The sequence below is a fragment of the Vipera berus genome, assembly GCF_964194415.1.
Source record: "Vipera berus genome assembly, chromosome: 1".
Classification (NCBI taxonomy): domain Eukaryota; kingdom Metazoa; phylum Chordata; class Lepidosauria; order Squamata; family Viperidae; genus Vipera; species Vipera berus.
In genome coordinates this window covers 279212417-279273364 of record NC_138202.1, presented here as the reverse complement: position 1 = coordinate 279273364, position 60948 = coordinate 279212417, and the positions used below count along the sequence as shown (strand labels likewise).

General features: G+C 38.6%; 2 protein-coding genes across 2 annotated transcripts; one reads left to right on the top strand and one right to left on the bottom strand.

The window, feature by feature from the left end:
* Window positions 1-5432: 5432 nt before the first annotated feature.
* Window positions 5433-18519, top strand: LOC308659134 (solute carrier family 22 member 2-like; the record flags this gene model as incomplete). Its single annotated transcript, XM_081312552.1, has 11 exons — window positions 5433-5849; window positions 6784-6887; window positions 8104-8258; window positions 9279-9447; window positions 11617-11731; window positions 12541-12647; window positions 13426-13640; window positions 15659-15767; window positions 16286-16398; window positions 17379-17478; window positions 18453-18519. The coding sequence occupies 11 exons, from the start codon at window positions 5433-5435 to the stop codon at window positions 18517-18519; spliced, it is 1671 nt and encodes a 556-aa protein (XP_081168678.1).
* Window positions 18520-23175: 4656 nt separating this feature from the next.
* On the bottom strand, window positions 23176-53868 carry LOC308659612 (solute carrier family 22 member 2-like; the record flags this gene model as incomplete). Its single annotated transcript, XM_081313394.1, has 10 exons — window positions 23176-23370; window positions 25373-25485; window positions 30514-30622; window positions 32223-32437; window positions 34589-34701; window positions 39137-39251; window positions 42022-42190; window positions 46771-46925; window positions 50567-50670; window positions 53455-53868. 10 exons carry the CDS (start codon window positions 53866-53868, stop codon window positions 23246-23248), a joined length of 1632 nt encoding a protein of 543 aa, XP_081169520.1. The 3' UTR covers window positions 23176-23245.
* Window positions 53869-60948: the final 7080 nt, after the last annotated feature.

Sequence of the window (60948 nt, the reverse complement as noted above, 5' to 3'; positions counted from 1 at the left end):
AGAGTTGTGCTCATTAAGAAAGTGAAGGAAAGAAATATAAGGCTCCAAGGCTGGTAGAATGTGGTCATGTTCAGGTATAGCGAAATCAGAACTGGATGTAAGTCACTTGTGTCTGTAAGAAATGAGACATGAGCAGGATCTGGGGCACCAGTGGTTGTTGTCTATGATGTAGTAGCTTTTTCAGGAGGCCAAACTAAATCAAGCATCACAATATCTATTGTATACAGCAGGGGTCTTCAAACTTGGCCCTTTTATGACTTGTGGACTTGTGACTGGCTGAGGAATTCTGGGAGTTTCAACTCCCAGGATTCCTCAGCCAGCCACAAGTCCACAAGTCATAAAAAGGGCAAGTTTGAAGACCTCTGGTATACAGCATGTGATTATTATTTGTCCATGTAACTAAAGAGAAATAGGAAACTTAGGAAAACTATGGCAGCTGATGGAAAAATCAATGGAGCACTGAATAAAAGGCCTACAATATGTAGTAGTACACAGTGCTTTTTTTGTAAAAGAAAAAGGTGCCGGAACTCATACATGTCATACAACCCGCCTTGCCTACCCCACGAGGTTCAATCCAAAAAAAGGTGCCGGAACTCCGTTCTGAGCGTTCTATGAGGAAAAAAGCCCTGGTAGTACATAATATCCTGCAACCTGTCAACACCTGTCAGTAGTACCTCCCACTTGTAATCCCAGCAACTAATACAAAAGATAAATAATCATAATGACAGACAGCCCCTGACAGCCTTCCTTATTCGTGTTAACAAATCTTCTTTGTTCTGGCTGAAAAGCATCTTTACATCATGACATTACTTTGGACTAAAGGAATACTTCCTTTTATTAAGCCAGAATATCTCTATTCATCTTATTGGATGACTCTGGGAATTAATATTTTTAGTGTAATACTTTAAACCCTCTGCCACTTTTTTCATACCCTGCAATATTTTATCAGTCATCAGATCCTCCCTATTCAGTGTTTTTCTAAGGGAAAAAGTCCATTTACTGTAAGTATTCATCACAGACCTCTATTGACACCTGTGATTATTTTGATTTGTCAAATTTTGTATCTTTTCCAGTTTGGGTTAGAAGTGAAGCCCCAAAGGTGCTTTTCAAAAGGCAACTGGATTTTCTTGATAGGTCCAGGACCTGGATGATTGAGAATCTCCATAGCCATTTACAAGTGAAGCCACCATAAAGTTTGGCCATGCAAAACTCACCAGCTGCTAATGCCCCCTTATTCTATTCCAGTCCTTCTTGTCCTTCACCTCCTTTTGCAACAGTTACAAATCCAGCAATTCTTATCCTCAGAAATGGAGCAACAACTGCTTGTCCTTTTCAGTGCTAACATTACAGAGTACAAGAGTACTTTTGTGCTCTTCAGGCATGTAACACATCCTGCCAAAACCGTGAGGTTGTGTTCTTTTATAGACTGATGGGCTACTAATTATAAAAGTAGAACAGCTCCCAAGAAACCAGATTTAATGGAAAGCAATTGGAGAGCAATGGTGCTCCTTTGATTCAGAGACTGACATATTTTTTAAAAGGAAGTGAAGCGATATATAAATTATTCAACATCTAAAATCAGATGCACAGGTATACTATAGGTGGTACCTTGCTCGATAGTAGTAACCGTGAGAGAGATCTCGGAGTCCTAGTGGACAATCACTTAAATATGAGCCAGCAGTGTGCTGCAGCTGCCAAAAAAGCCAACACAGTGCTAGCCTGCATTAACAGAGGGATAGAATCAAGATCACATGAAGTATTAATACCACTTTACAATGCTTTGGTAAGGCCACACTTGGAATATTGCATCCAGTTTTGGTCATCACAAAGTAAAAAAGATGTTGAGACTCTAGAAAGAGTACAGAGAAGAGCAACAAAGATGATTGGGGGACTGGAGGCTAAAACATATAGGAAACGGTTGCTGGAATTGGGTATGTGTAGTTTAATGAAGAGAAGGGTGAGGGGTGGCATGATAGCAGTGTTCCAATATCTCAGGGGCTGCCACAAAGAGGAGGGAGCCAAGCTATTCTCCAAAGCACCTGAAAGCAGGACAAGAAGCAATGGATGGAAACTAGTCAAGGAGAGAAGCAACCTAGAACTAAGGAGAAACTTCCTGACAGTTAGAACAACTAACCAGTGGAACAACCTACCTCCAGAAGCTGTGAATGCTCCAACACTGGAAGTTTTTAAGAAGAGACTGGACAGCCATTTGTCTGAAATGGTATAGGGTTTCCTGCCTTAGCAGGGGGTTGGACTAGATGACCTCCAAGGTCCCTTCCAACTTCTTCTTCTTCTTCTTCTTCTTCTTCTTCTTCTTCTTCTTCTTCTTCTTCTTCTTCTTATTATTATTATTATTATTATTATTATTATTATTATTATTATTATTATTATTATTATTATTATTATTATTATTATTATTATTGTTATTCTTATTATTGTTATTATTCTTATTATTATTATTATTATTATTATTATTATTATTATTATTATTATTATTATTATTATTATTATTATTATTATTATTATTATTATTCCTCTCTGGGGGTTTTTCTACTTGCTTGTAGCTTTTGTTGCTGCATTTTTATTAAAATTACAAGAGGAAATGTCCTCATAATATTTTGTGGGATGACATCCCTACAGAATAGAACAACAAATAACAGAAGGACAAACTTTATATGATCAGTCCACATACTTTCCATTTGCTAGGCATTCTTTTCTCACCAAGAAAAAAAACTCCTAAGGTCATCATAGTTCTTTCTCTTAAAGGGACAGAAATAGATACGCCCGAACAGAATGTTGTTTAAACTTTGTTTTTAACATAAAAGATTCCAAAAGCAATTTGATGGTTTAAAGACAAGAAAAAACAAATAGCAGCAAAAATAATATTGTACTAAGAAGAGAAAAATGTGATAGATGTGATCACAGTTACAAAATTCATAAGGGACTTTCAGTGTGAGATCTTCAACAAATTTGAGAGCGCACTTATTTTTCATGTTATTCTCTTTCTTGGTCTTTGGTCTCATTGATCTCATTCTGTCACAATTTCATGGAATCATACATGAACCAAACCTTCATGTACACTATAAGGTAGAGTAAGTAAGACTTCATAGCATAGTAAGTAAGACTTTATAGCATAGATGCCATCTATGACATTAAACAGAGATGATCCATAAGACTGTTCCCATGTCTAAAAGTTCTAGCCGTAGGAAGTTGTTATAGAAGAGGGAGAAGTCTTGCAAGGTCAGAAGCATTTTTTTCCCCAATCATGGTTGCAGTTCACAGAGAGATTTCCAGATAAAATGTTTCTGTTGCTATCATCATATTTAGCCACTGTTTTTTATAGCGGTCAGATGTCATCTTCTATCTGGAACTTTCTTGTTTCTTATCAGAGAAAAGGAGAATCTAAATGTAAAAACTGATCTCTGTGTCGGTTTTGTGTATGCCTCGATGTTGAGGCTATTGTCTTCCTTAATGTGTACTGCACAGTCCAGGAAAGCTAGACGATTCTCCTTGACATCTTCCCATGTGAATTTAATGTACCTGTCCCACAGTATTGATGTGCTTGGTGAAGGCTACTACTCCTCCCTTAGAGAAAGTTGCCTCTTCAGAAGCAATGCCCTATTTCTAACTACGTACATTTTCATTCCCTAGATGATAACCTGGCATTCCTGGCAACCTGGTATTCATCCTTTTTTCAATTCCCTTTGAGTAGAGATGCTTTTGCTGTTTCTGTCAGGGTCCATGGATAGAGGCTTGGGGGCTATGGGGCTTGGTTCTGTTTTATGACCCATACAGTCCCCTGTTCTTTCATCCTCTTTCTCCGCTAAAGATCAGGATGCCTTCTTTGTGAAATGGGTTGACCTTGCGCATTGCCTGCTTGTCAGCACAGAAGGCGATTATCATCAGAATAATGGCTAGTCTCATTCTATTATTTGGTTCACATTTCCTGCTAAACCACAATGGGGGTTTATTTATTGCTTCTTGGCATGTTATTTTTATTCGAGAAATGGTATGCACCATTCTTTAGCCTCATGTGTGAAGTCAGTCTGTATTGCTTACATGGTCTGCAGAAGCTTTTCAATGTTTCAGCGAAATGTTTTTCTTAGCAGTGGTATCCACATCTATAGAAGTGGGAGAACTGGCATTGCATTGATGTGATTCAGGTAGACCTTGTTTAGCAACTGCCTCACATAGTGATCATTTGCATTTATGACAGTGGTGAAAAAGTAACTTTGCAACCGGTTCCTCACATATATGGATGTTACAGGTCTATAAAGCAAAGAAGAGCTGAAGTAAGGTCATAAGGACAGCTGTGGTGTAACTTAATGACCAGTTTGCTTAACAGCTGAATTGCTGGTTCCAGTTATGGTCGCTAAACAAAAACTACCTGTGCTACTTTCTCCTTTTGCACTTCCACCCACCTTTCTGGATGACTCTATTTCTTAGTCAGTCAAGACAGAGATAGTTTTTTCGAACTTGGGGGCATTCTTCATCTGAGCTATAGTCCTTGAATGGCCGCACATTCTGATTAAAAATGTGACTTCCACCCACAGAATAGGAAATGTTAGCTATATTAAAAAAGTAGTACATTATGGAATTATAGTTTAAGCTGTATCACAGGATATAGAATTTGACTCACACTAAAAGTGCACTGATGACGTTACCTTATTTGGCTAATGAAACATCTGCAAGAAAACAACCAAGCTCAGGGGGCACCAAAACCCCCTTACAACAGGGGTGTCAAACTGCTGGCCCGTGGGCCAGGTGCATCATAGCCAGCAAAGGAAAAAAAAGTCATGATACGTCACGACACGTCATGTGACATTGGGAGTTTGACACCCCTGCCTTACAACATCTGGCTTAGTCAAATTTTGGTCTGCCATGGTGCTCCAGGCAGGGTTGTCCACTATGATACATGGAATTGGGGCAAAGCAATGTAGCATCATTGTAGATCCTATTACCGTAATCCTGGATGGGCTGGGACCATAAGCAGACACAATGGAAGAATCAAGGTCCATTTAAGCAAACCAAAATTAAAAAAAAATGTTTGGACTTGGGTTGTGAAGATTCACAAAATCTTGTACATCTTAAATGACTCCTCCCAGAGGTGTATATTTCATTCCTGCAGATCTTTGTATTATATATGTTGCTGGTTGAAGGGAAGACTATATCAGACAGTTAATACTGGAATGGTAATTTTAACAATAAAAAATCACCCAACGTGTAGAACGTGAGCCTGCAAGTGTAATGTGAATTAGCAGATTAAAAATGAAGTTTGCATGCATGGTTTGTCAATTTACAAAGTAAATTAATGGTTTCCCTGTGACTTTTGGTCTGATCCACCTTGTTAATTTAAGCAATTTTGCCGCCAACAAAATGTTGAGAGATGCTTGTGAGGCTGTCACTTTTGGTGACCTGTTCCTGATGCAAGAATGCCAACCTTAGATGATATTCTAGAGCACATTGGAGAGTTTGACTTGTACCAGAAAAGAGCATTTTTTGTTCTGTGTTTGCTCTCTGCTGCCTTCACACCCATCTATGTTGGTATCGTTTTCTTAGGTTTTACTCCTGAGCATCATTGCCGGACTGCTGGGCTTCCTGAATTAACAGCCAGATGTGGCTGGAGCCTTGAAGAGAAGCTGAATCATACTCTTCCAAAGGGAGAAACCCATGGGGATGTTTTCATTAGTCAGTGCCAGAGATACAATGTGGATTGGAATGTATCTGGGCTCAACTGTACAAATCCAATTAATTTTTTCACTGCTGACAGCAATATCAGCCACATTCCTGCTGTGGCATGCCAAGACGGTTGGATTTATGATTTCCATGGATCATCCATTGTGACTGAGGTAAGATCCCTTCAATAATCACAAATTACTTGCTAGGTGATAAAGCTACTGTAAAGAGCTAAACCTTCTACTAAGCCATTTTGGCCAGCTGAGATGGACACCAAAGGCTCTTCTCTTCTCCAGATGTTGTTGCCTCTTGAAGTTTAGACAGATGGCTTCTGGAATAAAAGAGCTGATAAGCTCTATCCCAAGGTAGATCTACTGATTATTTCCACATTATCTTTTAGACATCAAGCAAAACATGCACTAGTCATCTGAGTTTGATGCTAACAGTCACCTCAGAAAAGGTGGTAAAATCAGGCACATTATGACCCCCTTAACTTACAACCATAAATTCAGGATCAATTACAGTCATAAATCAAAGACTACCTGTAATTAATAAAACATATTGTGATTGACCTAAAGAGTTGACTTTTGGTGTATCCTGTATAAATGTTTTAAAGAGATATTTTTTAAAAGCCCTCAGATGTTAAATGGGAAATAGAGGTGATATTATTTAAATGTATTCAGAGAGGACAAATATTAATGAAGGAGGCATGAGACAATAATAATTGCCTTGAAAGAATTTGGAATTACATGACGAAGATTCAACCCTTGTCATGTTTAAAGGAGGCTCATTGATCATAACAGAACAACTTAAATATGCTGATGTAGTTTTAAACTATAAGATTTAATGTCTTAATTTTAATGTCTGTATGTTATTGTTAAATGCTCTGAACATTATATACAGCAAAAAATGGTGGGGCAGATTTTTAATTGAATCATGAATGAACACAATATCCTAGCCTTTTTCCGAACCCAACAAGAAAAAAGGAAAGGTGTTTTTGCTATTCTGTCTTAAATTTAAAAAGAAAGTTACTTTTGTGTAAAATATTTGAAACAATGGCATACATTTTGATGCACTTTCTCTAACCAGCACCCTTTATCTTTTCAGTTTAACCTGGTGTGTAAAGATGCCTGGAAACTGGATCTATTTCAGTCATGCGTGAATGTGGGCTTTTTTCTTGGTTGCGTAAGCATTGGCTACCTGGCAGACAAGTAAGTAAGATTTTCCATGTTGAATTGTAGTGTTTACTGTTTCTCTATTTCGAAGAAAAGGGGAAGCTGCAGAGACATTCTTTAGAACAAAGTTGCCTTTTGTTGGAAAACTAACCCTTGGAACAGAATGTTGTATTATGTATTCAGCAAGTGAGAATATTTGCTCTCGCAGTTGGCCCTTATCTGCCCTTTCATTAGATCCAAAGAGATTCTATGCAATCGAAATATTACTTTGTTCAGAGAAAATCCATTCAGCCAACAGGATATAAAGTGGTCTGACCTATTGTTTCCTGTGGCATCCTTCCCTGATTTATGACCAATTAGACTTTATTAGCTAGTTTGGCTAATAAATTTTACTTAGCCAGTTTGGCGTAGTAGATAAGGCATCAAGCTAGAAACTGGGAGAGTGTTTGTTCTCATCCCTAGGCCCAAAGCCAGCCCTCTTTTTCAGCTCTAGGAAAAAAGCAATGGCTAATCGCTTCTGAAAATCTTGCCAAGAAAACTGCAGAGACTAACTTGTTCAGAGTCAACACTGACTTTGAAGGCAAAAGAAAAGAAAATATTATTTGCATGCTGTCATAATCTCCAAGGACAGCTGCAGATTAGCAACAACACCATAACAATCATATAGTAATAAATGTAAATGTTCATGGTAAACAATAAAAATATTAAATTACAGTAAATGAAGTAATCCAATTCAATCCAATCCTTTGAATTAAGCAACTTTTTAAAGATTTTGGAGCTGGATAGCTTGTGTGGGGTTTTGCAAGATCTATGAACAGACGTTTTAAGAAGACGTGAAGAAGAGGCATGGGACTGCCACCAGCAATAACATGCTGCATCACATTGCCTCCAGTCTGAACATAGATGGCCTTTGCTCTCACAATCTTTTCAACATGGTTCCACATGACAGCACTCTCGAACAAGAGGGCTATTCTAAATTAATGTGTTTTTAAAAATTATATAGAGTTAAATTGGAAAATAATTCTGTGTCTTCCATAACATTAATACTGTTCATCTCCCTTCCACTTTTCAAGTACATAATAACAGTGCTTTTTTTGTAAAAGAAAAAGGTGCCGGAACTCACACGTGTCATACAACCCACCTTGCCTACCCTACAAGGTTCCATCCAAAAAAGGTGCCGGAACTCCGTTATGAGCGTTCTATGACAAAAAAAGCCCTGCATAATAATGACTGCAATGTCTTTTCTCTCTAGGTTTGGCCGAAAACGGTGCTTATTAATTACCATCCTAATAAATTCTATCTCCGGTGTTCTTGTGGCTGTTGTCCCTAGTTACACATGGGTAGTGGTTTTTCGCTTGATACAAGGATTGGTCAGCAAAGGAGGCTGGTTAACAGGATATATCTTGAGTAAGAGTGTTAAATATTCAGTTAATACTGCATAATATTCTATTGTACATTAAGCATGCTTCTCACCCTACCCTTATACGTTAATTTTAATTAATTAACGTATAAGGGTAAGGTGAGAAGCATGCTTAATGTAATTACTATTTCCATCTAACCACATGGGGTACACCTTTCATTTATTGAATTAAAAGTTGCCATATAGGTTTTTTTCATTATTTCATAATGTACCAGTAGTAGCTTTTGCTAATATGGAAAGCTGCTTATTTCCTGTTCATAGAAGATGCTTTGTACAATTAATAAAGTATTAATACATAATAAATAATAAAGTGAGATGTAGGAATATTTGCGGGGAGAAGTCAAAACACTCAAGGTGTTGGCCACAACCATGAGATCTGAGCCCTACCCTTCCATAAAGTATGTCATGACATACCTTAAAAGGGGGTGGTGCTCAGGTCCCACAATTGTGAAAGTTTCGATTCTCTTGTGGACAGCTTTGGTGGGATAGTGTGCATATTTTCATCTTGGGAAAGTTCATAAGATTCCAGGAATATTTTTGATGATGTCATAGAAAAATGTGATTTCCCCGTTTTGTAGAAGTTGAATTCTGAATGATGAATAGTAACTCGTACGTTAAAAAAAAATAGAAACCTTCCTAATTGAGTACTGCATGTAGAAGACTAAAATTGAGCTCCCTTCTGATTTATTTTTTATTTTAATCCCATTTATATCCTGCCCTTCTCCGAAGACTCAGGGCAGCTTACAATCTAAAGCACAATGTGCTTAGCAATAGCCTTCATTCTATTACAAAGTCAGCTTAATTGCCCCCAACAATCTGGGTCCTCATTTTACCTACCTCGGAAGGATGGAAGGCTGAGTCAACCTTGAGCCTGGTGGGACTCGAACCTGCACTAATTGCAGGCAGCTGGTGTTACTTAAGGAGGCATTAGCCCACTGCTCCACCAAGGCATGACGATGATGACGATGATGATACAATGCTGTTTAATTTCCTCTGCCCTTTCAAAGTTGCAGAGTTTGTTGGTCTGAAGTATAGAAGAACAGTTGGCATTGTTTATCAAGTGGCCTTCAGTGTTGGACTCCTCATACTTGCTGCTGTTGCTTATGGAATTCCTCACTGGAGATGGCTTCAGCTTGCTGTCACATTGCCAAATTTCTTCTTTTTGCTCTATTATTGGTAAGTAAGGCTGCCCTTCTAATTGAAACAGAAGAAAAACAAGAATGCACATAAAATATTGTTACCAAGAAGAACCTTTGGGGGGTTCTTAAATTGGGGCCTAACTAAAGACTTTATTTTTTCAGGAAAAAAATGCACTTGTTGCCAGTTTTGCTTTGACTGTATCACTCAAATTTAACATTCCAAGATGTTAATTTAGGGGTGTGTATAATACTTTGGATTCAGAACTTGAAGGGTAACGAACGTAGCAATTATCTTTAAAACAGCTGTGGTTTCCTTTGCAGTCATTTGATAGCTACAGAGGGCAGCTGCGTGACACTGTGAAATGCCCTGGTGCTTTAGAGCGGCAGATAGGTGCTGTGTTCACGGTTCTGTGCACTCCAAAATATATTTGGTCAATTATTTCCAAGTTAGTATACTTTAATTATGAAAGGTCATTGAAGACTGGCAATATTAATCCATGCGAAGATCTTAGAAAAGAACTGTTGTGTTGTAAGAGTTGAGTTTAAGCTGGCTTTTCATTTGTGGAAGTTTCATGTCCTACCTAGGTAACATCTTCAGTGCTATGATCTTGGAGAAGTGAGGTTTGCTGCCTATTGTGGAAACTGCTTATATGGGAGTGGGTAGTCTATGCTGCTGCATTTTATTGTGTTCTATCGGGCTATTTTTGTTATACTAATGTGGTGCCACCTATTATAGTGTCTTCTGATGCAACTTTAAACAACACCCAGATGAGCAGCAGATGATTCTGCGTCAACATTACAAGAACTAAATATTTATATATATATTTATATTTATTAAATTTTTATACCGCCCTTCTCCCGAAGGACTCAGGGTGGTGTATAGGGCAATAAATATCAAAATATACATACAAAAGTTAAAAAAGATTAAATAATTATGCCCAATATAATACAATAATTAAAACAATGTTAAAACCAAATCCGAACCCCAAACCCATCAGACCAGGCCAGATTGTTCAAATAGATAGGTTTTTAAATCGCGCCAGAAGGAGCGAAGGTCGGGGGCCGTCCGGAGCTCAACCGGCAAGCGGTTCCATAGGTCTGGCACGCCCACAGAGAACGCCCTCCCCCTGGGGGCCACCAATCGACATTCTCTGATTGGAGGCACCCTGAGGAGGCCCACTCTGTGGGAGCGCACTGGACGGAGGGAGGTTGACGCCGGCAATCACATGGAAAACAGCAACGCTCAACTGCATAGCTCACCCAATCACAGACAATCCTGATAGGGCAGATCACTATACATTCCCCAGCTAACCAACAAGCCTCATTTCTCCAAAATCATAGCACTGAGAAACGTTAGTCTCCAAGAACCAAGGAAGACATGTAGTGATTCTTCTAAGCAGATATCTATATTGTTCCACACCCATAGACAGAATCTTACCGAACTAAAGCAAACTGCTCTCTATATGAAGCATCTACTTTGGGAACTATTAGGGAGGGGCAGTCTTTCTCTCACAGAAATTAATTGAGCTGAGTTGTTGCTTAGTCCTCTGAAATGCACTTCCTCCGTCTATCTATGACCGATATGACCTTGGTGGGTCAAACCCAGACAACTCCTGACACTCCAACCCTGAATAACGTACAGATAGTCCTTGACCTGTGACCATAATTGGGCCCAGAACTTCCATTGATAAGTGAGATGATTGTTGCATGAGTTGTGGCCAAATTTTACCATCATCTTTTGTTAGGGTTTGTAAGCAAATCACCCTGGCTGTTAAGTGATGCACCTGGTTGATAAATGAATCCAACTTCCTCTATTGACTTTGGCTGTTGGAAGCCAGCTGGGAAGGACACAAATGGTGATCGTGTGATCTCAGGACCCTGCAACCATTGTAAATGCGTGTTGGTTGCCAAGGGCTCATATTCTGATCACATGACCATGGGTACTCTCTGATAGTTGTAAGTCACTTTTTTCATCACTTTGAACAGAGATGAAACAGATGGTTATAAGTCAAGGACTACCTGTGTACTCTCTATCATCACAAGTTTCATCATGTTGCAGAAAGGGAACTTGTGCAAAACGGAACTTGGGCAGATACTACATACTTACACAAGGAAGCTGAATCTTGTTTCATCCAATTCAAGACAAGTCCTATGTCATCCTGGTTTTGTGTTACCATCAGTGTTACACAGATACACTGTTTTACAGGTGTCTTCCAGAATCCCCAAGGTGGTTGATATCCCAGCAGGAAAATGACAAAGCCCTGAAAATTATTAAACGTATTGCTAAGGGGAACCAGAAGAAGCTGCCACCTTCCATGGAGGTAATCAGACCTATCTCCTTGCAAAGCTATCCCAGGAGTGGTATGCTGTGCAGATAACATTCTGAAATATGGATTTAGCATCCCACTTGGTAAGCCAGGATTCTGGACAGAATTTGTAATTTGTAAGTATTCTTTGCAGATATATTGCCTCAGTTCACCCTACTGTGGCCTGTAAGTAGATATTGCTGTATATTATTTAGAGTTTCTTGAATGGAGAATGCAGTATAAATATAATAGCAAATAAATAAGATCAACATATTAGTACCTCCAAAGCAAAAGTTATTCCAACAGAACTGCTTCCATGTGGACATCATTATGAACAGCATGGAAAAAGCAAAAAAAACAAACCCCAACCCTGGTTAGGTAAGACTTTTGCACAAGGAAGTGTAGAAAGAGGCTGGTGGAAAATTATTTTCCACCTTAGGTGTATAAGAAGTCTGATTTCCAGAGATTCCACTCCAACTCAGATCAGTACAAATCCATTCATGAGGGTCCGACAGCTTTTGGGAAATGCTTTGTGGACAGATTAAGCTGTTGTGGTGAGGAGAGGATGAGAAAATCATCTCATTTATTGGCACTTTGATTTTACTCCAATTGCTGTCAGTCAGGAAATGAACATGGAGAACAGAAAAACATTTGAGTTACAAAATAGGACACCTTCCCTTTTTTTATAGCTAACTGCTGTGTTCTCTATGTATTTTTTACTTTAAAAAAATTGAAAAGCTAAGTCCTCTCATCAGAATCTCTGATACCATGATTTCAACTACCTCCAACAGTGAAAAATGTTTTGGTTTTTTTTTTTGTCCTAGAAACTTCGGCCTGAGGAAGAAATAAATGATAAGCCTAGCCCTTCCTTTATAGACCTGGTGAGAACACCACAGATAAGGAAACATACATTAATCTTAATGTACACTTGGTAAGAAAAGTTCATTTTTTAAAAAAGGTCCAAAGACATCTCCATGTAGCTGACCAGCTGAGGGGGAGGCTGCAGAAATAGTAAGAATGGCAATAGGAGACTGGAAGAGAGAGCACTGAAATCAAACATAGAATCAATCAGCAATGTCAGTGGTTTTCTTTTTTAATTAAACTTTTATTTAATTAAACAACTTATTTAATTTAATTAACTGCTACTTGTTTAGCTTTTGACTGTGGAATGGAAAAGGCTAACCTTTATTACTTGAGCAGAATGTCTTGGCTCAGTTTTTCTTCATGAAAACAATCCATTTTCTCTCACATCCACAATTTTTGAGAGGAATAGCTACACTTAGCAGAGCTCTTTAGTTAATTGACTGGATTTACACATTGTGGTAAGCCATTGTTTGGTTAGCTACAGTTCAGTGATTCATCTCAGTTAGCAAATTTTACATTCTAGGCCAGGGATATCCAACCTTGGCAACTTTAAGACTTGTGAACTTCAACTCCCAGAATGCCGCAGCCAGTCAACCAGCCACTGTCAATTCTGGGAGTTGAAGTCCAAAGGTCTTAAAGTTGCCCAGGTTGGATACCCCTGTTTTAGGCCACATAATGTGCTTTACAAATCACAGTACTTAGGTTCACCCAATAATATGCTAAGCCGAAATGAAACAAACCACATTATGGCTAAAGAGGTGTGAAGCAAACCTGTGTCCAGGCATTAATGTTGCTAATGTTTTGCAAAAAAACCCCCAAAGCCTGGCTTCATCTTCTTTGCCTAGGTTTACCAGCGCTGTAGTGTATCAGGGCCTCATCATGCATATGGGAATTGGCGGAGGCAACATTTACCTGGACTTTTTCTATTCTGCTCTTGTGGAATTCCCTGCTGCCATCATACTCATAGTCACAGTTGACCGTATAGGCCGTCGTTTTCCCTGGGCTGTGGCAAATTTTATGACAGGAATTGCCTGTCTCATTACTGCCTTAGTTCCTGAAGGTGAGTCTTGTAGTGATATATTGGGTATGCCCCCTTTTCTCTCTAATCCAGGGTTCAGCAACAGTGGCCTTCCAGTTGGTTTGAGTTCTGACAGCCATGAGCCCAAAGACAGCTGGATGTGCTCAAATTGTCTACTGCTAACTGAAATGTGTTGAAGAAGTTCAGAATGTCAGTTTTCTCTCCTAATCCAATGCTATTCTTTGCTACTTTTTACTACTAAAATATAATGTATAGAGCTTGTACCATTCCCCTCCCTCTCATGGGCAAGGGGAAATAGAATTTGGAGACAAGTCTGCAAATGAAGTGGTCCAATAGGAAAGAATCAGGCAGATATTTCTTTGTTCACCCTTCCTTCATCCCAATTGCTTTATAAGTATAATCCATCCTTTTGTGACATACACATGCAAAATTGTTGCCCCCCCCCACCAGTCCCTGCATGTGCTTTGCACAATGTCTATTGGGTAAACCTGACTCTTGAAGCCTGGACCTATGTATAAACGCCGTGCATGCTTTGGATTCTTTAATTTATTTAGTAATTTTATAGGTTGCCACATTTCATATACATGACTTTGGGTAGCTCACAGTTAAAACCGAATAAAACAGTGAGAAAAAACCAACCAGAGTTTAAAAAAAGCATGAAAAAGGGCATAAAAATAGGAGCTGAGAAGAGTCACAAACACTAAGTTTACCCACTAAGCTTACCCATGCTGTCAGACCCACCCCCCCACCCCCCAGGCTTGAAGATAGAAGCCAGGTTTTTAGTACTCTGTGAAAGACTAACCTAATTTCAGCATGGGTCTTGGTATCTAGAAGTCAGGCATTAAGGCAGAAAAAACCGTCTTCCTGGGTCCTGAGAGGCAGCAGCCTTCTCTCTCACAGACAGAGAGATCTGGTCTCCTGCCAGATCTCAGAGACAAGTAGACACCACTGAGTACACAAAGTACTACATGCTTTTATTATCTAATATATAAATATCCATTGTATAAGCATGTATTTAGAGAAATACAAAGAAAACAGCAGCTGCTTGGGTCATTCTAGAACACACCAAATCCAGAATAATAATAATAATAATAATAATAATAATAATAATAATAATAATAATAATAATAATAATAATAATAATAATAATTATTATTATTATTATTATTATTATTATTATTATTATTATTATTATTATTATTATTATTATTATTATTATTATTATTATTATTTTAATCCCATTTATATCCCGCCCTTCTCCGAAGACTCAGGGCGGCTTACAATCTAAGCACAAATCAAATGTACTTAGCAATAGCCTTCATTCTATGTATATGTCTGCTTATTAGGGCTTTCGCCCCCCCCCCAATCGGCATTATTACAAAGTTAGCTTATTGCCCCCAACAATCTGGGTCCTCATTTTACCTACCTTGGAAGGATGGAAGGCTGAGTCAACCTTGAGCCTGGTGGGATGCGAACCAGCAATAATTGCAGGCAGCTGGTGTTACTTAAGGAGGCATTAGCCCACTGCTCCACCAAGGCAGTAATAATAGTAGTAGTAGTAGTAGTAGTAGTAATAAGTTGGAAGGGACCTTGGAGGTCATCTAGTCCAACCCCCTGCTCAAACAGGAAACCCTATACCATTGCAGGCAAATGGCTGTCCAGTCTCTTCTTAAAAACTTCCAGTGTTGGAGCATTCACAGCTTCTGGAGGCAGGTTGTTCCACTGGCTAATTGTTCTAACTGTCAGGAAGTTTCTCCTTAGTTCTAGGTTGCTTCTCTCCTTGACTAGTTTCAATAAATACAAGGCATTTATTTATTTCTATGCAATTTGGAGGGTTTATGCCTATGTATTATCCCTTAATCCCTTATTCCCTGATCAAATCACGCTATTTGAGTTGTTACCACTTATCAAATAAAGTAAAATTCCTACCTCTACCACTTTTGCATCCCCCACTCATAAAAAAAAAGTACAAAACCAACCCCCTCCCAAGTAGTTAAAGGACAAGATGAAGCTGAGGATATCATTTAATATCTTTTCAGATCTCTATTGGCTAAAACTGACTGCAGCTTGCTTTGGCAGGCTGGGTATTACAATGTGCTATGAAATGGTTTGCTTGGTCAATGCAGAACTCTATCCAACCTTCCTCAGGTGAGTGAATCCTCTTCCGTTATCCTGGGTTGGTTTGGGATGAACCTTGTTGGACCTTTTGGGGGTTTGGTTGGGCTGAACTAAGGAGGGATTTCCTGACAAAACAATTAATCAGTGGAATGACTTGCCTCTGCTCCATCATCAGAGGTTTTCAAGAAGAGACTGAACAAGCCGTTTGTCTGGAATGGTATAGGATTTCCTGCTTGAGCAGAGGGTTGGACTAGAAGATCTCCAAGGTCCCTTCCAACTCTGCTATTCTGTTATTGTTGCTCAGGTGGCTTTTGATATTCAAAGCCAACTTCTGATGCATACCAAGCTTTAGTTTCAAAAGCTAAGAGGAATTGTGCTACCGCCCCACCACCAAAAAAAAAAAAAGCTTGATAGATTTTCCAAGCATAATGAAAGAACTGGCCTGAGAAATATGGCTGATTTAAAAAAAAATATCCGTATTGTTTTGGAATTCTTTGAACACACTATTGATAAAGGTTTTTCCCTGTGTTTTTTTTTCTTTTTTAAAGGAACCTGGGGGTTCTTGTCTGCTCTTCCATGAGTGATATTGGGGGCATCATAACTCCGTTCATTGTCTATAGGCTGGCAAACATTTGGCACGAACTTCCGCTTATTGTCTTTGGTAAGAATGACCTTTTTTTCTTTTGAGTGATTGAGAATAACGGCACCATTTGTGCTTCTGTGATAGCAAGTCTTGGATTTCTTCCTGTGTCTCAGAAGTATCCTGGCAGAACAGTGCAGCCTTGGGGGATTTCTGGTCAAGCTCTTTAAAAAAAACACAAAAAAACCCTCTAAATCTCAGGGTCAAGGCAATGGAATTTGTATCTTGTTCTATTAAGCAATTCAGCTTAATCAATGATTTACATAATGTGACTCTTGGCTGCAAACAGGACGTTTTTCCTGTTCATCTGCAAAAAGATAAACATTGCCGAGCAGAGGAAAGACACTGCATATCATTAAAGGTATCTAGGGAGGAAGAATTGCCTGGACAAGAATTATGAGAAAAGGCAAGGAGTTAGATCAGAATGACGTATCATCTCACAGCCCTGAATTTTGGCATAATAACAAGCCACGCCAGTGAAAAGACCAATTTTAAAACCAATTTCTCCCTTGCCCTTATGTGAGCCTTTGTGAGTCAGCCAATCTGGCAAATGAGCAGGGCAGCCCTTGGATAATCTTAAAAAAAACCAAACCCTTGATACCATTGTATCAAGAGACCCTATCAGAGGCCAAACTAAGCATTCCCTATGGGTTTATTTTAAAAAGAAGGCTGCCTAAGATTTTTCATTGCAAAAAAAAAAGCCTGGATTATGAATACCTGCCCTATCCGTGCTTTTGCTTTTTTTATTCCTTTCTTTTCCACTTGTCTGGAAATTCTTTCCTTCCTATAATTTTGTGTTGATATTTAAAGAATACGTTTGGTCTGAATTCTGATTGTTATTTTAGTATATCTAAAGTCTCGGTGGGGAAAAAAAACCCCAATGCATGTCAGGAATGCATTTTTACTTAATTCACAACTAAATGACTGAAAAGGGACGGTCAGTATTCCACCTCCATGACAGGAGTCACATTGTTCCTTTTGTTTTTTTTCTCTGCCTAAAGCTGTCGTTGGCCTTGTGGATGGTGGTCTGGTTTTGCTCTTACCTGAAACCAAAGGGAAAACGTTACCGGAGACTATTCATGATGCTGAAAATCTGCACAGGTATGGGCATGCGTTGTGACATTTCTTAAAGAGGAATATTTTCTGTTCAGAATTAGGAAACAAGGTTGCATGGTGATGCAGGCTGAATGTTTCTCTGACCCAGCTTCCCTAACCTCCTGAAAAACAGTGTCTCGGGAGCCCAACTTTATGAAGACTCAACCATTGGTTTGGCCATTGTGATAAAACTGGCCAGCTTCCTAGGATAAAATATTCTAGCAATTTTAAACCATTTCCTGGATCATTCTCTCCCTAAAGTGGGCCAAAATGCAAAGAGCTTCAATTAATCAGGGAAATCTGCCAACCATTTTCCAAAATATCTGTGAACAGCACAGCTCTCCTCAAAGCTTAAAAAATAACTTTCCAAGAGCTTCGTGCTTCAAAGGTCTTTTCCCACCTCTGAAAAACTTTCAGGCTTACATAGGAAAAAAATGCACTTTTGGGCTCTCATCCAGGTCCTTGAAGTAGCCTAAAGCCTCATGCCGCCTGACTGGCCTAGCAGATAATATTGGCTGTTCACAACATTATTTTCTTTAGCATCCTAAGACACCCACACCGATCTGAAGGAGCACAGGAAACTCTCAGGAAGTTTTCTTGGGGTAGATGTCCTACTGGGGTCCCCGTCTGAGGCCCATGTCTGCCCGCTTTGACAGTTTACTGCAGCAAATTCACATTTTCCCTAGGGTTCTATGATATGGTTGACATTGGGACAGCTTGATAAATTTAAAATAGTCCTTCTTTTCCAGTCATTAGTGTGAAAGCCTGAAAAAAGTTGGGGTCATGCAAATCATAAAGGATCTAAAGGACTTCTTTCAAAACATTTTCAGCTAACGCAGAGCCACAATTCTTTTTTTTCCCAAGAATAAATTACCCAATGAGCTCATGATAATATACTTAAGAATTTGGATGAAATGGCTGTGGTTATCAGTTTGATTTATTTTGTGTGTTCTCATTCATCTCTTGGTTCATTTCCATAGACCAGGGAGGCCCAAAGAAAAAATGATTTATCTTCATGTGCAGAACTCAGATGTGTCAACTTACTGAAGAACAACTGTGTTCCCCACAAGTTTCCATGGATGCGTAAGGAGAGAAAAGCAAAAGAGTGGATACAAGCACAACTCTTCAATTATCTCAGAATAAACATTCAATATCTTCTGCTTTCTGTCTCCACTTATGACTGTCATACATTCCAGGGAATTCTGTGGTCCTGGTATAACATTTTAAGGCCTTCCTCAGTGTGGCCCCTTCCAGTTATGTAATCTGGCTTGAATTTCTCAGATTGGAGAAACTGGGCTAGGGACGGTGCCCATTAATAGCCCAAAATTCAACATGCAAATTATGTCTTTATATATAAGCCCCATTGAGTCTAATAAGCCATATGACTCTGTTGATAAAACTGCAGACTTAAGGAACCATACGTGGAAGGAGTCATTCAAATGGAAATACTTCTGAGTAATATAACCTAAAATACGATAGAGAAATTGACATTGTTTGAAAGCTTGATTACAATCTGCTCCTATTTTTTTTCCTTAAGTCTTCTTGTGTTTCATTTATCAGCTGATGTTTTCTGTTTCCCACACACAAATGTATATGCGTTTTCATGAACATTTCTTTCAAATACACAATACTGTTAGCTGGGTTCCTAATATACAGATCTCTGTTAGAACTTTTGAGAAAGAACCAGCATTGTGGGCCAAGGATCTCTCTTGGCTTAGGGGAGATAAATCAGAGGACACTAACCAAATAGTAATGCATAGTCCCAAAACATCCACCAGAGTTTCATTTTATTCTGCTTATAGGTAGTCTTCATTTAGCAACCAAAATTGGGACTGGTGACTCACTCGTTCAGCAAAATAAGCACTAAGTAAAACTGCAACTGTGCTTATGATCTTACTTCAAATTTCCTTTGGTTTACAAGGTCATAAATACAAGGACCAACCATAAAGTTACTTTTTCGTCACCATCATAACTGCAAACTGTTGTTCAACAAGGCAGTTGCTAAACAAGGAGTGCTTGTAGTTAATCAGGTGATCCTCTGTCCCATTAAACATTATCCTTTGATAACAGCTTTTGGAAGCCTCCAGAGAAGCAAGAAGATTTCAGGAGCAATCTGGGGCTCAGGATCCTTAACCTAAGTGCATCTTGTGAGTGGACGGCCAGTTTCGCAACCCGGAGACCTTTCTGTCAATGACTGGCAAAACCAACTCTTTACAACCAATTCTGAGGGAGAGGTGACAATTCAGTATACGTTTGAAAATATGCTTAACCATTGTTTCAAAAAGGCAAGGAAAAAAATGATACTCTAGAAAAGGTGTGGAGAAGAGCAACAAAGATGATCAGGGGACTGGAGGCTAAAACATATTAGAAAACAGTTGCTGGAATTGGGTATGTCTAGTTTAATGAAGAGAAGGACGAAGGGTGACATGATAGCAGTGTTCCAATATCTCAGGGGCTGCCACAAAGAAGAGGGAGTCAAGCTATTCTCCAAAGCATCCAAAGTCAGGATAAGAAGCAACGGATGGAAACTAGTCAAGGAGAGAAGCAACCTAGAACTAAGGAGAAACTTCCTGACAGTTAGAACAACTAACCAGTGGAACAACCTGCCTCCAGAAGCTGTGAATGCTCCAACACTGGAAGTTTTTAAGAAGAGACTGGACAGCCATTTGACTGAAATGGTATAGGGTTACCTGCCTGAGGAGGGGGTTGGACTAGATGACCTCCAAGGTCCCTTCCAACTTTCTTATTCTGTTAAATTAGAGAAATAGCAGAAGACCTATTCCCCCTCATGTAAATAAGGCAGCTTTGACCAATTTGCCTCACTCCCCAATCTACTCTGGTTCTTAATTTCTCTTCCCCAAGTGTTAAGTGCAAGTTTCAAATACCTGTGCTTTAGAAAATGTATTGATTCACTCTTTTCTTCCTAATTTTGACTGCAACCTGACAGAATTGAGAATCTTGAAGATTATGCAAAAACCACACACAAAACATATCTTTGTAGAGCCCAATTTCGTATCCACAAGCGCACACACACACGTATACACACACACACACACACACACACACACACACACACACACACACACCCCACTGCCTACCTGGACTTGTATGTGCAGTCTTCCAATCTTTTCACCTCCCACTTTTGGAGATGATTTTTGGTGGGGTTTTTTATCTCAGTAAAATTGGACACTAGGATAGAAATGTTAGCATAAATGATGTGCTGGGGGAGATGCGCTGAGAGGAATCCAATTGCTTTCTCCTACTGGGAAGATCCATAAACATAATCATGCTTATGTTGTGCAGAGAGCAGTTGATGGTGAATGGGGATGCTTTCCCCCTTTCCCAAATACCCCTGAGACTAGCATCTTGCTCAGGGGCTACCAGTCTAAGCTTGGAAATAGCAGCTGTAGGGTGTGCAAAAGCAGGTGTGCGCCTTTTCTTTTAAAAAGGCAGAAGTCTCTTGGTTATCTCATATTAAAACCAAAGACCATCATCTGAAATCCAGAAAATTGGCTGGATCACCAGAAAGGAGATGAATGATTCTGCGAAAAGGGGATGGGGGAGTGAATATGCAGTCCAGAACTTAAATGTATTGAGGGGGGGAAAATAAAAGATTATTAAAACCTTGAGCTTATGAGGTAGAACTAGTTCCTGTTTTAACATAATTGTGGATCTCGAATCCAAGGAGTTGATTCCCCAACCTCACTGCAGAGATCCTACTAACTCTAATCAAACCTACTGCTGATTTTTCTGTCAGTAAGGAGAATCTAAGAGGAGATTTCCCACCTTCCCCTTGAGCTATCGAGTAAGAAAGAAAGAAAATCCAACTTCTTGAATAGACAAGAACAACTTTACTATTGGCAATAGGAAAGCAATAAGCATACAGACAGTATCAAACAGGCCACAGGACTAATTTTAAGCAGAAGGTTGGACTAGATGACCTCCAAGGTCCCGCCCAACTTTATTATTATTATTATTAATAACAACAACAATAATAAAAAATAACGTACTGAGTTCAATGGGGTGATTTTCCATATGTCCCACAGAGGAGCTTGTTCAGAGCCAGCAGTTCCTACATCCATACAGTACATCAGGATGTGTCCACGGGCAAGATGTGTCATGCTGAAACTGCGCCCACCCCAACTCCATCAATGGGGAAAAAGTTGTGATACATCACATGACGTGGCGAGTTTGAAACCCCTGCACATATATACTGAGCAGTTGCCTTTAGCATGCAGCTCATCCAAGGCATACTGCATATTTAAACAATCTAATTCTCTCACCTATCTCGTAAAATGCCCAAAGTGTTATCTCTGCAAAAATCTCACGGAGCAGTTCTCCCCTTCTCTTCTGGGCTGCTTAATCTCCCCAATTAATCAGTGAAACAGCTCGCCTTCAAAAGATGTGAGCGCTCCATCACTGGGAGTTTTTAAGAAGAGATTGGACAACCATTTGTCCGAAATGTTATAGGATCTTCTGCTTGAATGGTGGGGGGGGGGGGAGGAGAGGGGGTTGGACAAGAAGACCTCCAAGGTCCCTTCCAACTCTCTTATTCTATAAATTCTGTAAATTTCTTCCTGCCTGGCCCATCTGAATCCTATCTGCTTTTTCCTCTTGGTCCTCCAAGCTATTATCCTCCCACAGCTGATTGATCTGCTGTGCAGGTTGCCCAACAGTGAAATGGTCAGATGCCTCTGTCCATCTGCACTGGCCAAGCTGATACTATATTTGTGAATCTTTGCACCCCCAGCACCACCCTACCCTTGTTGGTTGCATGAGTGGAACCCTGCTAGTCAAAACCCTCCTTTAACTCTTATCTGATCATGGATGGTCTCTTTTTCTCCCCTACCTTAAGACTTTGCTCATATTCCTTTTAGCTGTTTATGTTACCTTTTCTCCTTTTTCCTTAACCAACATTCTATTTCTTTCTTTTTCCATCCTTGATTCACCCAGTTTTGAGAATCTACGTTGTTTGTGCATCTACAGTCTTTGTTTTTTCCTAGCTCTTCTGGATTGTGTTTCTTTTTCTCCATTCTTTGGGATAAAGTTTATCCGGTAAACCTTCATTTCTTTCTAGACATCTCCATTATTGACTTCTTGATTCAAAGCTGTCCAGTGAGAAGCCTTTTACTGCTTCTCTTAATCTCTGTTTATCTTAGTATCTCCAAGGGTGGATCATTCTTCTACATTTGACTCCTTCCACAACCAAAGCACCCATATTAATTTCCTTACTTGTCCTGGCAAACTCTTGCCACTTTGCACCAATTTAAAACCCTTTGGCTATTTTTCAACTCTGCTGTAACCAACAGGAAAAATATAGACATTTCCATTTATTTATGTATTGATCTCTTGTCCTTGCCAAAGGATGTTTATCTTGTTTCTGGGCACTACAAAGAACCTCCCAAAGATTTACAGTATATGCATATACATGAAAAACTAAATGAAGTCACAAAAGTTAAAATAAAAAGTGTTTTTAACATATCTAGAACCTCCAGTCATAAATACAGTGTTTAAATATCAGGTAAAAAGTATTATTTTCACTGCCCTCTTATTTTTATTGTTTACATGCTGCATATATTATATTGACCATGTTCATCAGTTTAACACAGTTTAACTCATGAAAGAAACGAGTGTGGCATGTGTGTATAAAATACCTGTCCAAATGAAAGACTGTATAATGTAAAAAAATTTATTAGTTAGTGATTGGATATGGACTTTTTATGGACAATAGCTTAGGACACACATTTCAAAAAGAATTAAACTTGAATTTGCTTCAAGATTGATTGTTTAATGCAGATTTGTGGAAGTTTTCTATGTCATCAATGGTCTCCGGCAAGGTACTTCCTTTGGTCTCAGGCAAAAGCAGTACTGATCCAGCAGCTATTAACCCTATGACAGCTACGAATAAAACATAACAAAAAACATCAGAAACCAAGTTATGACATATTGTCAAGATGGACCACAATCATTTTATTTTCGATGTTTTACTTTTGCTGCATCAATATTATCTGTATTAAAAATTGGGATTCCCAACCTTGTTGTTCCATGGGTCCCTTTGAAGGTCTGGTGACCTAGCCTGAACATCTAGCATTCCTTTTTTCATGTACAGCTCTAATTTGTGTTGAATGATCCTAATCAATATTTTTCTAGCATGTGAAATTAAGGATATTCTATGATTGTTTGCACACTCTTATTAAGTCTTCTTTTGGGTATTGGAATGTGGATTGACCTCTTCCAGTCTGTTGGCTACTGTGTTGTTTTCAAGATTTGCTGGCATAGATTGGTTAGAACTTTTACAGATTCTTCTTCTGCTGTTTGCTATATTTCAGCGTGTATTCCGTCACTTCCTATAGCTTTCCAAATTGGTAATGACCAGAATGCTAATCTCTAAATTCACCTTCTAGGACTAGAGATTCTTGTAAATAGGGTCTAGCTTTTAGGATATCTTGAATATTGATATCTATACTGTACGGTGCTTCAGTAAACTCCTTCCATCTTTGATGTTCTTTAAATTGCTTGCAACAATGGTTCTCAACTTTTTCATCACCATGCATCCCCTTTAAATACCTCTTGGGCCAGACCATGGCCATGGACCCCCAAGACCTAACTCAAAATTTAAATCATAACATTTCTTCAAGCCTTTGCGGGCCCCTTGTGAGAACATCATGGCCCTTCGGTGGTCCATGGACCACAGGTTGAGAACCACTGGCCTACAATATATCCATTGGAGTCAATTCATTCAATATAAGGTTGGAACTAGTTCAGTTATCTTTTTTTCCCCATGTCTGTTTCCATCCTCCTTCTATTCCATCCCAAATGACTGGAGTGCTGATCTAATGTCACATTCTGGTACTTGAGGTTCTTATAAGTAGGTAATATCTTGGCATCTGTACCTGGGATGTTAAGTAACAGCTTTCTGATATACTTTATTAAGTTCTTTTCTGAGATTTTTCTCTTATTTGGTTTTGGTTTCTCTTCTCTTCTTGGCAATTTCCATGCCTTTTTCTATTCAGTTTTCTTTCTTCTCTTCACTTTTGGCAATCTGTCAATGACTTCTTTAAGTTCATTCCACAGTTCTTTTGGTTCTCTATCAATGAGTTCAGGACTTCAAAATGACTCCTGATGTTCTCCTTGAAAATAGTTGGTATATGTTCAGGATCATATCATGGAAACTGACTGGCTTTCTTCTTCTTTGCACAGGAGCAGTTTGTGATCTGTTCCACAGTAAGCACCTGGCGAAGTCTTGATGCCATAAATGAACTTCTCCATTTCCTTTTAGTTAATTTCATTTCTACTGTATATACTCCATCTGGTAGTGTCCATGCATGAAGATATTCTGATTATTTGAAGACTGTGTTAGCTATGTCTTTGGAGTGACAGAAATTGATAAAATGGTCTTCTGCTTTATTTTGGTTTCCTAAACTATATAATCCAACTATATTTTCCTCTTGAACCATGGTGGTGCGGCAGTTAGAGCGCAGTACTGCAGGTTACTTCTGCTGACTACCAGCTGCCTGCACTTTTGCAGTTTGGATCTCACCGGCTCAAGGTTGACTCAGCCTTCCATCCTTCCAAGGTTGGTAAACTGAGGACCCAGATTGTTGGGGGCAATAGGCTGACTCTGCAAACTGCTTAGAAAGGGCTGTAAAGCACCTTTATATTAGTATATATGTCTAAGTGCTATTGCTATTTTGTGTTTCCAACTTTGGAAACTTTGGCATTCCAGTCTTAATCACAAGCAGCATATCTTGCCTGCATATTCTGCCAATGTATTGTATGATACAGATCTACACAGACCTAAGTCCAGTTAGGTTCAATGGGACTGAATCCCTGGGTGAGTACAAAAGTGCATGATTGAGTATTGATGAGCTGCAGCTGCCACCGATAGAATATTACTTACTGAAGACTACAAGAGGTAGCTCATGCCAGATCTCTGACAATCTGTAGACTATAAATGGGGATATGATTCCACCAAAATCGCACAAGGAAGAACATACCATCAAGCCAAGGTTTCTGAAAGATAAACAGACAGAAAGATCAGATCGAAACACTTCAACGCTATACATACAAACATACTAAGAAAAGAAATGAATACATGATAAATTGTCTTATTAAAAAGCCAAGAGCCAAACCTTAATATTGTTTTTATTCCCTGGAATACCTCTGAGCTCCAGATAAGCCAATGAGTTTGGTGGGTGATTGCAACCCAGTCAGTTGTCTGAAAAGACACTTACTAAGCCCCTCAGATTCCTCTATAATATGCAACCTTCATAAAGGGGTCAGAGGAGGGCACAGAGGGATTAAAGAAAAACAATTACAAGCTGAACAGATGCAAACTCTTCCCTACTGAATTCATATATCCTGCAAAAGCCACGGTGGGATTCAAATATGTGAACAATCGGTTCTCTGTGTGGGTGCCACTTCCGGAAGTCCATTCTGAACCTGGGGAACAAAAAATTAGCTACCAGTTCTACCGAACTGGTGCAAACTTTGATTTGCCATGCTAATTCCATTTATTTTGTTAATTCTGAGGGATAGCACCTCAAAACTGGTGATAATTACTGTGAAGCAAGCGCGTGATTTCTACAATAACGTCTTAAAAGCAACCCCATCAACACTTCTGGAAGCTGGAAAGGGATCGGGAGAAGGAGAACATCAAGAGGATGAAACAGAGGAAAGTGGCCCTGGAGCAGATCAAGATACAACTTCTTTGGATGATCCTAGAGAGCAAAGAGTAACGCGTGCTGCTTTAAAACGAGCAAAGAAAATAAAAGAACAAGATCAGCAAAAGTCTTCAGATTCTTCACAACGTACGCAAGCTGTGGGAGGAGCACGGCCTAAAGAAATTAGCCCTATCAAAGCTGTGCTCCAAGAGCTTTGGGAGGATATGCATGGCAACTAAATTTCTAACCTGGAATGTTAATGGACTAAATTCACCGCAGAAGAGGAAGAAAGTTTTTCAATATTTAAAACAATTTAAGATAGATGTTATATGTTTGCAAGAAACGCATATTAGAGTTTTGGATCAAAAGCATTTATTGAACTCGAGACTGGGTACGCAATTTGTTGCCTCTGCAGAGAATAAGAAAAATGGAGTGGTTGTTTATGTTAAAAGTGCCTTAACAGCAGACTTAATTGAAGCAGATAAGCATGGAAGATATGTTATGATTGAGCTGTTGTTAGAAGGCAAAAAGACGCTTCTAGTTGGATTATATGCACCTAACCAACAACAAGCTGATTTTTTTAGCTTACTCCACACAAAGCTTACCCAGTTGGATTATAAATCTTTTATTCTTATGGGAGACTGGAATGGTGTTTTGGATGTACAGTTGGACAAGGCTGGAGCTTTTAAGCGCATTCCAAGTCATGCTAGATTGCCTAAATCTTTTTTTGAAATGAAGGATGACCTGGAATTGAGAGATATTTGGCGTGAGAGGCATTTGCAGGAGAAGGATTATACTTTTTATTCTGACAGACACCAATCTTTTTCGAGGATTGATTTTATTTTGTTGACTAATGATTTTTTTTTGAGAACTAAAAAGGTGAAGATTTGTGCAAGAACTATTTCTGACCACAGTCCAGTTTGGTTGGAGATTGATAAGGAGAAAAGAGACAGGCGCTCATGGCGTGTAAATGAGAATTTGTTTAGAAATCAGAGAAATGTGGAAGAATGCAAACAGCGGATGAAGGATTTTTTTGAGATTAATATGAATAAGGGTACCTCTATGGATATGGTTTGGGATGCTAGCAAGGCCTATATGAGAGGGGTGTTGATATATATGAATAATAGACATAGACGTGCAGTGGAAACTAGAAGGAAAGAACTGGAGAATGAAATAAAGGAAAAAGAAAAGGCTTTGATTCTGAATCCAGAGGATGTGAAGGTCAAGGAGGCTATTAGACTGCTAAGAGGACAATTTGATAAATTAATGGCAGATCAAGTGGCAACCAATCTGCGGTTTGCTAAGCACAATACTTTTTGCAACGCTAATAAGCCAGGCAGATGGCTAGCTTATAGACTGAGGAAAAAACAAAGGGCCTCTAATATAGATAAGATCGAGTATAAAGGAAGGGTTGTGTTTCAACAGAATCTTATTAAGGATGCTTTTGTGGATTTTTATTCGAAATTATATACTAAAGAGGAAATTAATGTAAAAGATATTGACATATATTTGGAGAATGCTAGCATCCCAGTTCTTACGCAAGTACAAAAAGAGGGGATTAATCAACTGATTACAGAAGAAGAAATTCTTACAGCAATTAAGGAATTGAAGTTGGATAAAGCGCCAGGTACGGATGGCTTGACTGCGGCCTATTATAAAAATTTACAATTTGAGATGATAAAGCCGTTAAAGGAACTGTTTCAGACAATTCAGAGGGGGGGAAAGGTGCCACCGTCTTGGAGAACAGCTTTTATCTCTTTGATTCCGAAGGAAGACCAGGATGCTACTCAAGTTAAAAATTACAGACCGATATCGCTTTTGAACACAGATTATAAGATATTTGCTAAGGTTTTGGCTAATAGACTGATGAGGGTTCTGCAACAGGTGATTCATGGGGATCAAACGGGGTTTATTAGTGGTAGACAAATGAAAAATAATGTGAGACATATAGTTGATGTTTTAGAGTTTTTGGAAAGGCACAACCAGATCTCTGCAGCGCTATTTTTTTTAGATGCTGAAAAGGCCTTTGATCAATTGAATTGGCAATTTTTGTTGAAAGTTTTAGATAAAATGGATTTTGGGGAAAAATTTTTACAGCCGATTAGGGCATTATATCAAAAACAAACTGCCCGAATCATAGTTAACAATAGCTTGACAGCAGCATGTAACATTGAGAAGGGCACAAGGCAGGGGTGTCCGTTATCGCCCTTGTTATTCGTGTTAAAATTAGAGATATTATTGGTTAAGATTCGGAGTTCGGAAAAAATTAAGGGGATACAAGTTGGAGATCAGGACTATAGATTGAGAGCATTTGCAGATGATCTGGTTGTTACAGTGACCCAGCCAGAGAATTCTGTTGTGGACCTGATGGAGATAATAACACAATATGGGAAGGTTTCTGGATTTAAGGTAAATATACAGAAAACTAAAATTTTGGCTAGAAATATGACAGTTTCACAGAAGGCTCTCTTAGAAGGATTAACTGGATTTGAGATTGTTAAGAGGGTTAAATATTTGGGGGTGATTTTGTCGCCCTCTAATACAAAGCTATATAAAAATAATTATGAAAAACTATGGGGGAAAATTCAAAAAGAATTGGAGAGTTGGCAAAAATTGCAATTGTCTTTGTTGGGACGGATTGCAGCAGTGAAAATGAATGTCCTGCCCAAATTTTTATTTTTGTTTCAAATGATACCGATCCTTAAGAAAGATTCTAATTTGGAGGAATGGCAGCGTGGTATCAATAAATTTGTGTGGGCAGGGAAAAAACCACGAGTTAAACTTAAGATTATGCAGGATACTCGTGAGAGAGGTGGTCTTAAATTGCCTAATTTTAAATTATATTATGAAGCTGCTGCATTAGCAGGAATAAGTGATTGGATTAATTTGACGCAAGGGAGGTTATTAAATCTTGAGGGCCATGATTTGTGGTTTGGCTGGCATGCATATTTGTTGTATGATAAGAAGGTAGACAATGTGTTTAGGGTGCATATTTTAAGACAGGCATTGCTGAGAGTTTGGAAGAAGTATAGACATAAGTTGAGTTGCAAGATACCATTGTGGGCAATTCCAAAACACGCAATAGAAAATATACATGCTGGCTTCAAACATGATGTGACTACGTACAAGGAGATTCTAACTTTGGAAAGAAATGTCTGGTGTTTGAAGTCATATAGCCTCTTGCGAGAAGAGAAGGTTGTTCAAAACTGGTTTCAATATATTCAGCTACGGGCCAGGTGGAAAGAAGACCAGAAAAATGGTTTTACAATGACTGATGAAAATTTGATAAAGCAAGTTAGAAATCAGGGACCAGCACATATCAAACGGATATATCTTGCATTGATAGAGATTGATTCAGAGACAGAGCTTGTTAAGGATTGTATGATAAAATGGGCCCAAAACATCCAGGAAGTTATTACAATGGACATGTGGGAAAAGATTTGGGTGAGGAACGTAAAATTTACTCAAGCTCAAAATCTAAGAGAGAATTTTTACAAAATGTTTTATAGATGGCATTTAGATCCTAAAAAGCTTGCAAGTATGTATCCGAATTACCAGCCTAAATGTTGGAGGTGTGGTGATGAAGATGCAACATATTTTCACATATGGTGGACATGTAAGAAGGTCAAGGCTTTTTGGATAAAAGTCTGGTGGAATATGCAGAAGATTTTTAAACAGAGGATAAAGTTTTGTCCGCAACTTTTTTTGTTGGGAATAATTGTAGACGCTACAGTTGTGGACACTAAGTTGATGTTGAACCTAATCACGGCAGCAAGACTTTTGATAGGCCAATATTGGAAGAAAGAGGAATTGCCGACCATAGAAGAGTGGACTTTAAAGGTTTCCAACCTGGCAGAGATGGCGAAGATTTCGGCCTATTTGAAAGATCATTCGCAAGAACGCTATATTATGGAATGGAGAAAATGGATTGAGTTTATCCAGAACAAGTATAGGGTTAAGAAGTTTTATGTAGCATTCGAATAAGTCTTCTTTCGTTTTTTTTTCTTTTTTATTCTAGTTTTTTATATATAGTTAATATTGTTAAGGTGTGTCTTATCCTATATAAGCTAGAGAGTAATGGATTTTAGATTTTATAGTGGGTAGTATATGGTTGTTTATGATTGCCTTTTTATAGATATATACCTTGTATTTAGCTCTGGGAAGTCGGGGGGGAGGGGGGATGGAGGGAGGGGAGGAGGGAGGGAGGAGGGAGGGAGGTTGGGGGGAGGTAGGGGGGGGAGCAGGGAGGGGGAAGATGGGTTTTTTAAAGGAAAATTGTATTTTAAAACTTTTCAATAAAAAAAAAAAAACTGGTGATAATTGAGTAATCAAAGATACAGACTTTCTAGATTAAGCCATTCTTTGAAGCAGCACCTACCTAAGAAATGTTGGGTACAATTCGGCATTGACAAAGCAGACCATTTCGAAAGCCATCGTGATTCCCAACCTGCCAAAGGAACCTGCAAGAATCTTTAACCAGTGCATATCTGAAAAGAAAACATGTGTACATAATTTACCCAAAATAATTTATTGGAGGAAGATGATTAATACTGGTGATAAAATAGATAGTCCTCATTTTGCAACCACAGTGGGAATTGAGACAACTGAGAAATGGTCACTGAGTGAAAAATCACATGATCACAACCGTGCTCAAAATTTTACTTCAGCTTTCCTTTGCTTTGCTGCAAGCATGTCAAACTCACAATGTCATGTGATGTCGCATGATGTAACGGGACTTTTTCCCCATTGCCGGCAATGGGGTGGGCACGGTTTTGGCATGATGCATCCAGCCTGTGGGCCAGCAGTTTGACATGCCTGTTTTACTGCATCAGCTCTAAATAATCAGTTGAAGCTAAAAGGTGGGGTAGGTTCCTGGAATTCAATTCATAAGGAAGCTGGGTAAAAGGGCAAAACTTATACCCCCTTTACCCAATTCTCCAACCCTTTGGAATGCTCACCCAGCACTGGGATAATTAGCCAGAAGAGAATTAATGTTTGTATTTACATTCATTGGAGAGGAAGGATCACAAAAGAGTATGCAAGCACACAATGGGGAATATACATCTAAAGCGGGGGTGTCAAACTGCCAGCCCGCAGGCCAGATGCATCATGCCAAAACCGCACCCACCCCAGCTCTGGCAATGGGGAAAAAGTCGCAATATCACATCACATGACCCCCGATCTAAAGGAATGGGGCTTACAGTTGAAAGCAGAGCATTTTTAGGAGGCAAACAAAAACTTTAGCATGAAATTAATTAGAGTCTTAATCATGGTCAGGCAGCAATGAAAGCCTGCAGAAGAGTGTTAATCAATTAATTAAGGTCACAGAGATGAGCTTGTTAACCTGCCTTAGCACATTTAGGGATGCAGCAATAAATACAGAAGGGAGGGAATAAATGTTTCAAATCATGTTCTTTTTGCACATGTCACTATCCATCTCTGAATTCAACTACTTAGAAAACCCATTTAAATATGCCCTTGTTAATTATTTAATGGTATGTGTAGGTATGTCTGTTCAAAATACATTTCACAAAGCTATTGGATATTCTTTTGCACTGAAACTATATGTGAAATCCTCCAAATACTTTTATTCTGACCACTATACTGTATTAGGTTTGGCGAAGCAGTTCCAGTGGTGGGATTCAGCCAGTTCGCACCACTCCAGCAGAACCGGTAGCTAATTTTTTGTTGCCCAGGCCCAGAATGGACTTCTGGAAGTGGCATCCACACAGAGAACTGGTTGTTCACATATTTGAATCCCACCACTGAGCGGTTCAGTCCATTTCTATCAGAGTTCAGAAAACCTGAATCCCTCAAACCTTTCTATTCATTATCATGATCATCATTATGATTAACATCTTCATCATGACCACAATGATCATGATTTTATCCATATTGTGGATAGTTCTTTCTCTTATCAAGCAAGTGTGCCATGGCCCTTCAACATCTTGGGTTGTTCCTCTTTATGTCTCTGCAGAAAGGCTGCTTGTGACCATAATTTGGCTAAAGTAGATTCTTGCATCCTTTTCCTCCAAGTTGCCCTTGGCTAGGGCAATTAAAAAAGATAGACAGACCTTATCTACTTACCTTCTGGGCTGAAAGCTGTAACAAGGCAAGCAATTCCAGCAACCAGATTAGATGCTGCCCAGGGATAACGACGGCCCACACGCTCTATGGTGACAATGAGGATGAAAGCAGCTGGAAATTCAACAAGAGTGGCATAGAAAAAATCCAGGTAAACATTTCCACCAGCAACTCCTATATGCATAATAAGTCCTTGGTACATTATGGCACTTGTGAACCTAAGAAAAGAGAAGGAACAACAATTAACTGGGGATAGATTTATTGGCTAGTCTTGAAAGAATCAGTGCTCCAGATTTGACGTGTCAATCCCACATTATATTACCAATATAAGCAACCTGATGCATGATCAAGTTTTGTTAGTAGAAGCTTTTTTTGTCTTTGGTTCTCCATGTGGGCGTGTATGTTCCTTAGATATGCATCCATATTTCTTCCATTAGAAGAGAATATATGTAGCTCAGAGTCCTTGATGCCCCGCTGATGTTACCTACAGTAGTTGGGTGATTAATCTGCGAGCAAATAACTAAGCTCAGAGAGCATCAAGGACTCCGTGAGCGGGAATGGATTAAAAAAAAAGAAATTAGGCAATGGAAGCTTGTTGGAAGCTTGTTGGAATTGTTTTTCTATTAACTATTGCCAGGGCTTTTTTTGTCATAGAACGCTCAGAACGGAGTTCCGGCACCTTTTTTGGATGGAACTTTGTAGGGTAGGCAAGGCGGGTTGTATGACATGTGTGAGTTCCTGCACCTTTTTCTTTTACAAAAAAAGCACTGGCTATTGCAACCCCACAACCCTAAGACATGCACAATTTATATGAATGGGGAATGCATTGACTACTCCCATCTCCCCATAGCTTGCTTCCTTTTCTTGTTTATGGAGCTGTCCCCCTCCAAAATAAAAATCAATCAGTCGATGAACAATAGAAAAGCCTGCAATATCTTCTCAAATGTTCTACCATTTATGTTGAAGTTGTCCATTTTAAATCCCATCTAATCTCGGCTGGCATTGGGTTTCTCCAGTCCTAAGCCAACACTTTGCCATGCTAGCTCTGAACATAGAAACTGGAAACTGAGCAGAGAATTAGGTGCTCTGGGGTAATCCAAATTCTTATATCCTGTTTGCACTCTCCTCAGTCTCCATGCACTCAGCAGGTACAGTAGATCTGAAAGGAAAGTATAACTATATTCACTAGTATATGAGCACAAGGTCTACCCCGTGACCTTGGTAGACTCTGCTGTATCAGGATCCCAGATTATAGAGAGAGCTGTACTTGCATTTGCATGAATGTCAGTATAAATTTTGCTTTGGGCCTCTTTGCTCAGTGCAATGAAGTTGAGAACAGTAAGAGGCAGGATGGCCTGATGTGAAGTAGACCAGACAGGAAGCATAGCTACAGGAGCTAATTCTCCTTTTTTTTGGTAAGGTTTCAGTAACAGAATCTTGCAAGTCTAAAATTACATTTCTCCCCTTGTCCCCTTTAGAGCTGAAGAAACTACAGAGGTTCCCTTCTGAGATATTTGCCACATTTACATTCCTGCTGTGGCTAAGCTGCCACTTATCCAACCATTGCCCTGGTTGTGGCCTCCTGTCTCCCACGTTCATTCCTATATATCATTCCAGCCAGCAGACACAAAGTTTGGTGCAGGCCTCAGGTTAGAAGCCAGGAGATTATGAATTCTAGTTCCACTTTAGATATGAAGCCAGGGATGGCTTTGGGTCAGTCTTTCTCTCTCATCCCTAGAAGGGAGGCAAAGGCAAACCACTTCTGCAATCTTGCCAAGAAGACTGCAGGGACTTTGTCCAGACAGTCACCAGGAGTCCAAACTGTCTCAAAGGCACCAAAATAGTAATAATAATCCATGACAATATCCAACCTCAAGCTGTAATGTGTTCAGGGCAATACAATTCCAATGTACTCAGAAGACTCAGTATGGAAAAAAAGAACTGTCTTGAGCAGTGTTTAATGTTATAGAATGATGATGATGGTGATGGTGATGATGATATCCATTCAGTCATGTACAACTCTTGGAGGTTCTGTGGGCCAGGTCTCTCCACGTCTTCCGATCTTGCACTATTTCTTTGAGTTTTTCTATGCTCTAGTTGATGTCAGCTTTGATGGTGTCTAGATATTGTGTTCTTTGGTGGCCTGGTTTTCTTTTACCACTAATAATGTTATAGGAATGTGGACCCAATTTTTTAATGAGCAGAGGAATTTGAGCTTCAGGCAAAATATGAACTCTAAGCAAGGGTTTGCCTGACCCTCAGTTGCACATAAAATTGTAACATATTAAGTTTGTGTGTGTACCAATAGAGCCAACATAGCTAAGGCAAACAAGGATTCGATAAAATGCTTGAAATAAATGGCCTCTTACCAGTTGTACATCAAAATTAATGTGTATTTCCTGATCTGTGGTGTCCTCACAAGGTCCAGCAGTGAAGGGCTAAGGTTTGTGTCTTCTACCTGTTCTTCTTCGAGATTAATATTCTATAAGGTAATTATTGCAAAATAAATAAAAAGGCAAGGAACATAAATACATACTTATCCATCACATTGTTTTTGTTCAGGATAAACGTTGCGCTGAAAACAGAAATGGAGTAAGAAATGTAAGGTACGAGATAACAAAAAGTTAATCTAAAAAGCTAAAAGAAAAAGTTAAAACTAATTAACACCAAGACCAACGTCTTCTCTCTTTGAGGACTACATTCATTCCAGTCAACCACATCTTTCTTGGACGTCCTCTGTTTCTCTATCCATTCACACTGATCAGGGCAATCTGCATTGACCAACTATGACATCAAAATTGCAGGAGACCAGGCAACCAGAGTACTTTTTTAGCATGTATCACAGGGGTCTTCAAACTCAGCCCTTTTATGACTCAAGGACTTCAACTCCCAGAATTCCTCAGTCATGCATGCTGGCTGAGGAATTCTGGGAGTTGAAGTCCATGAGTCATAAAAGGGCTGAGTGTGAAGACCCCTGGTGTATCAAATGCATCACATGTAAAAGGGGTAATGCTTCCACAACCACCATTTAGATGTTAGTGACAGCATCTGCAGATGCACCTAATTTATTTATTTTTTTGCAAATTTAACCCTCTTTCATTCTTTCTCTATGACCAACTCTACTTCATTCAAACTTTTCACTCACTTTCCTTCTCAATCTACATTCATTCATACTTTTACATCCTTGACCCTATAGCTTTTTCTATTGCCATACATATCTTTTAAAAACCTCATTGCGAGTTTGTTTTCACATTGACATAAAAAGTCTTATGGCCTGTTTGTAAGATTCTCAGTAGATGCAAACACAATGCCTCCTCCCTTTTACGCCAAAAAACATGAGAAAATGATCCAGAACCATGCTGCTTATATTGCCTGAGTATAGTTTTTCTGTTTGAAATTCTTGTGTGGCAACCTCACCTTGCATCTAATAAATATCACTTATCAGAGCTTTGAGAGCTTTATTCTTTAGATTCACCATTTCCATTTTGGATAAATACAAGAGATGTCTGATGCCAACTTCCACTAAGGTCAACTTACTTTTTGCTGACATACAGTTGAAACTCGAAAAATTAGAATATCGTGCAAAGTTCATTTATTTCAGTAATGCAACTTAAAAGGAGAAACTAATATATGAGATAGACTCATTACATGCAAAGCAAGAGAGTTCAAGCCGTGATTTGTCATAATTGTGATGATTATGGCTTACAGCTCATGAAAACCCCAAATCCACAATCTCAGTAAATTAGAATATTACGTGCAATCAATAAAACAAGGAGTGTACATAGAACAATATCGGACCTCTGAAAAGTATAAGCATGCATATGTACTCAGTACTTGGTTTGGGCCCCTTTTGCAGCAATTACTGCCTCAATGCGGCGTGGCATGGAAGCTATCAGCCTGTGGCACTGCTGAGGTGTTATGGAAGACCAGGATGCTTCAATAGTGGCCTTCAGCTCTTCTGCATTGCTCGGTCTCATGTCTCTCATCTTTCTCTTGGCATGCCCCATAGATTCTCTATGGGGTTCAGGTCAGGCGAGTTTGCTGGCCAATCAAGCACAGTAATCCCACGGTCATTGAACCAGGTTTTGGTGCTTTTGGCAGCGTGGGCAGGTGCCAAGTCCTGCTGGAAAATGAAGTCAGCATCCCCATAAAGCTCATCTGTGGAAGGAAGCATGAAGTGCTCCAAAATCTCCTGGTAGACGGCTGTGTTGACCCTGGACTTAATGAAGCACAGTGGACCAACACCAGCAGATGACATGGCTCCCCAAATCAACACAGACTGTGGAAACTTCACACTGGACTCTCCATTCTTCCTCCAGACTCTGGGTCCTTGGTTTCCAAATGAGATGCAAAAGTTGCTTTCATCAGAAAAGAGGACTTTGGACCACTGAGCAACAGACCAGGTCTGTTTTTCTTTAGCCCAGGTAAGATGCTTCTGACGTTGTTTGTTGTTCAGGAGCAGCTTGACAAGAGGAATACGACATTTGAAGCCCATGTCCAGGATCCGTCTGTGTGTGATTCAGCCTCAATCCACTCCTTGTAAAAGTCCCCAGCACTTTTGAATGGCCTTTTCCTGACAATCCTCTCCAGGCTGCGGTCATCCCTGCTGCTTGTGCACCTTTTTCTTCCACACTTTTCCCTTCCACATAACTTCCTATTAATGTGCTTTGATACAGCACTTTGGGAACATCCAACTTCTTTTGCAATTACCTTTTGAGGCTTTCCCTCCCTATGGAGGGTGTCAATGATGGTTTTGTGCACAACTGTCAGGTCAGCAGTCTTCCCCATGCTTGTGATTCCTACTGAACCAGACTGAGAGACCATTTAAAGGCTCAGGAACCCTTTGCAGGTGTTATGGCTTAATTAGCTGATTAGAGTGGGACACTTTGAGCCTAGAATATTGAACCTTTTCACAATATTCTAATTTACTGAGATTGTGGATTTGGGGTTTTCATGAGCTGTAAGCCATAATCATCACAATTATGACAAATCACAGCTTGAACTATCTTGCTTTGCATGTAATGAGTCTATCTCATATATTAGTTTCCCCTTTTAAGTTGCATTACTGAAATAAATGAACTTTTGCACAATATTCTAATTTTTAGAGTTTCACCTGTACTTTTATGTCTGTTCCATCAGACAACCATCTCACTTTTCTGTTGTCTGATGTTGTTCTATACCTTTGCTTTTAATTTTGTATGCTGCTCAGAGGTCAAAAAGTTGGGTTGTTTTAGAAATGTAAGTAAATACATAAATAAATATGAAACTCCCATTTCTCTATAATACAGTGGAGAGAAACAAGCTCAGGAATGCAACTTTTTAGCATCATTCAACCTTCAATCCTCAGAACCAACAACATGACATTCTACCAGTATTTGTGTGTCTTAAAATATCTCCCCGCATTTTCCATCTTTAGTTAACCTTTTTAACAAGATATATACATGCATCCATTTTTTGCTCTAGTTTTTTTTGTCAAATTTATGTATGAATTGTAAACGTTCAGTCCATTTTCCCCATCAAAGACAACTACTTTAGTTTTTGATACTTTTCAGATCCATTTACCTTGCTGTATATCCAAGATGTTGATTGTTTTCTATAAAACAGTGGCTAACAAGACTATTATTTGCATACAAAACACATATACATTCACACTCCCAACCAATACATCTCTAATGTACTCGCAAATGTTCCTTATATCAGTGCTTCTCAAAGTGTGGTTCAAGGACCCTTCTCAAGGGTCCACAAAATCAATATTAATCGCCAGACTATGTTGAAAAATAATTGGTTGATTATGTACCACCAAACCACCTGCAATTCCCACCAATCACATAATTTTCTCCATGATGATCTATCCTAACATGTTCTTTCAAGTCTCCTAATGAAAAATTCAATATTAAAATCCCATCAAGCCATTGTGAGAAGCAAAAGTGTTAATTTTAGTTTTTAATGTAGTAAATATTAATAATATAAACCATATAAAGAAAGTTTTTTGGGGTCCTCTCTTAATTAAGGAAGGAAGGAAGGAAGGAAGGAAGGAGAAAGAAAGAAAGAAAGAAAGAAAGAAAGAAAGAAAGAAAGAAAGAAAGAAAGAAAGAGAGAGAGAGAGAGAGAGAGAGAGAAAGAAAGAAAGAAAGAAAGAAAGAAAGAAAGAAAGAAAGAAAGAAAGAAAGAAAGAAAGAAAGAAAGAAAGAAAGAAAAAGGAAGGAAGGAAGGAAGGAAGGAAGGAAGGAAGGAAGGAAGGAAGGAAGGAAGGAAGGAAGGAAGGAAGGAAGGATGGAAGGAAGAAAGAAAGATTTTCTTATCATCTTTGTGGCAGTTACAAACATAGTAATGTATTTATTTTTTATTTTATTTTTTATTTTTATTTTATTATTATTTTATTTTATTTTATTATTTTATTGTATTGTATTAAATTAAATATGCAACCCATCCCCCTGTCCGAAGTGATTTTGGTCAGCTTAAAATAGAATTACCCTGTCCAGTTTCCTATTTCACTGACATTGGCATAATTATTGGATTATTTCTGCTTACCATGATTAGGAAGAAGTAACATACACTATGCGTATGAAATGTCCTCTAATTCATGGTACATGCATCTTTCTGGCAGCCTGCATTCTGCTCTCTATCTCTCAGTTAAAGCCAGGGCAAGAAATCATATGATAAGTTCTTTTTTTTCATTTCAGAAGGTATGGACAGCTGCAGAAGGATGGAGAATGGTGTATAGTGCAAAATGTGTGGTACACACAATCCACCATCCATCTGTTTGCTCAAACTCACCACTGAAAGATTCAAATGCATGAAATGAGGCAGAGGTGGAAGAAAACCAAGAGTAGATTAATAGACAGGCAGCTGCACCATCCTATGACAATAGCCCACCAAGGAATGATAAATAGACATATATAGTGTTTAAGATTCACCTCAAAAAAAGCAGGTACAAATTTTCCATTCTTTTTAGCAATTTCCTCCACAATTTTCATAGCTCTGGCATTCTGTCCTTGAGTAATCAGCCACCTGGGTGACTCAGGGAGGCACCTAAAAAAAAAGAACTGAAATCATTGATCTCCTTCAGAACTGCTCATGGCAAAAAACAAGCCCATGGGGTGGGATCCAGATAGCTCTTTTCTTCTACATGCATTAATTAATTGAGGCTTGACTTCCAGTTTGCCGCACAGCCTCCATGGACGGCTGGGAGACTTGCTCTCTCTGCCCCATTCAGTTTTGGATTGCTGGGGGGCCCTAAAAAGGGCTGAAAGTCACCCCAAAGAGGCAGCCAGCAAGGAGGGGCTCTCGCTGGATCGCAGGAGAGCAGAAACTCTCCTGTTAAAGCTGGCAATCCCTCCAAAACGGCGGACGAAAGGACCAGCCATAGAAATATGGCTCGTCCCTAGGCTGCAGACAGCCAAAGTCACACTTTCCATCAGGCAACCTTAAAGCAGCATGGAAGAGACTGGGTGAAATCTACCTCTCTTAACTTCCAACTATTTTTTTCCACCTAAGTAAGTTGCTAAAGTAGTTTTTTTTTCCCCTGTGGAGAGGGAAGGGGGATTTTAGCCCTCCCTCCAGAAACAACGGCAATTGAATATACAGGGGAGTTTTTTTAAAAAAATGAAAAAAATAATTGGATCCCAAGTAGAACTTTATTTTTTAAAACTTGTGGATTAAAAGCTTTTGATTAACTACTTTTTACTTCCTATTTTTACTTGAAAGTTTGCATTTTTCCTCCTAAAATAATAGAAATAATTGAAAGGATTAAATTAACTTTGAAACTTAAAGGAATTCCCTAAACAGTGGGGGGACATCTTGTGGCTAAACCTGAAAATGCAAGGTATTATTCTTAAAGAAAAAAAGACTTGGCTGACAGTTTTGAAAACAAGATAAGATTCATGTAACCTTGAACACTAGCTGTGAGAGTTTTAGCTGTGTTTCTTATGTACTGAGGAAAAAAACTGTAAAAGTTTTCAATTCAACTCACCACTATGGAAGACCAGGAACAGACTTTTACTATGGAAGAAATGCAAAAACAAATCTTTACTATGATGAAAGTAACCTACCAAACCTACCAAACCCTTCTTACAGCTGGTGATGAAATAAGAGCTTTTGGAAAAAAGCTAGAAAGTGTCTTAGACATGCAAACTCAAACTTTGACTACAATTAAAAAACTATCTATACAGAATACAACAGAAAAAAATCGAACAATTAAATATTTTGACAGGAGATCTAAATGCCCAACAAATACAGACAACAGAAGATTCAGAAAAAAATCTGACAAAATGGATGGAGGAAGAAAGCTGTTATATAAATCAGAAGGAATTCAAAGAACAAAATGAGAAACAGATGGAAGAAAAGATAAACAGTCCAGGACAACTACATCAAGAGGACAAAACAAAGAGAAGATCTGGTAGTCCTGCCAGACCCCTTAACCTTTCAAAAATGGCGTCTGGATGGTCATCTCAATATGACACAATAATACAAGAACTCTTTGACGATCCTGAAGCAAGGACAAGGAAGATGACTTGGCAAAGAAAAAAAGCCAGAATAAGACTGAAGAAGAATGGAGTGTGGACATATTTAGGAGGTTTAAAATAGAATAAATCTAAGTAGACAAGACCCGTATTTTGAATATGAGATATTGTTATGATGTGAAGATAAAGACAAATGTTGGCTAATTAAAATCTAGATGGATGAATGTCAATAGTTAAATTGAGATATTGAGTTCTTTATAAAGGTTAGATAAAGGTGATTAAAACATATATATTTTATGAGTGATGTAATGTAATTAATATGTTTTGACGTGATAAGAATAAAATTATAAGCTTAAATATGAGAAAGTGGACATAAAGAGGAAGAGAGAGTATGTATTAAATGCTGAAATGGGAGAAATCTTGGTTATTGAACCTATAATTTTTGAAAATTATAATGAAAATAAGAATATTACTTTGTATTACTAATCTGTTGAAATGGAAGTGAGATAGACAAGATATGTATCTGGAACACTAGAGGTTGGGGTAAATTGTGATAAAGGGAACTGGGGTCATATAAAAATGTGGAAATGATAAATATTAAATGTTTAATTTAAATATTAATGCAAAACTAAAGCTGGGAAAATTTATAAGGTTATTGATGGTCCAAAAGATGGAATGTCAAAATAAATAAGACATGTAAAATTATTGATAAATGTAAGAAAGCTATTAAGTAGCTGATGGATGGAATAACAAGTAGATTAATTTAAACAAGAGACAGTATGTATTAAAGGAAAAAAACATGAAATATTTATTTATTTATTTATTTATTTTATTACATTTATATACCGCCCTTTCCCGAAGGACTCATATTGGCTGTAACAGTTGGAGATTTGTATTAATACACATATGTATGTAATGGAATTATTGTAACCCAGACTGGCCCCTTAGTAGTGACAATACCTATTGCAGAGTATGTTGCAGATAATCATCCTTTATGGCAATCTCCGCACACTTGGCTCTCAAAAAGGAGAGTGCTTTTATTACAAGCTCATTTTGAAATCTATCCTTGATCACTCCAGTTCTTAGGATATCAGGTGGCAACCATGATTTAGGCTAGACTGCCTTAATGGTTTAGTGTTTTGTGAAAAACAGCCACTAAATGGAAATTATATGTAGGAATCATTTATTAGAAATAAGCAGACTATGGGCCTCCTGATGTTGTTAAATTAGAGCTTCCACAATCCCTCACAATTGCCATGGTGGACAGGGCTGCTGGATGTTGTAATCTAACATCACCCAGAGATTAAACAAAAGACTGACTCTGAGCAAGAAGTTCTTACCAGTAGTAGAGTAAAAGAAGGAACATTGGAAGAGTAACAGCAAGTTGAAGCCACCTCCAGTTGGGAATTGCATACGCCAAAGCATTAAGGATGAGAAGGCCAAAACCATATGCTAGTTGATAGAGAATGGCCACAGTCCTCCTGTAGCTTGGGCCAACAATTTCTGTAACTGGAAAATAAAATGAGGGCTTTCCATATTAATTCTCAATTGAGAAATAGCTTATTCATAGATTTTGATTAGGAAGAATGCTTGTAAACAATGAAAAACAAAATCAATCTTGAAACTGTGTAGAAATGATATATATGCTGCCAATATCTATCATCTCTTTGACCTCTCAGTGACTTTTAATAGTATTAATCATGACTTCTTCCTGGACTGTTTCTCTGAGTCAGACCTAGGAGCATGGAGCTGTAATGTTATTTATTTATTTAATGCTATTTATTTATGTAATGCTATTTATTTATTTAATTTGTGGCTGCCCATCTCACCATGATTTGTATGGAATGTCTCAGAAAATAGAGCTGTAGCTTTTTTTCTTATCCCATTTTGGATTCATGAGGTACCTCTAGAAGATTCATTCTTATTGCAACATTTGGAGGAAATTAGTGGAGGAAATCATCCAGAGATCTGGGCAGAAAAACTAAGAAAGCAGCCTTAAAAAGCATATTAAACTTACAAATGAACCAATTCGGTTCATTGGGTTAAATCCATATAGTTGCAACAAGAGATGCATTAAAGGTATTTGTACTCTCTTTGAGCCTTTGCTCATCTGTAGCTAACTGCAACATAAAGATAACCCAGCAACATCTTTGTTGTTCCATGCCCTCATGAAGCTGCCATCATTTGATCCCTAGCTGTACGAGAGGTAGCTTTAACTCTTCTTTGGCTGTTTTGGTTTTGAAGTGCTGTTTTCTCTCTTTTTTTTCTCCAACAACATTTTTTAATGTGGATATATTCTGGCATGCTTTACCAACTATTCTGTACCTTATGAGATCAGATTGACTCCCGGGAACTAGGACCCAAGCTCCTATTGGCCACTTCAGGCTGGTATGGCCACACAGCCTCACTTATAATTCCTGGGGACTGTTCTTTAGGGAAATTCTTGTTTGGACAGTTGGAAACTGTTTGTTTGTTTGTTTGTTTGTTTGTTTGTTTGTTTGTTTGTTTGTTTAAATGAGCTCTCCCTCTATGCCTGCCAAATCTCCAAGACAATTCCTGCCTTGAAGAATTGCATCAACCCAGCAGCAGCTGACCAGCAGTAGGGAGAGAGAAAGGAGATGACTCTTCCTTTATCACTTCCTCACACAATCTTTCCCATGTCTGCCAGTTCATTGCTTTTGAAACCAGGTTTCGTGCTTTTCCAGACACCTAGATGTCAACTGATGTCAACTGATAGCCAAGCTCCTTTTGCACATGGGTTTATGGACTTCTGGAACAGTACTACTGTTCGGCACTTTATGAACCCTGGATTAGCACTTTTTGAGATACTCGTACAAAACAGAAATTATCTCTTTTTATCCCCTCTCTCCATCTTTTATTAAGAAGCACGACTGGTGTATATTTCTCTCCCAGATGATAATGTTTGGTGACAGAGGAAAGGAAGGAAACAAGCCTGGGGAAATCTATCAAATTTTTTGCCCCAAATATGTCCTGTAGACATTCAATAGGAACAGCGCCGTTTTTTGGCATTGGGACTGTGGCAGGAACAGCAGCTTTTATGCTGGTATAGCATCTTGCTAGCTCATAACATGGATAGACCTTTAATCTGGTCACGAGAAGGAAGCCTTTAACTTTAATATGTTAATATACACTGTAGCAAAAGCAGGGCTTTTTTTCTCATAGAACGCTCAGTACGGCATTCTGGCACCTTTTTTTTGCAAAGAAAGAAAGAAAGAAAGAAACAGCTCCCTTATTGGCTTTCCTAAGCCTATTGCAGGGCTAGGCAAACCTGGCCCTTTTTTATGACTCGTGGACTTCAACTCCCAGAAATCCTGAGCCAGCCATGCTGAGGGGAAAGGGAGAGGTTTCCAAGCTGAGCCATGCTGGCTCAGGAATTCTGGGAGTTGAAGTCCTTGAGTCATAAAAGAGCCTGCACTAGAGGAGGACATTAAAATTATTTACAGGATTACTTCTTTAGGAACTAAACTTTTAGAATCTAAAACAGCTAATTCAGAAAAGCCAACAGGAAAGAACCTCACATTTTTCATCTGCTTCTGTCTTTTGGAAAGTAAAATTAGATAACAAAATAATCTATTCTTATGTTAACATCTCTGCAATGAAATCAAAGGTAACAGGAAAGAAATGAGAAACATTTTTCTCAATGTAATATGTCTAATTTAGCTGATTCTAGAAAAAAATAGTATCTTTTGTACACTCTTGAAAACTATTTTGAATCTAAACAATTCTTAAGAATGAAATATTCTTAATTTGGACCTTACTTTTACTGTTTGGACTGTTGTGTGTTTTGAAAAATAGATTATTTAGAATCTAGTTATGTTGCACTTCAGTCTTTAAATAATTAACCTAGTATATACATAACAATATATGATGTTTTCCCTGGTGAGCTTAACATCAATAACAACATGTATTAAAAAGGCTAAAATAATTTCTGGTGGTATTATCTGTATATTAAAATTTTGGACAAGCAGTGATCATGTATCCTAGCAAAAGATGTTACATATGTGCATAAGTGTAGTCAGTAGCATATGCCTTTTTAAAAATATCAAACATGCAAAGAAACAAAAATAAGTCCAAAATATCTGTATTACATCCAGAAATGCCAACTTTGCAACCAATATTTCTCATCCATAAATATGGCACCCTAAGGATACCTGCATACATGCAAATGCTTCTCTGGGAACAGTAACGCAACAGGGATTGCTTTTTCCTTCCAATAACACATACCTAAAACCAGTTTATTGCATTTGGCAATTGTACTAAAAAAAAAATCTCATCGTCAACCAATATAATTCATTTAATTTGAAATCAAGTGAAAAATTGACCTAAATTATTTTATTAAAACAAATTAATGGCAATTCTTTTATAAGAAGTTGCCTCAAACAAAATGAGTTTGACATACCAGCTCTAGATAGTTGAATGCTCCAAAATAAATTCTAGACCAGGCTTGCACATGCAGCCTACCAAGCACCCTTGGACAGAGCACAGACTTTTTTTTTAAAAAAGTAATAAAATCACCACCACTGCCCTGAAAGTCATGTTGCCTATTGCCTCCATGGCTTACCATGACCACGAGCTCCAACACTGTAGATGCTCCTCTAGTCACCAAATCATTGATTAGCCCACCAGCATTCCTTTGCAGACCACAAAGATTTTTAATTTATCAGTGTGGGCCTTTCCCTTCTACAAGTTGCTCAGATCTCTTCTAGATTTTCCTCTTGCCTTTCCTTGGTCTGTCACTGAGCAAGAATTGACTTTGTAGGGAAGCATATTATCATTTGATGTATATTTAACATATGTTCTACCTTTATTTACCAATTTGTATGCAATCCACATGGTGAGGTTTGGGGCAACTTACAATAGAAAAAAATATATTTTTAAAATCATAAGATTAAAACATAAAAGCAGGCTTCAGGGCTTTTTTTCTCACAGAACTCTCAGAATGGCGTTCCGGCACCTATTTTTGCACACACACAAAAAAAAGCTTTTGCATAAGCTATGCTACTCCATTGGCTTTCGAAAGCCTATTGGCTTCCGAAAGCCAATAGGAATTGCTGCTGAGCACGCCAAAAGACCTGGCTGGCAAATGTTGCACCGGCTAGTTGTCTGTAGCGAAAGCGAGTAGGCAGGAACTCTGCATCCCTCCCTGCTGCCCAACTACACCATCTCAACTAGGTAAGTAAGAGAGGACAAGGAGTGGGAGGTGGGTTCTGCGGAGTCCATGTGCACTCCTTCCTTGTGGTCACCCGTGTCAGCCAGGCTGGTGGCCTACCTGGTGCTGGACCTGCACCACCGTCGCCTGGCCCGCACCACTTCCACTGCCCGCCCCGCGCAGCCCCACCATATAGAGCGGGCTCTGCTGCTCCCACAGCACCAGCCGTGCCGGCTCCGGCTCCGGCCCCGGGGGGGGAGTCCGCCGCCAACACCCCTCGCACCTGTGACTGCAGCAGCGCCACCCCCACCCCCCCACCTCCTGTGCCTGCACCTTTTTTTAAAAAAAAAAAGCACTGAGCAAAAGTATCCCAAATTAATAAGGCTGCAAAAGGTTTGCAGTTTGAGACCTAACTAATGCATGATGGGGTGAGCTCCGGTTCTTGCCCCAGCTCCTGTCAACCTAGCAGCTTGAAAGCATGCCAATGAGAGTAGTTAAATAGGTACCACTTTGGTGGGAAGGTAACAGCATTTTATGCTCCTTTGGCATAAAGTCATGCCAGCCACGTAACCACTGAATGTCTTTGGACAATGCGGGCTCCCTCGACTAAGCAAACGGAGATGAGCACTGCCCCCTAGAGTTGGACATGACTGGGCAGGGGAAACCTTTACCTTTTTTTAATCTAATGTAAAATGATTTCTTAAAGCTTCAGAGACATCTTTTTCCTGAAATTACCGTATTAAATGTACTCAAAACTTTGGTTTTGACTTTCAAGAATGGGTTTGATTTATTAGAGTTGGGCTTGATCAGTACTAATTTAGAAAATAGGGTTAAAGATTAAATCTCAGTTGGATTCCACTAATGTGTTAGATTCTGTCCTCTTGCAGAATACCAATCTGTGGGAAAGTGTCGTACTTACTCAGACTGTAACCTGCCATCCAGCTGCCTTTGCTGAACAGACCTTGGATGAAACGAAATATCACAGACCATAAGTAGCTTGGTGAGAAGGCAACAAGTACTCCAGAGATTGTAGTTACCAGGATAGCAATTAAAAGGCTTACTTTCCGTCCAAATCTGCATTAAGAGAAATAACAGATAAAGATGCTCAGAAAGATACAAGGAAAGTCATAAGCTGAAGCTGCCCTAGTGCAGGGGTAGGCAACCTCAGCATAGCTGACTCAGGAATTCTGGGAGTTGAAGTCCATGAGTCATAAAAGAGCTGATGTTACCTATCCCTGCCCTAGTGGCACTGCCCTGAGTAGGAGATGGACCTGTAAGGTGCCTTCTAACCATCTCATTCCAGCCAATTTGTTTAGCTCTGTCTAGGCTCATCATTGCCGCCTTGGTTCACACAACATCTAAACCTTAAATTTACTCTACTCATGTAACATGCTCTTCCAAAATAGATTAACCAGATATGGCTTAAGATGATTTACAATTCATATAATTGGCTAAGACAATGACTGGCCACCCACAACACACTGAATCCTAAATTTTCCAGGCTTAGGTGAGATTAGTGTAGTGTAGCTCAGCAAACTAAGTTTTGAGTTGCTAAGAATTTTCTTGAACACCATGAATAAAGATAGATTATGATCAATCTATCCCTGCCTCAGCTGACAAAACCACTAGTTGAGTAGCCTTGCCTAAAGGAATGCATGTTTTTCTTCAGCAATAGTAAGCAACCTGCATCATAGCGTTTGATTTACAGTAGTGAATCTGGACACAAGGTGGCAATGTTCACAGCAATATAAAGCATTGTAGGTCCAATTTTCTATTATCCTTCTTTGATGAGACATTTATATCTGCACCCTAATTTTATTTATTCACCAGGTTTAAGAATAGAAAACTTTACAAGCTTCTTGCTTTTACAAGAGAAGGCAGAAAAAAATGTAAATAATCCTGATACCCATCAATCTGTCAAGATCAAACAAAGGGACTTAATGTATACACGTATCATATGTTTATGTGCATGAAAGTATGTGTGTTCCTCATGCATGTGTGTGTGTTTTTCAAGCTGCTAAGGAATTGGTTTAAAGCAGGGATTAATAACTGAGGCTCCGGGAGTGTTTGGCACCAGGAAGAGAAAAGTCTTGCTTTAACCCCAAATCAAAATAAATGTTGAAACAATATCAACTGCATTTTCCATAGGTTTAGTAAAACAATAACTCAAAAATACGCAATTTGAGGGGGCCAGGGGCCTCTATATCTGCCAAAGAGCTGCAGGTGAGCATCACCATAAGGAGCAAACCAAAATATCCCCCCACCTTTATTTCCTTTAGGCTTTTAAGTGTGGGAACAGAAGTAATTCACTCTTAAATCATTACCCACAAATGTTAAAATCTAGGAGATAATTAGGATCATGCTTTAGATTTGCAAGTAAAATGGGAGAAAACTGTCACCTTAATCAAATTCACAATTCCCATCTTATTTTGAGCGTGTGTGTGTGTGTGTGTGTGTGTGTGTGTGTGTGTGTGTGTGTACCAAAATAACAAAAATCTTGACATTGAAATTTTACCATTGCTGTTGCTAGATTTGGAATTCATAATGGGTCATCTATTCCTGATCTCACAAAATGTTTGCCACAGATAGGAATACAGGGAGAAGCACTTCCTGTTAAGTTTCTTTACACATAAAAATATTTTCTTCTTGTCCCAAAGGTGGCTTTTCCCCCCCCAAAAGGCAATCTTTTTTTTCCTCCTTTGGAAACTCCAAGAAGCTTCTTCAATTCTGACTGGTGGGGAATGGAAGGATTTATATTCTTTGCAGTCATATTCTTTGTTAGCTCTCTGAGAGTCACTGAGGCCATGTGAGAATTTATCTGTGTCTTCAGGTTCACCTGAATCAGAATCAAATTATTATTATTATTATTATTATTATTATTATTATTATTATTATTATTATTATTATTATTATTATTATTATTATTATTATTATTATTATTATTATTATTATTATTATTATTATTATTATTATTATTATTATTATTATTATTATTATTTATTAAATTTTTATACCGCCCTTCTCCCGAAGGACTCAGGGCGGTGAACAGGGCATATCTTAAAACTACAAAAGTACAAAAGTTAAAAAAGAATTAAATTATTGCCCACAATAAAAACAATAAAAAATATATATAAATATTAAAACCCTAAGTGATTCCCCATCAGGCCAGGCCAGCTTGTTCAAATAAATGGGTCTTTAACCCGCGCCGGAAGGAGCGGAGATCCGGTGCCATCCGGAGCTCAACCGGCAGTGTGGAATCTTCTTGGGACTGTTGAAAAGGCTCCATTGCAAACAGGAGATGGGGGTGTTGTATCCCTCCCCTTCATGAATGAGCAAAATGCTTTTAAAGAAAAAACCCCCAAGAAAGTCCAGTTGCCTTTTGGGGACAACCATGACTTGGATGATTGAGAATCTCCATAGATATTTTCTTCTTTGTTCTTACTTTTTTGCACTTTGCCAAACATTGTTCATCCTGAAACAATGTATACATGAATGTATATACATTTATTTTTAAAAGTTGGATGAAAATTGGAGTATTAGGAGAAGAGTTTGAAGAAGGGAGGGATTCTACAAAGCTTTTAAAAAGAAGACCAGAAGGATGGTGCAGCTTCGGCAGAAAATGTGAGAGGAAACACTGGAACATTTTTAGCTTCTTAGGGCTAGGAATGGTGGAATCCCCATTGCTTTCAGCTAAACTAACAAATCCCATTGAGAATCATGCACTGAAAAACAACATAATATTCAAGAGCAAAGCACCATGGAAAGAAAAATAAATAAAGCTTTATTTTATTTATCCTCTCTTCTCCCCATCCAGAGGAAAGCATCTTTCTACCACTGGTCTTTTTAAAGCAGCAGTACAGGGTCTTTGCAAGCCAAGATTTGAGTGCCAGTTTGGATTTTAATCTCTGTTTATTTTCTCAATCAAAACCTCATTTTAGAATATTGGGATTCTTTTTACAGATAATTCCTTGTAAGATTATTTCTCTGAGTTCTGACTGTCCAACTCAGCTTGTATGTCAAGCTTATTCATTTTACCATGTGCTTTCTCTAAATTGGCTCACTTTCTTCATCATATTCAGACACTTCTCAGTGACCTGTTGAAGAATAAAAATCCTTTTGGCAGAATTTCTGCCCAGGATACAGCCATACGGTGTTTCCCACATTTACCTGATTATCACTCTTATATCTTCACGTCAGAATGCTGGCACACACTTTCCCCAAACCTTTATCATACTAATCCTCCTGTAATTTTTCCTTTCATGCTTCTTACTTTCCCATAATTTTTAGGAGCAACATTTTTCAAACCAGCAGAAATAGGAGCACAAATGCACCATCAGCAAACCATATCCACATTTTAACATTTCTTCGTTGTAACATTTTTGCAGCCTTCCCATTTTTCTGCATTCTCACAACTTTTATACCGTAATTTTCTATAAAGCTTTTTCTTGGTCAAAAATATTCCCAGCATTTGTTTCAACTCCATTCTTTTATATAATCATTATTGTTCTGGAACCCATCTCAAAAATATTCCTTCCAGGATTACCTCACTTCAATTGCATCCAAAATAATTTATTCACTTCTGTTTTTAATTCCATTCACTCTAATGGAGGCAGTTTAGTTCTCTTCACCCACTTTCAGAACAGATTTTCATTTCCAGCAATCCTTGCTTTCCATTATTCATACTTAGTTTCAACAAGATTAAACGATGCACCTACCTGTCTGCTATGTAGCCAGTGAATATAGATCCAACCAGAAACCCAGCATTCACAGCTGACTGAAACACATCTAGTTTCCAGGAATCTCCACACACCAAGTTAAACTGAGGAGACAAAAAGCAGTAAAGTAAAATTATAGAGTTCTAATCATTAAGACAGTTGAGAGCTGTTCACAGAAAAATCTACAATGAAAAGGGAAACATAAAACCAAACTAAATCAGATTTATTCCCAGATCCCTTCCTGAAAACTGCTTTGCTCCAAATTTAAGAGAATATTTTTTGTTTTTGTTTTTCTGGTTGTATTCTACTAAATTATTGTTGAACAGGCCAGATCTTTAGTTTTCCATCATCATTCAAACAATTCGGGAAGACAAAGGAAGATACTATTTGACAAGTATGTATGTATGTATGTATGCAGTGCTTTTTTTGTAAAAGAAAAAGGTGCCGGAACTCACACATGTCATACAACCTGCCTTGCCTACCCTACAAGGTTCCATCCAAAAAAGGTGCCGGAACTCCGTTCTGAGCGTTCTATGAGAAAAAAAGCCATGTATGTATGTATGTATGTATGTATGTATGTATGTATTTTCTTATCTCATTTGCCAAAAACATATGATTCCCCATGGTAGTTTGGGAAATTTCGTTCTACCAAGAGAACACAAAATGCTGATGCAAGCCTTGGGAAGGCGCCAGCAGCTGCCTTGTGAAGGGCCGAGCCTGGCATCCTTTATCAACTGAGGGAGAAGATAGCAAAGGTCAGTTGCGGACACCAGGGATGATAGAGCAAGGTTAGCCAAAACGGCAGAGATGGGGGGGGGAGATGACATTTGAGGGGAGTTGAAGTAGGAGTAAGTGCAGCAGGGCAGGAGAAGCGTGAGGTAATTACCTAACAATGCATGGTTCTGGTCTAACAACTGCAATGGGGACTATCAATATTGCTGTCACTAAGTGGTGCAGTCAGCTGATGTTTCACTTAATACCTGCTTTGTTTAGTGACATAAATTGGGTCTGTCAGGGGAGAGATTGCAAAATGATGTTTGGGAGCCAACTGATTGTTCTGCAGAAAGGATAGGCAAAACAAACAATGCTGAACTAAACTAAGTGAAGGTCCTCCACTCTTATCTCCAGATGAGTAAGTCACTATCCAGGAAATAACTACAAGTTCAGAAAACATGGCAAAGGGGTTTTAAAATGAAGAAATTTTTAATCCAGATGTTTATCCTATGGAACAGATCCTTTAATGTTATAACCAGTAAATATGCTTTCTCTTCTTTGATCACCTTCTCCTATGGATTAGGAGTTTGCAGACAACTATCAGAATAGACAAGAAATGTGTTACAACAGTATCTGTAAAGACATTGAGGATGGAAACAGAGATGGAAAAAAAATCTCTCAACTACCATGTTTCTCTGAAAGTAAACCACCCCCAAAAGTAAGCCCCAGCTGATTTTCAGGGGGTGGGCCTAATATAAGCCCTCTCCCCGAAAGTAAACCCTACTTAAGGGCCTGCACGGACAGCCTGCCTCTATGACGAGGTGAAGTCAATGGAGGAGGGGGGAATCTGATCCACAGTACAGGTATACTGGTTCCTTACCACCGCCTGGCTTGTTCTGCAGCCTCATGGCAGCGGCATTGGGCATGAAGTTCGAGGCGGCAAATAGCCAGTTTTGGCATGACACGGCCGTTTGCCTCTAGCCACGGCCATTTGCCACCTCACATGTCGCACCCAATGCCACTGCCATGAAGGCTGGTGGGTCTTCCCCTCTTCTGACCCACGTGCCATTATACCAGTTCTTTACTGCCACCCGGCTTGTACCTGACTCCCAGCCCCATGCCATTTCTCCAAGATCCACTGCAGCAAAGTGCAGGGGAACAAAATAAGTTTTTTTGGGGGGAGGGAAAGGTCAATCAATTCCAACTTTGTGAGATTTTTTTTTCATGAGAAGTTGCAATTGATTGATTGACCTTTTTTCTTCCTCCAAAAAACTTATTTTCTTTCCCTGCATGTGGTGGCGGCGGATCGCGAAGGAGAAATGGCTGGAAGTCAGATAAGGAAAGAAATGAAATTCCCGGGTGGAGTGAGGACATCTGGGCAGTGGTGTGCCAAACTCTCCAGCTCCATGGGGAAGGGGCAGCCAGCATGGGTGCTGATGGCAGGATTCCTGCCCGCTTCACCACCCTCCCCCCTCCAGCATCTGGTGGCTCTGTAGGCAGAGCTGACATGTGTGAGTTCTGGCACCTTTTTTTTTTTTTACAAAAAAAGCACTGATTAGATCATTATCCATTTGGAAGGGTATAGGAAGAGATGGAATACCCACTGAAATATAACCACCAAAAGAAGAAGAAAAGTCCTAATCAAGCTATGTTAACAAATCTGGAGAAAATTGTGGCCAACAGACTGGAATAAATCAATCTACAGCCCAATACAAAAAAAAAATCCAATATACAAACTGTCATGCAAAATTCTTAATTGTACATGCTAGCAAATAATGCTTGGGATCATTCAACACAAATTAGAGCTTCTTAAGGCCATTCACTCCCTCTCAGCCCTAAGAAGCAAGCAATAGTAAAGCATTTCCAAATCTTGTCAAGAAACCTGTAGGTATTAGTCCAGGTAGTTGCTGGAAGTAAACATTGAGTCAAAGGCATATGTACACATGCGCATGGACAATAGAGAAAGAGAGGGATAAATAAGTTGAGTTTGCTCTTTAAAATGTTTACAAATTTTAACCCCTGGGTATGCACATTCCAGAATTCTCTGTAGTAGCCATGGGAAAAATGCATTTCTCTTCTTGCTGAATAAATCCAAGGGGGAAACCATGACACGGCAGATATTTTTAAAACAAAATCTTATAATTGTTAGATCTGAAACAACTGCAAGACTTTACCTCAGTCACAATGGATAAGATTGAAGCATCATAAAGCCAGCCATCTTGACAAGTGGTCACAAGGAGGCTCCTGTTCTCCTGACTGGTGAAGTCTTCCAGGGGATTTGTACAGCTCAGTCCACTTTCATTCCAGTTGATATTGTATCTCATGCATTGAGGGGTGTAAGTATCCTCTTTAGATGTCCCTTTTGGAACAGTGTGATTCAGTTCTTCTTCAAGAGTCCAGCCACACCGGTTGCTTAATTCAGTAACTCCTGGAGTCCTACAACGGTGCTCTGGTGTAAACCCTAGAAAAACAACTCCTACATAGACTGGGGCAAAGACAGCTGAGAGAAAGCAAATGAGAAAAAAGACCCTTTTCTGGAAGAAGTCAAATTCACCAATGTGTTCCAAAAGATCATCAAAGTCAGGCATTTTGGATAAAGGCTGGTTCAATTGCAATCCAGTATTTAATTGAACTGAGAAGAGAGATGCTTATACAACAAGGCATTTAGCCACAAGATAAAGAGTTAATTTATGAATGATTAAGCCATCCATTGCAACCTTTATAGATGTTTCACCAGAGGAAAAATAATCTCAGTAAGCTTCAAATATATTTAGTGGCTTGTTTGACTTATTTGGTAATAAAGTTCTATGAAGTGTTCCAGAAATCATAATTTCACTGACTTGTTGTGGGTGAAAAATGAACAAAAACCAAATGAACAATCAGGATTTGTTCCTGAATGCAAATATCAATGTGAACACTAGTAGTAGTACAATCAGCAAACCTCTGATGGAGAGCAAAGTCTCTTTCTCCTGCTTCCCAGAATATTTTTTCCAGTGTTGGACATTAGAAATACTCTTGTATAATCACGTACTCTGCATTCCATAGTACATTTCTTCAATTGCTATCCCTAATTCACCCTGTAATGAACATTCTAGGAAAAAGCCGTCATGAGTTAGACTGTCAATCTGGAGAGAGGTACAATGATTCTGTTACAATTTGACTTTCAGAGCTATTCAACAGAGCTATCGGCTAATTGTTAATACTCTAGATTAGTACAATTTTAAAGTAATACTATTTCCATTATTATTTTTTAAAAGCCCAAACAACATATACAAAAATCACATACACACACTGTACAATATTCACACTATGTGTTTGTATCTATATACAGATAAACATGCACGTATTTCTTAATATGTATGTTTAGAATCATAATTGATTAAGGGATCTTCTAACTTCCGAACTACTTACATCAACAAAGACATGATGGATCTCCATTGCTTAATTTCCAACATTTTTCTTTAGTACCTGCTAACAAATCTAAGTCGTGCAATTTGAATTTCTACAATTGCAACCATACAACAGCAGACTGTAATAATTCTTTTTCCTAAAGAGTATCTTCATTGTTCATTATTGCATAATTCAGCACACCTCTAAAAAGCTCTCATAATATTTCATTTATTCACACACGTTTCAAAGAATATTTCCCCACTTAATACCAGCTTAATATTAATTTCAGGCATACTAATTAAACAGAAATGTTTAAGTTATTTTAAAAATGTGTATGCATCTTAAAAGTTTTTCCTTACCCGACTTTCATTTAAACCCAGTTGTGGCCATGAATAACAAATACTGATTTTTTTCACCCTTTATAAAAAAAATAAATCAAATCTAGCAGTCAAATTTATGCTATTTTCTATTTAAACAACATCCAGTTTGGCATATTTGTTTGTTTGACACTAATTCCACAAAATGCATCATTTGTTTGTTTATTGCATTTGTATCCTGTCATATCTGTAAAGGTTCTGAGTCGTTTACAGTTAAAAGCCAGTGAAGTAAAAAGTAAGTAAAGCAAAAGTTAAAAAAAATAATGGACTGTATAGTGCCTTCACTAGATGACATTTGCCCAAACTACATCAGCTCATTCAGAGATTTTAGGGGAGTTGAACTGTTAGCTAAGAGCCTTGGGAAAGCAGACAGCTCTCATTTATACCCTTTGCAACTTTTTCCCAAATCCTGAAAAACAGCCCCGATTCATGTTTTTGAAATTCACTGGCAAAATGGCTACATTTTGTTGCATGATTTGGGGCATTAAAAAAAAAAGAGCGGGGGATGTTTTAGGTGCAGAAATGGGAATGATTGCTTCCTGAGGCCACCTGACCTCGTTTAATTTTTCTTTTTGGAAACAAAATCAGCTGTTTTGCCATAATTTTCACAGCTCAGGGTATTGGGGGGGGACACACATAGTTTGCAGATTGTACACCCCTCATTCAACACGTTCATTAATTCTCACTTTATTGCAAGTGATGTCTTATTAAAAAAATCAATTGTTCACCACTTAAGTTTTTATCATGAATGCTTGATAGGAACATTGATAGAATGTCATTGGAAGTGACATCCCTTGAAAGATTGCAATCCTGGCTCCCCATAGCTGACTTGTCTTTAAAACAAAAATACTCAGTTTTTTTAACCAGTCTTTACAGGATTTTGCTTCCAAGTACTTCACCCCTTGCATCATTCTTCCTTAGGCTGTTATGTTGCTTTTTCACTTCATAAAGTAAGAAAAAAGCAAAACCTCTTGTTCTTTTTTTCCTCCAATTAAAGTTGGCAAGCATATTTTCTCAGCTTTTATTCTCAAAAACAAAACTCCAAGTAAAAAGGCAGCAGTTACCGATCAGATATGATCACTGGCTATCCATGTCGAAATATAGTTCTGTTAGATTAAATGACAGTATTATACATATCAAATTCATGTAGATTGGAACTGCTGTGTAAAATGTATAATAAAATGAATGTAAATATACACATCGGTGAGAAACCGTTTGATTTATATAATTTTGCTGTAATTGTATTGCTTCTTTTTCCTTTGTCCTTTCATTTTTCTTTTCTCTTTATTATTTAGTCATAATCATAATTTAATTTGCAAATTAAATTTTATCTAAAACTTTATATTCTTACATTCAAAATTTCTCAGATGTAGAAAGATAACTTTTTTTAAAAAAAAACAAACTTGGTTAGTTAAATCTACCTTGAATCAATAAGAAAACTGACAACCTTTTGCTTCTTTTAGAGGAAAAACCATGTTAGGGGAAAGAGAGAAAGTAAGATTTCTGATCTGCTGTTAGATACTTACCTGTCTGAGCAGTTTCTGATGTTTGATGGTAATTCCTTTCTTAAAGTTTAGATGATTTTTCCCCCTTCCACTTACTTTACACAGATATTTCTGCAACTAAACTGAAGCAGTAACTTGAATTGCTTCCATTAGAAAATGGAAGACCGTAAATTTAAATCTATTTACTTTTCAACCAAGTTCAGCTGTTTGGCTGAGTCAGGGAGAATTGCAGGGTCAAGGTATGAAGAGAGCTGCAATGTGGCTTGTTTGTTCATGTGTGTGGGTATGAGTGCTTATGTTCAAGAGACAGGCGAAAGAGGGACCTTTTTTTAGCAGCAGAGATTCCTACTGGTTAAGGCGGTGGTGGTGGTGGGGAAACATGATATATACTTTTGCCAATTTCACAATCTCTGCATCACCTCCCATGCTGGGTCAGAGAGGCTGTCATAACCCTGGAGTACATTTGTAAGAGACCCAGAGTGAATGAAAAAGTAAATTGAGAAAATCATCTTCCTCCCAATCTGCAGGTAGGAAAATTTCATGATTATCATTGTTGTTGCTGTCTTTCGGACACACTCAATTCCGACAACGTCCTTCCTAAAATTCAGTCACCAGAATTGGACGCCATATTTTAGATATTTCCTGACCAATACAAAATAGAAAGCAGCTATTACATCTCTTGATTTTGATCCTGTGCTTATGATGTTGCAGCTTAGAATTGCATCTTAAAAAAAACAAACCCTGAATATTGCATTTAACTCACGTTCAGCTTGCAAGTTATTAAAATACCCAGAACCATTATTCATGTACTGCTGTCCACTATGGTTTTCCCCACTTGTACCATCTGATTTTTCTTTCATGTATGCATTTGTCCTTCTTGAAATGTAGCTTGCTGGTTTTTGCCCATTGTATGACCTTGTCAAGGTCCTCCTGAATCTTGATATTATTCTCTGCTGTTTGCCATGCTATTTTTGTGTCATCTGCAAACTGATAATAATGTTTTCCAACCCTCATCCAAATTATTGAAGAATATGATCAGAGCCTAGAATGGAACTGGACTGGAATTCAGTTCAATTCAAGCCTGATGTTAATGATGTACTAGTATGATTGTTCAAGCAGTTATACCCAACTAAGAGCAATTTAGAATCAATTTGTTACAATGGTTACAGCATCATGCTAAAAACCAGGATCCTGTGATTTTTAGTCCTGTCTTCGGCACAACGCCAGCTGGGTGATTTTGGGGCCAGCCACTCTCTCTCAGCTCTAGGAAGGGGACAATGGCAAGCCACTTCTGAAATCTTGCCAACAAAACTATAGGGACTGGTCCAGGCAGTTGCCAGGAGTAAACATTGACTTGAAGACATACACACACATACAGTGATAGCATTACCCAGTCCACATTTTACTCTTATCTATCAGGCTTTCAGGGGAAAATGGCAAATATAGAACATGCCATCATATTCTGCTGGTCAGCAAAACTGGTCAATCTGTTGAAAAAAGATCAGGTTATTTAGTGTGGAATTTTTAGTTGGATTATCAGGTTCACCATAGAAATTCATTAAAGGCCTTGGACCTAATTTCAAGTACCTTCTATTCTAAAAACTGTATAAAAATAGAAAACTACTAAAATGCAATGTTGTACAACATAAATATAATCTGAATACGGAATTCGGAAAAAATTAAGGGTATTCAAATTAGAGATCAGGATTATAGACTGAGGGCGTTTGCAGATGATCTGGTTGTTATGGTGACCCAGCCAGAAAATTCTGTTGTGGACCTGATGGAGATAATAATGCAATATGGGAAGGTTTCTGGATTTAAGGTTAATGTACAAAAAACTAAAATATTAGCCAAAAATATGACAGCATCGCAAAAGGCCCTTTTAGAAGGGTTAACTGGATTCGAGATTGTTAAAAGGGTTAAATATTTGGGGGTGTATTTGTCACCCTCAAATGCAAAGTTATATAAAAATAATTATGAAAAGCTATGGGGGGAAATTCAAAAAGAATTGGAGAGTTGGGAAAAATTGCAATTGTCTTTACTGGGAAGAATTGCAGCAGTGAAAATGAATGTCTTGCCTAAATTTCTATTTTTATTTCAAATGATACCTATTCTTAAAAAAGATTCAAATTTGGAGGAATGGCAACGGGGTATCAATAAATTTGTATGGGCAGGGAAAAGGCCACGAGTTAAACTTAAGATTATGCAGGATACGCGTGAAAGAGGTGGTCTTAAAATGCCCAACTTTAAATTATATTATGAAGCTGCTGCGTTGTCAGTGATAAGTGATTGGATTAATTTGACACAAGGGAGATTATTAAATCTTGAGGGCCACGACTTGTTATTTGGCTGGCATGCATATTTATTGTATGATAAGAAGGTAGATAATGTGTTTAAAGTGCATATTTTAAGATAGGCATTGCTGAGAGTTTGGAAAAAGTATAGACATAAGTTAAACTACAAGATACCTTTGTGGGCAATTCTGAAACATGCAATAGAAAACATAAATGTTGGCTTCAAACATGATGTGACTACGTACAAGGAGATCTTAAGTTTGGAGAGGAACGTATGGTGTTTGAAGCCGTATAACCTTCTACGAGATGAGAAGATTGTTCAAACTTGGTTTCAATATGGTCAACTACGGGCCAGGTGGAAAGAAGACCAGAAAATTGGTTTCTCAATGACTGATGAAAATTTGGTAAAGCAAATTAGAAATCAGGGTCCAGCACATATTAAACGGATATATCTTGCATTGATAGAAATTGACTCAGAAATAGAACTTGTTAAAGATTGTATGATAAAGTGGGCTCAGAATATTCAAGAAGTTATCACAATGGACACTTGGGAAAAGATTTGGGTGAGGAACGTAAAATTTACACAAGCTCAAAACTTAAAGAGAGAATTTTTACAAAATGTTTTATAGGTGGCATTTAGATCCTAAAAAGCTGGCAAGTATGTATCCGAACTATCAACCTAAATGTTGGAGATGTGGTGGCGAAGATGCAACGTATTTTCATATATGGTGGACCTGTAAAAAGGTTAAGGCTTTTTGGATTAAAATCTGGTGGAATATGCAGAAGATATTTAAGCAAAGGATAAAGTTTTGTCCGCAATTGTTCTTATTGGGCATAATTACAGATACTACTGTTGTGGACACCAAGTTGATGTTGAACCTAATTACAGCAGCAAGACTTTTAGTAGGTCAATATTGGAAGAAGGAGGAACTCCCTACTATAGAAGAATGGACTCTAAAAGTTTCTGACCTGGCGGAAATGGCAAAGATTTCGGCTTATTTGAAAGATCATTCGCAACAACGTTATATTATGGAGTGGAAAAAGTGGATTGATTATATCCAAAACAAATATGGGACTAAAAAGTTTCACTTAGCATTTGAATAAGTTTTTTTTTCTTTTTTTATGTGATATTAGTATTGCTTGTAGTCATTTCATATGAGCTAGAGTGCGATAGACTTAATAGTTTATTGTTGTTAGCATATGGTTGTTTATGATTGTTTTTTGTTTTTATACGTTGTATTTAGCTCTGGGAAGTCGGGGAGGGGGGAGGGGGGAAGGGAGGGAGGGTTAGGGAGTGTTAGGAAGGGGTGGGCGGAGGGAGGGGGGGACTGTTAAAGATAAAATGTATTGTAAAACTTTTCAATTATATATATATATATATATATATATATATATATATATATATATATATATATATATATATATATATATATATATATATATATATATATATATATATATATATATATATATATATATATATATATATATAAGGTAAAGGTAAAGGTTCCCCCGCACATGCGTGCTAGTCGTTTCCGACTCTAGGGGCCGGTGCTCATCTCCGTTTCAAAGCCGAAGAGCCAGCGCTTGTATGAGGACGTCTCCATGGTCATGTGGCCGGCATGACTGGACGCCAAAGGCGCACGGAACGCTGTTACCTTCCCACCGTAGTGGTCCCTATTTTTCTACTTGCATTTTTACGTGCTTTCGAACTGCTAGGTTGGCAGAAGCTGGGACGAGTAACAGGCGCTCACTCTGCTACGCGGCGCTCGGGATTCGACCCGCCAAACTGCCGACCTTCTGATCGACAAGCTCAGCGTCCTAACCCACTGAGCCACCGCGTCCCTATATATATATATATATATATATATATTTGGATCCTTGGTTTTTCGGGTTTTTCCCCGCGTAGAACTAAAGGTGTAGGCGCAACGTTTCGACGGAATCCCATCCGTCATCATCAGGCTTTAGCTTCCTTCTTCTGGGAGAAGCATGTGGCTGTTTGTTCCTCTTTTTTAAACTGCCAGAGGGGGTGTGTTCTGTGGAGGTGTGCTCTGATTGGGTAGGGGACCAAGTGTGTTCTGATTGGGTGGGAGTGTGTTTTG